At 36.1% G+C, this 72,089-nt stretch overlaps 4 protein-coding genes and 1 pseudogene across 6 annotated transcripts; 2 read left to right on the top strand and 3 right to left on the bottom strand.

Moving 5' to 3' along the window:
* The first annotated feature begins 10,387 nt into the window (after positions 1–10,387).
* On the top strand, positions 10,388–30,283 carry LOC128019974 (serine/threonine-protein phosphatase 2A regulatory subunit B'' subunit beta). 2 transcript variants are annotated; one of them, XM_052606435.1, is made up of 15 exons: positions 10,388–10,513; positions 11,430–11,827; positions 23,770–23,958; positions 24,477–24,580; positions 25,267–25,369; positions 26,246–26,320; positions 26,559–26,645; positions 26,822–26,978; positions 27,390–27,438; positions 27,557–27,646; positions 27,962–28,137; positions 28,291–28,409; positions 28,501–28,607; positions 28,850–28,894; positions 29,399–29,548. In XM_052606435.1, the coding sequence occupies exons 2-14, from the start codon at positions 11,480–11,482 to the stop codon at positions 28,866–28,868; spliced, it is 1,623 nt and encodes a 540-aa protein (XP_052462395.1). In that variant the 5' UTR covers positions 10,388–10,513; positions 11,430–11,479; the 3' UTR covers positions 28,869–28,894; positions 29,399–29,548. The 2 variants fall into 2 exon arrangements, with proteins under 2 accessions (XP_052462395.1, XP_052462394.1); XM_052606434.1 differs by lacking the exon at positions 28,850–28,894 and having other exon boundaries at positions 29,399–30,283.
* Positions 30,284–31,991: 1,708 nt separating this feature from the next.
* On the bottom strand, positions 31,992–42,901 carry LOC128019364 (cohesin subunit SA-2-like; annotated as a pseudogene).
* A 5,224-nt stretch (positions 42,902–48,125) lies between these two features.
* Positions 48,126–63,307, bottom strand: LOC128019971 (mediator of RNA polymerase II transcription subunit 14). Of its 2 annotated transcripts, XM_052606430.1 has the most exons (30): positions 62,690–63,307; positions 62,187–62,213; positions 61,605–61,710; positions 61,350–61,523; positions 61,146–61,275; positions 60,865–60,993; positions 58,123–58,230; positions 57,816–57,948; positions 57,586–57,736; positions 57,121–57,232; positions 56,606–56,731; positions 56,446–56,524; positions 56,211–56,370; positions 55,921–56,115; positions 55,668–55,802; positions 55,487–55,563; positions 54,901–55,061; positions 54,667–54,813; positions 54,242–54,333; positions 53,971–54,123; positions 53,456–53,725; positions 53,131–53,344; positions 52,632–52,757; positions 51,493–51,675; positions 50,759–50,985; positions 50,468–50,647; positions 49,987–50,094; positions 49,330–49,455; positions 48,935–49,124; positions 48,126–48,794 (listed from the first exon to the last, which is right to left on the bottom strand). In XM_052606430.1, the coding sequence occupies exons 1-30, from the start codon at positions 62,857–62,859 to the stop codon at positions 48,721–48,723; spliced, it is 4,263 nt and encodes a 1,420-aa protein (XP_052462390.1). In that variant the 5' UTR covers positions 62,860–63,307; the 3' UTR covers positions 48,126–48,720. The 2 variants fall into 2 exon arrangements, with proteins under 2 accessions (XP_052462390.1, XP_052462391.1); XM_052606431.1 differs by lacking the exon at positions 52,632–52,757 and having other exon boundaries at positions 62,690–63,088.
* A 766-nt stretch (positions 63,308–64,073) lies between these two features.
* Positions 64,074–67,056, top strand: LOC128019972 (growth hormone-regulated TBC protein 1-A-like). The gene is made up of 8 exons (XM_052606432.1): positions 64,074–64,230; positions 64,525–64,676; positions 64,744–64,902; positions 65,014–65,138; positions 65,423–65,519; positions 65,829–66,001; positions 66,159–66,344; positions 66,445–67,056. The coding sequence occupies exons 1-8, from the start codon at positions 64,145–64,147 to the stop codon at positions 66,547–66,549; spliced, it is 1,083 nt and encodes a 360-aa protein (XP_052462392.1). The 5' UTR covers positions 64,074–64,144; the 3' UTR covers positions 66,550–67,056.
* Positions 67,057–67,072: 16 nt separating this feature from the next.
* Positions 67,073–70,794, bottom strand: LOC128019973 (lysosome-associated membrane glycoprotein 1-like). The gene is made up of 6 exons (XM_052606433.1): positions 70,481–70,794; positions 69,528–69,733; positions 69,057–69,179; positions 68,898–68,964; positions 68,638–68,802; positions 67,073–68,317 (listed from the first exon to the last, which is right to left on the bottom strand). The coding sequence occupies exons 1-6, from the start codon at positions 70,539–70,541 to the stop codon at positions 68,178–68,180; spliced, it is 762 nt and encodes a 253-aa protein (XP_052462393.1). The 5' UTR covers positions 70,542–70,794; the 3' UTR covers positions 67,073–68,177.
* Between the last annotated feature and the right edge of the window lie 1,295 nt (positions 70,795–72,089).

The following is a 72,089-nucleotide window of genomic DNA, read 5'->3' as shown; positions in this document are numbered from 1 at the left end:
TATAATGATGCAATAAAAAATGCACTCAATCCACCACCCAGACTCAGTGGGCCGAGCTTGTTCTTGTTCAATACAGTGGCGCAATGCAGCAGCTCTCAAATGACACAAATTTGTTTCTAAATACCAAGTTTCTGACACAGACAGCAGTCTAGCATTTTTTTTGCAGATGGTGTACCTCCTACACATACTTCTCTTTGTTTTGCTGAGTAGTTTGATGATAAACTCTCTGTAGCCATTGCAGAATTCTCATAAGTTTTTTGCTCAGACTGGACATCTGCAATGAACATGCATTTTAAATTAAAGTTAGATGAAAAAGTAAAAACCTTCTCATCTGGCCAAACGCATAATGAACGTAGCCTGCTGAACTAATCATGCTCATCCAATGCAACAAGACAGGCGATAGACACCAGAGATAGAAGCCATGATTTCTTTTTATCCTTGCTTTTTCTCCTCTCATCCTAGTGGAGTGATAGCACCAGTGCGTTCTTAACCTTGCGTGTAGAGCGTAGAAAATAACTTGTGACTTGTACGCCTAATTAAGGAATCCTCCCTGACCTGCACACCCAGGCCCTCGTCAGAAATCTTACACCAGAGCTGATTCAACATGAGCTACACACCGGGCAGGACCCAGCACTAATGAATACTAATGAATAATAATTATAGGCTCTTTGGCACCCAGACGCACTGCAGGGACAAATGCTAATACGCTTTAAATGTACACCGCTAGGAATGACTAGCGGGTTCAACATGCGTCAGATTAGCCGAAGGGCCGATGCAAACTCAAGGTGAAGGATGAAACATATCTCGCGGATGAAATTATGAGCATATTGGTTTGTTTTTCGGTAATGCGGGCGAAGCCATTGATGTAGAGAATTTAGGCCACATGAGAGCAGACAAATCTTGGGATGTGGCGCTCCTAGCGTGTCTGCTTGTGACACCTTTTAATTGGCAGCATTAGAGCTCATCAGTGAGCAGACTGTTGTTTTTGAGAGCGCTCTCTCCTAGCACTTCTGTACTTGTTCTCGCATGGCAGGGAAATTAAACTTTGTGGTGTTATTTTTTTTCCCCCCACTGTTTATTCTTTTGATCTGTGTGTACATTATTCGCCGCTCTTTGAATTTAAATTTCACTGTCATGTTTCTCTTTTCATCACACTGATGGTTGCAGCTCTAATAATATTCAGCTTTTAAGTCACTGTAGAATGTTAATTAGATTCTCTCTTTTTTTAATTAATACGTCCCTGCTGGTTTCCTTATCAAATCTTTTCTACCACCGTAAAATCACACATTCACTTTGTGTCAATAAAAGTGGTGTATGAGAACCATGTTTACATACACAGCATATTGCCCCATATACTGCATATATTATTCATAAATTTTTACTTCCATGTCTAATTTGAGAAGTCATAATGCTTACTAGTGTGCTCTTGCGAGGTCTTACTTGTATTGCGGGGTATTAGTGCTAATGTGTGTTGCTCTGCCTCCCTAAATGCTAGTGTTGTCCAGCAGCTTCTCCTGTCCCATCTATCATCTTCAGCGGTGAGGCAAGGATTCTGGGATAGAGGAGCCACGTACTGGGCTGTGATAATGAAAGGTCACAAAGGGGGTGGAGTGTTGAAATTGCTTTACTTTACAATGAAACATGCTCAGCCCAAGTAGTGCCATACCCGAGGAACACGGTCTGGAGCAGAGGTAGTATTTCAAATGGTCTCATGGCCACTGAGGTTATAGATTTTTTTTTTGCAGCACTGCGCTGAATGGAAGATGCTGAAACCCATTACACATTCACATGGGTTTTGGGTTGTCACATTTTGTGTATTTTTCGTAAGTGAAAATTATTTTGTTTGTTGGCTTTTTCTAAAATCCTGTGAAAAGTTCATATAGTCTTGATTAAATGAAATTGAATTTTCAGAACTTAAGGCAGATATAATCTCTTTGCTGATTATTTATATATATTTTAACTTGATTGTAACTGGTTTTTGAATTTGAAATTAACATTTTATGCTTTTGACATTGATCACCATTTACTGTTTTTTATCATAATGCACTAATGTCAACAAAATGCACTTGGTGTAGGTTATGGGGTTCCACATATTTACTAGCAAAATTTGCTTATATTTTTTTATATAAATAAACCTACCTTCAGTGAAAAGTATTAAAAAAATGAAAAATACATTTGGACAAGTTTCTCACAAAAATATGTGGGGGCGGGGGTGAAAATATTTCACTGTGCTCAATGAAGAAAACTGATACTCACAGACCAGAAAAAAATATATATGGCATTTATTATACTTTATAATGAACTGATTCACATCTTGCTGAGAGGTAATTAATACAGGGAAATCTTGAATTAAAGATGTAAATCTTGACACTTTGTAAGGGACAGTAGTCTCTAAGGCCTGAATTATTCTTAGCATAGTCCAATTAACACCATGTATCTTCTTTTATGTTCAGTTCAATTAAGAGCCTTTAACGTTTTTTAAGTTCTTTTCTTCTTTATAGTTGGAGAGTGTCAGAAACACAGATCAAAGCCAAACGCAGCGGTCCGGGCACCATAGGTAAATCTGCTTTGCATAAAAATATGCATGTTGCTACAAAGGTTTTTATTCCAATTTTGCATTAATTAAAAAATAATAATAAAAACAGCAAGCGAGCAGAAATGAAGGAGAGAACCCACAAAGCAGTCTATTAATCTGCTCTCAAATCTCCCTATATGTACTACTCTGACAGCTGAGTACCTCGATAGCTCAAAACCCAGTAGACCAACGGCGGCTGTAGAGAACAATTTAGCTTTTTGTCATTTCACGACAGTTCCTTGTGTTTTATTTTGATTTCCAATCAAGTTGGCCGAAGTTTAAAGTAAACGAATTGTCCTGAACAACTGGAGATTATTTTTTAACCACTTGAGTTCCAGATTGTGATTTGTTATTTGTTAATAGTGGTAAGGGAACATCAAGCTATTATTTTTGGAGGCAACCAATAAAATAATTTGTCTCTGTCCTTTTCATGGTGTTGAAATTCAATCTCAAAACCTGTTTTAGAAAATTACTGCACTCACTAATTTTCCTGCTGGGAAGAGTGTCTTGACTATGCTTATATTTATTTTATGTTGGCCACTGTAGATTTCATTCTTCCTCGGGCAGATGGATGGTTTCTTGAAAAGATATCTGCTGCATGCTGTGTTAGAATCATTCAATGGTATGGAATGGTCAACATATATCATAATCATATTGAGAGATGACATCCAGGGAGGGGCACAGCCTCAGGGTGGATAGATGCTTTCAGGGCAACATAATAACACAAGCAACCTGTTTTTCAGCACCCCTAATTGCTGCGCTTTAATTGTATTAAGCAGTGAAATATCAATAAATCAATAAGCAAATGAACTGGGCAACTATGAGCAATGACTGTTTAGTGTTGCTCTGTATTATTCTATTGATGTTCCACTAACGGCCGTCTTTGAGATATTGAATGCTATTCAACCCAGGCGCTGACATCATAACAGAAGGCAGCATTGAGCAGTCCGGCCGTGTGGACAGTTGCTCTCTGCAGCATGTTTTTCTCACATGTAGACATACTTTTGAAACCCTATAGTGACGCTTATCTTATGATAAGTTTGGACCTTTGTGTGAATATTTAAAGTAATTTTATCTAAAAAGATTTTAGCTTTATTTTTTCCAAGAACTTTCCTTGTTTCTTGCCAACATTCATTGTGCAGCTGATCTGTACCTGATTGTCTTTGTGAGAGCTGGTTATATGGAACCATTTAATGTCACAAGACGTAAGAAATTGTACATAAATTCAAGTGTAATTAAGACCATTGCATAACCGGAATAATTCAAGAATCAAATTTTATAGCTTTCTCCATGTGTATTCACATAAATATAAAGGAGTCCATGACACAGAGGAATGTTGTCACAGCTAGTATTTTTAGTCTTGATTACACAAATATTTGTTTTAATACTGTAAAAAAAAAACTGTCTTAGAATAATGACAATTTTTAAGCTGTATGGTGACATAATAAATTAACCACACTCATATATATTAATAAAAGGCTTTAACCATACAATCTAAAAAAAATTGAGTTTCAACTTAAATTTGGGTCAAATAAGGATAAAACATTGGGTTAAATATTTAATCTAAAATTTTAACCCTGAGGTTGGGTATGTCCATATTTGACCTGAATTTGAGTTGAAACCACCCAGTATATGAGGCTAGATTGTATCGGCATGTAAAATGATCCATGTTCTATGACAAGGGTAGTTTTCAAAAAATGCTGGGGAAAGTTGTCATTTGTTTTTAATGTTGTAATATTCAGGAATTCATTATTTAATCAAATTCATTAATTCATTATTACACCTGATGGCCAATTTTTGTGCGCATATGCTCAGCAAAATGTATCTTTTTTTGCCAATAATACTGGAAATGTTAAAAACCTATCTGTAGTTAAGACTTTAAGGTTTGTTCATAGAAATACCCTGAGAAATATTAAAATGTGTATTATAAAAAATTAAATAAAAAATATGTGCCAACTAGCCCCAGTGTGCCCTATGTATAGCTTCAATTTTTCATTTCAGGACAAAGAAACCGACCAAATTACCAACAGACCCTGTCACACTAATAATTAGATTGATATAGGGATATATAAAAAGTAATGTGGAAAAAAACATTTCAGCTTGTACTCGACCCACAGTTTTTTAAGAATTTGTATGATATGTGTTGTTATAAGAGCTTTGAAGTTTTTTTTTTTTTTTTTTTTCATGAAAAGTTTGTTTTAAGCCTGTTTTAGTGCACTTCCACCTTCATGTGAGTGTTTCTAACTATTGACCATTGCCATTTTAATCTAATGTTCAAATACATTTTTTTATAAGATAGCCGGCCAATTAAAATATCAAAATATTTTGGCAATTGTGATTTCTTTGTTGGTTTGTTTTCCTAACCTTGGTCTCTAAGTATTAAAAGTAAAAAAAAAAAAAAAATTCTGTGTTGTCTATTTGGAGATATAAATAGAGTGTACTGCCATCTATTGGAGTAATTATGCAACAGCAATTGTCAATTGAAATTTAGACACTGTAACTTTTGACTATCTTTCCAGTGACAATACACACATTCTTTGCTATAATATTCAATCAGTAAACAAACAGACTTAGCCTGTGAACATTTGGCAAATATCTCTGGCACTTGTGTAATGGTACTGTCTCTGAATACAAAGCCTATGTTGATCTATTTCAACATGTGTATCCTTTAACTGTCTCGAGATTTGAGTTAACAAGAGCAAAGAACAGGAACATTGGGCAAAACGTGGCAAATCAAGCATGCAAATAAGAGGATTTATTCACATATCCTGCACATACTAGCACAGTGGGAATCAGTCAGGCTTGTTCTCGATGGCTTTTTTTCCCTGCTGTGAACAATGTGCTCTGTGATTGGCAAGAACACAGACAATGGATGTTATTGGATGTTATTCTGTAGGAGGCACAAGTGCAATATCAGACCTTGAATAAGCATGCACACACATTGTTGTTGTCTTTGCCTCCCATTCACAAGTACAGACAGTTAAAGACATGTATGTGATTTAATGCCTACAGCCTCCTTGCAAAGGCTCCTGCAGACACAGATTTCTGCAGATGCTTTAGAAGAGCAAAGCAAGCCATCACTGCAGTCCCCACTGTCTACATGCTGGACAGGTACACATGCTGCCTGGGGTTGCTAATGTAATTGCTTTACATTGATTCTGTCCGAATAGACAGCTTGTTTTCATCCTTTTTCAGAGAGCAGTGCCAAGGCTTTAGCTTCCTGTGATGTGAAAATTATGTGTCCTTTTCAGCACATATCAAACCATTTCCTCTTCACATGAGACGATGGCTGAGAAGGGTATACTGTCCTCAATTTTTTTTGTATGTCTCTTTTTACCATATATCTGTTTCCATGGTACCTTACATTTGTAACTGAGGCACTTTGAGTGGATTGACTCACAGCCTAATTATACAAACCAGATCTTTACATCCTCATGACAAACGTCTCAGAGAGGGTGAGGTGGAATAATGTTTTAGGAATAAGACAGAACAGGTTTTCAATAGATCATGTGATCTGACAGACACAAGGCCCCTGAGCTGCATATATATATATATATATATATATATATATATATATATATATATATATATATATATATATATATATATATATATATATATATATATATATATATATATATATATATATATATATATATATACATATATTTCCATAAAGAGTAGAAATTTTGAAAGAAAAAAATGCTATTAAATATCTGAATTAATTATACACACACATATATGTATACTATATATATGTGTGTTTGTGTGTGTGGGGGGGGTCCTTTTTTCCATTCCACTTTTTTCTTTCAGAATTATATATATATATATATATATATACATATATATATATATATATATATATATATATATATATATATATATATATATATACACACACTCACACAAACATTACCCAAATTTAAAAACAGATATAAAAACAAAAACAAGTAGCCTAACGTGTGTGTGTGTGTGTGTGTGTGTGTGTGTGTGTGTGTGTGTGTGTGTGTGTGTGTGTGTGCATACATAAATACAGTACATATCCTATATAGATTCACACATTATATACACTCTAGGGGTGTGTGATATTGTCTATGATAATATCGTAATTGTTATTTAAATGATCGAGTATATTGCAAAAACCAAACAAAAACACCCAGAGAGTGCACTGAGATGTAGGTTCGACTCCTGCGTGTGCACATTCACAGTTCACGCTTTCACCGTGTGATTTAGTCTATTTAGAATTTAGAAATATGCCCCCATATGACTTCTATATGTTTATATAATCTGATAAAGGTAATATCACACATAGAGTACAGTATGTTTTCTCCAAATATCTGTACGATTTCTGATGTGATATTGATTTTACAAAACAGTCCAATAAACAAGAAGTTAATATTAATTCACTTACATTTTAAACATTAAACATTTAACAAAATGAAAACATATTGGAAAGTAAATTTCTGTCTCTCCCGCTAACTAATCACCGCACAGAATATATCAAAAGCTCTGGAAGTCAGCTGTCCACGGCAGTCCTAAACCTACAGTACACAGCAAAATATCATCTAATTATCGTTATCTTATATCATCATTATCATTATCTACATAAAATTCCAGAATATATATATATATATATATATATATATATATATATATATATATATATATATATATATATATATATATATATATATATATATATATATATATATATATATATGAACCAGATGGAAACACTTGTCAGGATAAATCTTTGGACTTGTGGATTTTTTTTTATCACATATAGTGAAGATGCTCATAAATTAGATCCTGCTGTGGTCAAAGGAGACATTCTTTGGCAGAGATAAAGAGAATATTGCCTCTATTGAAAGATCACAGTTTGTTGCCTTTGATAAGACATCACTGAATTTTCATGCTCATTAAAAAAAATTACGTTTCAATGTGTGATTAATTGCATGACAAATTATGGCCCTTTTAAAATAATAATAACATAATCTCTCAAATTAAATCCTTATTATTAATAGTTAGGCAGGAAAAAGTAATTTAATGTGGTATTACTGATGACAATTTGCCTCGTTCAATTCAAGCTCTTATTTTGCAAGCCATTAAAGATTGTTATATGCAGTCTTTTTCATTTTACTGCATATTTTTCTGTGCATATTGGTGAATAGAAGTTTCTTTTTTTACCTACACAAAGAGCAAGATTATGTATAACTGTACATTTTTATTCGTGTCTGCCTAATTGGATCAACAGTGCTTGAAAAACAATTTAAAACAATTGAAATACTAATTGCAGATCCCTACTTTTTCAGTTGTAAATTTGACTATATAAACTATAGCCTTTTAGCTTGTCCATTGTACAGCGTTCAGCTCAGATTCTTCAGATCATTCATATTCTAAAATTCTGAATGTGAGCAGTGCTGAGCTCAGGCTGTCCTGAATGACAACGTTTATGATATTTACTGTTTTTATACTTCCACTGATCTTCATGATGCTATACTTCCACTGATCTTCATGATGCAGAGGTGAGTTAAATTCTCAATTTACACCATATCACTGAGATATTACACTACAGTAAATACATGTGAACCATAACTACCACAGTCTGCCTGAGCAAATCCAACTATGATGGGAGTTGTTGAAATGATTCTTAATGCAGTCAAATCCAATGCCTTCTAATCGTCTACTGCTTTTTCTGAATTATTCAAAGAGATCTTGAAGCAACAGAGGCATCTCCACAGCAAGCAAAGCTCCCTATGAGAGAGCTTCAGATAATGTGAAATGAATGATGAAATTCTGGGAGCTGAAATGAAAGACTGATGTGATGCGTGTTCAAAGTGGGGGACCAGGTCCTCTTTTACCTCTTTTACCTTTTTTAACCAGGGATGAATATGCTGTACCCTCTTTGGCCAAATTAACCTAAACTATTTCTACATTCACTTGGCATGCGGGCATGTCAGGGAAAGAAATGGCTCTTTGTCCAGAATTATGGGGGAATCGCATTACTTTTCTTCTCATGTTTAAGGAAAAAACCTAGATTGAAATCTCAAGTCAATTATTAGATGAAACACATTTTTCTAAAATAGGTTACTTATTTTTGTAGGAAGCATTTAGAGGGCAATTTAGTTAATGCATTAAATAATTCATGCCATGATGTAATGTTCATTCCTTTTTATCTTGAAAGGAAACTGGCTTATCTGTCTTTAAATAAAGTTAATAGCACATCAACAAACAAATAGCTTACTGTGATGGTCGTTGATTAATATTGATCACATGCTACTTGACCTTGGTACTTGAGTGTGATTAAATAAAACAATACAAGGAATATGACCATAATTATGTTTATAGTTCAGTACCTTGCTGTAAAAGAAATAGAAAACTTCTCTGTGAACTCAGAATGGAAATGTATTTTTAGTGCAGTTCTTGTGCAACATGCTTGTAAATCACAAAGTATGATCACTTCAGGTCATAAAACTGTAAAAAGTTAAAGCCTTTTTTACCTTGTTTTGTTTGTATAAATTAATATTTAGGTTGATTCAGGGATGCAGAAAAAAGAATCTGTATATTCATTACCTATTTTATATGTTGAAACAGACACAATGTATTTTCTGAAAAGTAAAAATAAAAAGACAGGTACATTAGAACAAAACTAAATGATGATGCTATCAAAAACATTTTATTTCTGTAATTATATTGAACAATGCAAGTTCCCCCCATACTGTACTGTTAACATTGATATTTCATGAGAAAATCTCCATGGATTTTCAAAGGCATAAGCATCGTTCCCATTTCCCATTGTGATCTCAAATAAAAAACCCAAACATCTGAGAACAATTGAAGTGTCTTGTGAAATCCATTTTTTCCAACCAAGCATTGATTTATTATGTGAATTACAAATCTAAATGTTTCTTGAATAAAGAGGGCATGCTTTTGTGCTTTTATTAAAAATCATGAGGAACAGGGTGGAATAACTATTAAAGGATTTCAGACTTTGCTGTAGATATGTTTTGTGTGTGTGTGTGTGTGTGTGTGTGTGTGTGTGTGTGTGTGTGTGTGTGTGTGTGTGTGTGTTTCCTTAATCATTATGTTATTACAGTAGTCTAGTTTAAACCATTTAGTGATGTTTGTAGGGAAATCATGAACAAAAAGTTTCTTTATGTTAAGTACAATGCCTAAAGTGGTATTACTGTACTCCATATTACTATTTTCATCAGTATTGTGGCCATTAAAATTAATTTTACAGGACAACTCTATATAAAACTCTATATATTTAATTGCACGTCAAGACCTTTTTGTTCCGTATCATAGCCTATTTAAATAATATTCCACTCTTAAACAGAATATGTCTACACATGTTAAATTAAATAAGTAAAGTTAGTAAAAGTATTCAAATAGAATCTTAGTTTACTAATAAAAATACCGCTGGGGTAGCACATCAGATGACTAACACTCATTTTGTAGATGTGGTTATTTTCTGAGCAAAATCTAAATGATGTCCAATAACATTAAAGTAGCCTACATGCTGACACATTGTGTTTGAACAAAAAAAAAATAGCTCTTTTTTCTTTTTTATCTGTCATTTGCCGATGATGAAAAAAAAACATTGCATGGGACTGCCGAGTAACTCCAGTAACTTTTTCAGAAATCTTTCCTTTTAAACAGTGATTAGTTTGGAGTCGAGCAAGATCTGAAAACCATCGCTTCATCCAGTGACTCGCATTATTTAAACTCTAATCCATTCAAAGTGTAACACAAACCGTTCGAACGCGCTCTTCTTGCGAATCGGCTCGATTGATTCCTTTAAAAGGACCACTTCAAATGGACGCTGCTATCGCGATAAAAACGTTTCCCGGTTACCTGAGGAAACGAGAGTTTGATTCAAAGTGTACACCAGTCAAAATGAACGATGACAGCCTAAACTCATTCTAATAACTGCAGGTAGAGTAATGCAAATCAGTTACCTTTAATTCTTTGGCGTTTGCCGATTAGAAATCTGTTTCTTTATTTGTGTTATGGATTATTGGCGATGTTTATGTAATTATTTACCCGTTGTCCGTTAGCTATGGAAGTACGTGCTGCGTGAGGTCAGCTAGCAACAGAAACAAACCAGCTTGTTTTTGTCGTAATTTAGCAGTGGTTGTGTCTAAACACTTTCGTTAGGATTATGTGTGGAACTGAAGGTGAATTTAAATAAGAAGGTATTTTCAATGTGTTCTCCAGTTTCGTCCTCCGTGGTGGGAACTGGGAAGTTTAGAATCCAGTAACATAGCAACTTAAAGTAAAATGCGAAATCCGTAAAACCTTACTGCCATCGAGTTAAATTTCTGTTATATATTACAGAATAAGTGAACACCAAGTTGACATTTTTTCTGTAACTTTACTAAAAATAAAAATTGATGTTTTGGGGAGACCTAGACTACTATGGTGATTTTTGTAAAGAACAAATTAGAGCTTAACGTTAGTTGTGAGAGTAGAAATAGCAGCAGCTGTTTTTGCTCATGTTGTTTTTGGCTGGTGTGTATGAATGAAAAATAAGTAATATAATAATTTTATAATCTGCTAAACCTTTAGCCATTGTTAAATGGTTCAAATTCCTAAATTTTCCTATATATATATATATATATATATATATATATATATATATATATTTCATTAACATATTTTCTGTGTTTTATATTTTCATATGAATTAATAAACATAATTTATTGACACAGGGGCAAACAGTAATTGTTTAGTACATTACAAATAAATATTTACAAGACATAAAGATGCGTGTATATAAACTGAAATAATGAGCAGTAATTTTGAATTGCTTGATGTGTGTTTTGACTGTCTTTTCTGGGTCATTTTTTAGGTTATTTTTATATTTTTGGGAGGATCTTGGCTGCATGAGGCAAACCAGAAATGGCATCACCACTAACACTTCAGCCTGTCCTGAAGATGAAAGTCGACCAGCTCTTCCTCTTTTGGTTGAGTGAGCCAAGGACTCAGTCAATGCTAAAAGACTACCTCAACAAAATCAAGAATGGGGAAGAAATAGATCTAAGCCACGCTGATTTCAAGGGCACAAGCACATTGGTATTAACCGAAAACAACAACATTACCTCAAAGATTAATGTGACAGAGAGGATGACTGCAGCCCTTGGTGCTCCATGCAGCCCTCCTTCAGCAACCCTGCCATCTGCGAGTGGCAGCAATAACAGAGCTGGAGTGAATGCGAGGGCCTTGCGACGCTCTGTCAGCACTAAGAAGGTAAAGCATCTGTGCTTTTTTACAGGGACCTGATTTTAAAAATAAAATGTGGAAGAGAAATTAAAATTGATCAAATAATTTATTTTTTCCTTAATAAAGGGAGACATTTACAAGGAAAATAAATTATTTAAATACAAATTTAAGTACAATTTTAAAATACTTCTGCCCTAAAATTGTATTTAACAATCATGTAATTATTTATTGGCCTACATTTTTTAAAGATTTTTTTATTTATACATTTCTAAATACATTTTGCACACATCTATTTTTAGTTGAAAATGCACGTGAAAATGTATTTTTCCTATTAGACAATCTCAGTTCCATCAATCCCTCGTATCACACATACAAACATAAGCAGATTTATTGTATTTTTCCATTAGTTTTAGCATTTCTACATATTATTATAGAAACCACTGATTTGAAAGTGATTTTCTAGCACAGTTTTGTAGCAAATTTCTAGAAATGCTCTCTCATATGATGATCCTATACATTTTATTAATAGACAATTTACAACTGAGAGAGGGTTAAACTACTTTTTCCTCAGTTTAGCCACAAGAGGATGCTGAATGGCTTTGGCCGCATCTGGTCAGTCAATGTTGGGCTCCTGCTCTGTTGGCGAATCTCTATGCTGTCAATCACTGGAATAGTAATGACTCTGTCATCATGTGCTGTCCAGCGATGCTGAATGACTTTGCTACTGAGGTTTCAGAGCCCTTAAATTGGATTGTGGAGGGATATCTTTCATTAAAGCAGTGTGTCTCCATGATGTCAGAATCAGTCATTGAGGAAGCTGATATTATCTTATATGCTTATATTCAGAAGTAACATCAATACACCTGTGGAAATTAAAAAGAATATGAGATAAAATTAGCTTCTGATGTGAAACGCTAGAAGTCCCTGTAATGTAGACACAGCACAGTGTTCATTTTCTTTGACATTTTGTCATTGAAAATTCTTATTTCAGTCACATGCCAAATTTGTGGAGACCTTGAGGAAAGATTTCCTTAAGGATGAAGAATAAAGTTGCATTTTGAGGAAAATAAATCTGTTTGTAGTGAATGTAAATCATGAGTAGGAACATTATCTGACCGGTGTGATTCTTGTTGGGTATTTTATGTTTTTACCATAATACAATCAGCATGTGCCCAGAACTTGTCACAATGTATTACAGAGATTTTGATCCCAAATGTTCTATTTTAAGAGGTTAAAGGAATTCCAGAATACAAATACGTTTTCCAAAGTATTAGTTAAAAATACAATTAAAGTTACAGATTGTAGGACCTGCCACTGGAGGGCGCACTACCAAAACAATAACAATAGCGTGGTTTGATGACGCTAAGGAGCGTGGAATGATGGGATTTGTTGTCTTCTACCCAAAATGATCAAATTAACTGATTACTGTTTAGTCAGATGATATGAAAACGATTACCACTTTTTCAACAAATATAAACACTCGTGTGCATTCAAACACAATAATTAGGCATACATAGCAAACACAAGTTCAACGATTTGCACGAGTAGATTACATACAAAGTCAGTTGAATTTGTCGCGAGGCTCTCTCAATCTAGAAAATGCAACACCGATATTGATTCTCGCTCTTTCTCTCCTCTTGTTCCAAACTGTTCTTGGGTCGTTTGGCTGGCCCGTATGCTTACGTTTACGGGAGCTGTCCTTGTTGACAGAACCAGCGGCAGACGGTAAACAGTAATTATGTTCCATAAATAAGTAACACAATCCACCATAAAACGTGCAAGAAGAAGTAAATAAGGAACTACTTGAAGCAAGCTAGTGTTTTGCTGGACGCTAGACACTACTTCCGCATTTGTCCGCGACACTGTTGTCATGTGGTTTCTACGTCAGTAAAGGCAGTAACAAAGGGTAATTAACGTCATTGACAGGCGACTGCACTGCCCCGTGTCACTGTTTAGAATAGGAATTTTCTCATGATTTACAAGTAGTTGAAAAAATTAGAGAGATTGTTAGTAATCAGCTGGACAAAATATACTAGCCTAGTGGTTTTTGGATATTTTACTGCAAATATCTTACAAATTGTACCTTTAACGTCATGCTGATGCTCATCGGAACAACTGTTCCAACTTTGACACTGGAAACATAGACTTGGTTCCACTGTGCAGGAATTAACTACTGGAAATTTGGCTTACACTTCATAGGCAGTTTACATATTTCCATGGTCTAATACAGTATGTGTAAACTCGGTCAGATGCTGTTAATGATCAGAATAAATTTGTGTCCATCATGCTTGACTCCCAGTTGCAAAGGTGAGAGGTCATTAAGGCATGTTGCCTAGAAAATACTAATCTAATCAAAGAAATAATGGATCTGTTTATTTTATTTACATTAATGTCTGAGGTGGAGAACTTGTCTACTTAGTGTTTGATATTTCTTTGTGAATTAAATTTTACCTCTCTTTCTATATTTGAATATTCTAAAATTAATATAGAAAAACTATTTATACTAAAGAGGCAGTTAAGTAACAGTAGTTAGTTATAGCATTGTGGTTGCAGTTTTTTCAGTTGTGCTCCTTTTTTTTTTTTTGAGCACAATGTTTTCTGCTTGTACCATCCCTACTGTTTAATGTCTTCCCTTTTAAAGCATTGGTAATTAAAATGATCAATTTTATCAGAAGTGTTAGTTCTTCTAATCAAGTTATATATTAGGAAACAAGAGCATTTTGTGTTCTTTGATACGCATTTCTGCCTTGATATAGTCTCGTTTCAGTTCTGCTTCCTGTCCTTATGTTCAAATGGTATGCAGCTACAAAGGGATTTTGACTTTTATTTGGAAGTTTGGTTTGACTTGATTGCAGTCTATAACAGTCTCCTATCAGAACGGTTATCACAATAGTGTTTATATTTTTCTTCCGCCCCAGCACATGAATTGTAGCATGTTTGTTAGTGCTCCTCACTTTTGCCTTGGTGGTCATCCTCTCTTCAACCACTTGGCTTTACTGACTGGACACAGAGCTTGGTTTGGAAATTGGCACTGTCTGCACAGACAGCTGCCACCTCTTGTTCAGACAGATTTTTTTCTCGTTCTGTTAGTACCAGCTTACTCTGACAGTGGAGAGTTGTTTGCGTATAGCACAAACACTGAGCCAAATGGAGGGGAAAGTTGTTATGAGAAAGCTTTCCAATAGACTCAAATGACAAAAAAAAATATTGACAAGTTTATTTTGGCCCTTTTCGTTGTTTTTCTGTAATTCTTTTAATGGACTGATGTCCAAGGACTTCAAAAGCAGTTGTTGAGAAAATTGGGCTTATCAAATGTGTGCAGTATCCTGCCATTGGATGACAACGGGAACTCTTTCTACTGGAATGGGCGGAAGAATGTGGACTCAATGACCTGACATCTAAAAATACTTATTTAAGCCAGGCAGGTCTTATTTTTGCACCACTTTGTTCGATGCTCTGGCTCCAAGCCTTCGGTGCATATTCGCTCACAATTATGGCAGATCAGTTGTCACTAAAGTCTGCTTTTATTAATCTGATTAGTTTTAAAAACAATAATGGGCATAAGAAAGAGATTTTCTGATGCACAACGCCCAGCCTCCAAGGCTAAGTTTCTTTGGATCAACACAGTTGGAGAGAATTGATGTAATTGGAGTCCACCTGGGAGTGGATGTTTGTTAAAGGACTGAAGATTACATTTGTTTCTTGGGATTGCCCAAACAGTAGGGCTGCACAATAAATTGCATGTGATTGCCATGCGGATCTAGTCAGTAAAGCCGGTTCTGTGATTAGTAGTAAATCTCCATCACATGCTTTCAGATGGAGCGTGTTGTGTCTTTTAATAGTCCTCAACAGCTTCAGCCATCATTCTTTGAATTCAATAGTTATACTATTATGCTGTGCTACTAACTAAGACTTGTCATCTATAATAAGCCATGGAATGGCTGGAAGCTGTAGCCTTGGAAAGCAAACTAAACAAAACATAAGCAGTAATTCTTGTGTAGGTTTTTTTTTCCACCTCTCAAGGAGGGCCAATTCAGGCTTTGTGTTCTGCAGTTTTGCTATACAGAATTTAAACTGACCGTGGGCATATAGATGGTTTACAGATTAATTAATCAGAAGCAACTATTTCAGTAGCATACATGCTACCTGATGTTGGTTAATACTGCCTTTGCAGTGTATTAAGAATAGGGTAATTGGATCATGTGTTTGATTTAAGGCTTGACAGTTAAAGAAATGGTTCACCTAAAAATGAAAACCACCATCATGTAATCACCCTCATATCATTCCAAAACTGTCTGATTTTCTTCTGCAGCACACAAAAGATGTTTTGAAAAACATTAAGAACCAAACAGTATTGTTACCCCATTGGCTTCTATTGTATGGGGAAAAAATGTCTTGTTCTGAATTTTTCAAAATATGATCTTTTATATTCCACACAAAATAGAAAGTCACACAACTTTGAAACAACTTGAGGGTAAGTAAATGATGACTGAATTAAAATTTTGGGGAAAACTTTTTTTTCCTTTTTTTTTAGGAGCTGATTAATCTTGTTTTTGTAGATTTAATCTGTCATAATGTTGCATCCTTTTGCAGTTAATCTGTGTTGTAGCTAGCTGCTGTGTTGTGTTGTAATCTTAGTAGCTGCTGTATCTCCTGGATACAGAATCACAGAGTTCCAAGTGTGCAGGTTTGTGTCTTTACATAACCTCTATGAGAGCATCGTAATGCACAATGAAAAGGGCAGATCCACACCCCCTCTAACTCCGCCGCTCTCACACAAACACCCTTGTCCTATCTCCCTAGTGACATTTCAGGACAGGATTATATGACCTCTGCAAGTCACTATTGGATGTATGGAGCAACAGGCAGGGCCGTGATTCAGGCTACTGCATGGCTAAGGGGAGCAGCTGCAGTTCACCATTAAGAGAGCTGGTGCTCTGATAAAGACAGTCAGAGGAGTGTCCTGTAGCGGGACAGTCATTGAGCAAGATTATCCTGACCCCAGAGTGCATACTGTCTGCTACACTGGCTCCATTAGCAGACAACAGCATGAGAATGAAGGAGATCTCTTTACACCAGGACCCTGACCTGAGGAAGGAGCTGGCACTGTTGGCACGCGGCTGCGACTTTGTGTTACCCTCTCGCTTTAAGAAGAGGCTCAAAGCCTTTCAGCTAGGACAGGCAGGTTGTCTTATGTTTTGTGTGAAGCCATCAGACTGTTCTTGCTTGCTTAAAGCTCCAGTATGCGATTTTTGTAATTGACCACAAGAGGGCGCATTTCCAACAATAACAAAGGCAAAGCTTGATGACGCTATGAAGCAGGTGACGATGGGAGATGTAGTTTTTAATGCGTTTTCACCATAGCAATGTATCTAAATTGGATAAACGAATCATGATCACGGATGAGGTAATTTATTCGTTTTTGTATTACCTGTATATCTGATCGTATTATTTTGTCATCATAATTAATGAACTGCAAGGAACGTGAAATGTTATACTATATTATCCCGTTACAACTTACAGCTATTTGTTAAATGATTTGTTGGGTTAATGTTGTGCAGTGTTACGTGTTTATGGTTAATGCCGTGTTGTTTAACGTGCTCAAACCAATCATTCTAAAAGTAAATTTGTACGAACATTTGCAAGTAATGACTAAATATATTTTTAACAACACACATCCGATTGTATTTAATTGTACTGCCATAGTCTCGGTCACCACACGTGATAAAAATCATTACCTTAGTACAAAGAGCAATATAACAGTCCATTTGCCACGTTATGTTATATTCTCACAGGTAACGTTATTGATAAAATAATGCTACAGTGACAGAATGTACAGGCATGTGGTGTAATATCTATTAAAATCATCTTTACTGTAACTATTACGTTACTTGTACTTGTACAAAAAAATAAATAATTTATTTGCTTACCTGTCTATCAATACACTCGTGAGAGCAGAGTCTCTGTCAAGTCCAAAATTTTTGCGCAGCTCTCTCCATCTCGTAAACGCCTGGCCGATATTTATCCTGGTTTTAATCTTCCGTTTGTCACACAGTCTGCGTGTATCCGAATATGGACGCTTACGTTTTACTGGCACTTCAATACTCGCCAAAGAGTAATCGTGATCCATAACAACGACAACCATACGCGCGGCTATAACATAACCACCACTTCCGCATTTGACAATGTGATATTCTGGTGTGGTGGAACATCACATGGTCTACACCGGAAAAAAAGTATAGAGCGGACATTGCGTCACTGAGAGGCAACATTTCTTTTCCAGGACGGCCATTTATTTAAAATCATAATTTCTCTGAAATAAAAAATCTTTGGAGACTTTTGAGATATTGTAAGTACACAACTGGAGGAAATATATCACACTGTGCAAGTTATTTTCGGAAATTTTATTACAAAATTCCTACATATTGGAGCTTTAATGCTTTTGCTGTCAGTCTCACTGTGGATGTGATGTGATGTGATGTTAGTCTCCATTAGATGTGAGATCTGGTTTGCCGGTTTTTTTTTCTTAAATGTTCACAGTCTAACCCTCTCATTTCGCAGGTTTATTTTATTATCTTTCACTTTTAATAACATATCTTGGGAATGAAAGATTTCATGAATTAAGAATTCATTCTATTTATTAATTTGTTCCCTTATTTCAGTTAATCATGGGTTATTTAGGGAACAAAATGAATAAAACATGGACAATTGCCACAAATTAATAAATCGTAGGAACGAATTAAGTTGTAGGAATGAATAGTCTATTTGTCCTATGTCCAGCAGCCCTGCAAAGTGCAGTTATCTGATGAAATGACTTAGTTACTACATTTCTATTGTTTTTCATCTTGAATAAGTTTTGTGTTGTTTCTATTTTAATGTTCTTTTAAAGTTTAAATAGCATTAAAAGCTTAATTAGTACATTGTGAATGAATGATGATGCATTTATATACGTCACCGTCAGTCACAACCCTCGCACGTATTCTACGCATGAGCCGCACACAGCCCAACATTAAATCGGTTAACTGACCATTGACAGCCTTAATCAATTGCATCTCTTATTGACAATTAACCGATAATCGATGAATCGTTTACATCCCTACAAGAGACTAGAGCAATATTAAATTGAAGGAGGTTTTATTCATGGTTTAGAAATATTTACTGAAGTAGTTTTTTTTTTTTTTTTTTTTAATCAAAGTTGTAGAAAATAATTGGGTAAAATATGTTGGGAACAGCAAGATGCTCCTAAAGTAGTTTGTGTTTACTGTTGATTTCTGTAGTGGGGTGGGAATCGCAGGCTACCTCTCGGTACGATACGAATCACGATACATGGCTCACGATGTTAATATTACAAATACAGTGATTCTGCTATAACTGATATATTGCAAAGAAATCCTATAAATATACATCACGATATCTGGCTAACTATGAAAACAAAATGCCTGTGAAAAGGTTAAGTAGAAGTTCTCTCTTTATTCAAGTCCAAACTGCACAAAAAGTTCTGTAAATCAAATCAAAAAGCAAATTTAATAATTTTCTTCTCTGACTTCTTAAAAGCTTACACTATATATATATATATATATATATATATATATATATATATATATATATATATATATATATATATATATAATATAAAATCAATGTAAAAATGAAATATACAATCAAACCTACAATTATTCAGACACCTTCAACATATCTCACATTATTACAGTTTTGCTATATATATCAAAAATGAAATTTTCATTTTCTTGGATTAACAATACAGCAGCCAGTACCTAAATTAGGCGCGGTCCCTTTAAGAGAAGATGAACGCATCCAATATAATACACATTCCATTTTTTTTCCCTCAACGGTTTACTTTCACTTAAATAACTGACAGTTTTTTCGAGCATAATCCAAGGTGGATATTTTGACACATTTTATATTTATTTGTCGGCACGAGCAAAAATAAGCAAATTTGATGTTCAAGTGTTTTGAGACGCCTTTCTCTTTGAAGAAGAGAGCTCGGTTCAGTGTCGCTGTCCGTGATACGCGGCTCTCTCTCTCTCTCTCTCGTGCGCACCAAACACAGCAGATGCTTTAATGTTTAAATCGACAAGCGGTAAGGCGTAAAAACATGTGAAAAAGATGAGCTTTCGTGACGATGCGCAGCAGTGGCCCTTCAACTGTCCTGAGCATTTTTTTAGGCTGGCCTCAGCCAGTCGGTTATATAAAATATCAAGGTGAAAGTCATCATAGCTTGGTTAGTATAGACCCAGCTCTCAACCCAACTTTGAGAATAGATTAATAGATATTTTTTTTATCGCCGATAAGAGTCTCGCATTAACGCACCACGTTAACACCGATAACTGCCCACCATTAATATATATATATATATATATATATATATATATATATATATATATATATATATATAATATAAATATAAACTATCCCTTTAATGATAAGTGGCAGAATGTTTAGTATTGTGTTTTTGACAGTATTAGCACAATCAGACATGAATGATAACTTGATTGAGTAATCAATTGAGGTTTGATGGGCTGTGGCCCTGTCCCAAATCGCACCTTAAACCCTTTCAGTCTTGCAGTCCACACGTTTGTGATGTAATGCTAATGTAATACAAAACAGTCTTTCCTTATTGAATGATTCAGCATTTTTTTTAATGAGTCAGCTGTTTGAACAAATCGGTTAAATCAACGATTCACTCGTTAAGACAGTGACTTGCCACCACCTACTGGTGGTTTAATTTCATATTTAAAGTATCATTACATTTTTCCAACATTTCATATTTGTATGACAAAAAAAGGAAAACATTAATCTAATAACATTAGATTTATAGATTTATAATTATTTATGCATTTGCAATTTTGAGTAAATTAATTTATAGGACCTCTTATCTTCATTAAACCGTCTGAGTAAATACATCTAAATGGCACCTTCGATGCAGCGACTGTGCTTCCCCTGCTGTAGAAAGATGGAGATTGTTGATACTGATTTAATTTCAGTAGTAACAACCATATAGTGTCTTATTATTCTAACTAAATATATTGATCAAATTTAAGAAAATCAACATAAATGGTGACGTACATTTAATCAGGCTAGGAAAATATATAAAGTTAAACAGCAACTGTGTAACTGCAAGCAGTTTAAGGCAAATATCACATGTTGATTAAAGTAATACCTGATAAAGCACTGATGAGACTATTGCTTCAGAATAAATTACATTTGAAAGGCAAAATGTGAACTTGAAAAGTTCTCAGACAAAAAAAAAATAACTTGTTGATTATCACTTTCGAGTCCAGGAGTTCGCCTACCAGTGGTATGGGAGATGCACAGCTTTTACTCTCAACCAAACTAACATTACTAGCCAATCATAATGTGTTGCTCTTATAAACACGAGACACACATAATAGTATCCAATTAAAATGACATGTTGAAAAAGCTGCGAGGCCCAGTGGTCAAAGCTACCGATCAAGTGTATATTTACATAGAGAAGCTAATCATAAAGCAGCGGAGCTTTGTAAATAGTTCCGAGTAATCATGCAACCCCCATAAGAACAATATGACTGCCAGAACAAATTTGCTAGGATTTTTGAAAAGGTCCTTTAACACATTATCTATTAATGGTAACTTACCGGTAATTTACTAATGAAGACTGTATGTGTGAAAGGAGCTAAAATCTTCCTCTGTATATGCTGTGAATTTTTATTAATGTTCTTCTGGAAAACCGTGTGCATTATCTCACTAGATTTGTAACGCAAGTCATTTATAAACCTTTGCCAACACAGGAGAATACATCAACCTATGTCTTAATATGCCATGTATTGTACATTGCGATTTCAAAATAAAACTTTCTGCATGTTCCCAAATATTACAATTTAATGGACTTAAAAATGTACTTAAGTTGGTTATGTTCATATTATGTATAGGCATATTACATGTATTTTAACCGTGTTCTTCAATACAATCATGTAATTTCTTGGGTTTTATCTTTTATTTGAGTCAACTACTATTGCCTCATTGTTAGTTTATGTATAAATAGTCATACTAAAACCTGGTTTTCACTTTGGTCTGTTTCTGTTACTAAAAAGTATCAGATTACTCGGTTGTCAAAATAATCAGTAGATTACTTGATTACCAAAATAATCATTAGTAACAGCCCTAGATTAGTTAAAATATTTCACAATAAAATGGCATTGTTTTACTTTTTGCAGTTAAAAGACTTTTTTATTTTTTTTATTTTTATTTGCTTGAACCTGCATTTGTGCCAAAAAAAAATAAAAATCCGCCCATACAAGTAACTCGGACAAGTGAATGAGTTTAGGTTATGTTACAAGTTTATAGGAAAACGTGGCCTAGTGGTTAGAGAGTTTGACTTCTAACCCTAGGGTTGTTGTGGGTTCGAATTTTGGGACGGCAATATCATGACTTGCAAGGCACCAAACCCCCAACTGCTCCCTGGATGCCGCAGCATAAATGGCTGCCCCCTGCTCCAGGTGTGTGTTCACAGTGTGTGTGTTCACTGCTGTGTGTGTGTGCGCACTTTGGATGGATTAAATGCAGAGCACGAATTCTGAGTATGGGTCACCATACTTGGCTGAATGTCATGTCATTTTTTCACTTTTTTTCACTTTCAAAGGGAAAACACATCAAAGCTTAATGTCAAGCCCTGGGACAGGGCCTTTTTAGTTTGCATATGATTGAGGTGTATGCACTCAGAAAAGCACACATCAGAACAACAAGCAAATGAAATGTTTAACCGGCAAGACTTTAAAGCACATGCTAATAATGTACTTTTGTGATAACAAATATGTCCAGTGTCCCGTGAGTTAACATTTGATGTGAATGTATGTTGTGTTTTATATTGAGACAGAGGCACCAGAACTCTCTGTAACTTGATAGAACTTGTGCTGCAGCATGAAACTGCAATATTTCTTAAAAGGCAGATCATGGAGACATTTTTAACTTTTTAAAATAAACAATTATGGAATCGCGCACCCCTGTCCGCCTCCTATCACAATAACCAAATATTGTCACCTAAGTCATTGCCTTGCTGTAAAAAATATTTTCATCTGTCTGGATAAAACAACAGCACAGAAGGTCATGTTGGCTGTAGCCTACGTGTCCATGTATTTGTCTAAAATAGAATAGCCAAATGGGTGCTTTCCCCTCTGTATGGAAGTTCTAGGGGTTCAAGATCTTCACAGCTGCAGCCTTACACTCAAATAGTTAAGGTTTTAAGTTACTGTGGGAAGCTGAGCCTTTGGAAAATCACTAATAAGAGGAATTTAACCACAAGTCTCCACAAAACATTGGGCATGCAGGACGTTCTGTCATTTGATAAAGCCATCATACAGTTGTTGTGCACATTTAGGTAAAGTTTGCTCAAAATCCCCTCTTGAAATTGTTTTTATTTATTTTTTTATGTATCTCTTCATTTACCAAACTCTGGGTCATAAAGCCTGTTCTATAAATTTCAAAGCTTTTTAAACTTAATAAACATTAAAGACAAGACTTTGTCAAGCCAACATCAAAATTTGCCTCTAATTTTTTCTTCCAGCCAAAAGTTAGTTACAAACCCTAAGGAAAACTGAACAAATTTAAGATACTAAACAAAAAGGGCTTACCCTCATTTAGTTTTTTAAACTTGTTCATTTGATGTCATAAATGAGTGACTTCTCATGTTTCAAACCATTATCCACGTTAACATTTCGAATCCTTCATGTCACAGATACAACAATCACATGGAACAAAAATCCCCCCCAAAATTTCAAATCTTCTACTTAAAAGTCATCCACGTGGGTGTAAGTCCGTCAGAATCATCTTAAATTGTGTGTTTTACACATTCTGAGGTGACTTAATTAAGCCATTAGTGTGAAATGCTAATTGAGGGGCAATTTTCTGAGCAACCGTACATCTCTCCCATGATGAGTCTTGTGACTAATGGTTATTATTTCTGTCTTTTTCAGCAGGCGCAGGCTAAGAAAGAGGAGCCTGTTACACCAGCTTTAAGTGAAAGCATTCCAAAGTTCTACTTCCCTCAAGGACAGCCCCAAGCCAACATCAACATAGACAATCTTATTTCCACGATAGAAAAAATATTTTCTCAATTTCCTGATGAAAAAGTCACTATTAAAGACATGGGGCTAGTTGCCAAGGTAAGTGTGGTTTGTTACATGCCACCTTTATCCCCTCTGCAGATCGCTCATTTTGTGTAACTAACTTAGAACTGTTTACATGTTTGAAATTTTTACTTTTCCTTTAACCAGTGAAAAAATATCATCGCTGTTTATATGTTGAATCACTTGTCCTAAAGAGAACCCGTTTAGGTAAATGTCGGGTTTCAGGAACTTAAACAGAAAGATTTATAAACATAATCATTGCTAATTTGGCCCCATTTATAGTTTCTACAGCACTTGTTAAAGATGTAGTCATAATGGCCAAGCACTTAACCTCTGATTGAGCTAAATTGCCCATTTATGAGAGAATGATTGTAGTGCTGCATTTTATTTCGTAACTCTGCTGTAACATTCAGATCTCAAGACTTTATTGTCTGTTTGGTGCTTATTTGTTAAGATAGAAATAAAACATTCATTTTGAAATTCATTACATCTTGATGTATTTTGAGACCCTGAGGTTGCAGTAATTTCAATGTGACTCTTTTGTCTCCTTGCAGGCTTGCGAGTGCCCACTCTATTGGAAAGCTCCATTGTTCCATGCTGCCGGAGGAGACAGGAGGGGATATGTGTCAGTTTACAAGTTCGTTGCAATGTGGCGAAAGTAAGACAATAGTTCACAGTGCCCTTTCACATTAATATCAGCCGGGTTCAATGGCTGCACGTGTTGTTTTTTAGTATATGAATGTCCTCCTATCAAGAGCTAAAGTGCAGTGAGCTCTTTGTATGATTTTGGTGTATATTGGTATTTGATTAATTATTTTATGACAAAACCGTTTTTTTATGTGGCCCTACATTGCTTTGTCATTTTTTTTCTCATGGTTCTTTGTCATGTCTTGTATACTCATGCATACTATAGTTTCTAACTGAGTGGCAGTGATTCTACAGATACAGTACATGAACAGATATGATATGAAGTGGATTTTCCATAAAATATTATAAATAAATAAAAACCTTGTTACCTTCTATATTATTAATGTGCCATGTCTAGAAATACATGTATGTAAATATTTTTTATGAGGTTATTAGTGTTCTGGAGAAAGTGTGAGTTCCTGGTTTGGCTGAGCATCTGGGTGAGGGTCCCTGAATCTGTAAAGTTTGAAAACTCTTGTTTTACAATCATTATTCCTCCATTATTGTGTGTCAGATTTGGCTGAGCGTGAATTCTGGAGCTTCATGTGTAGATTCCATTAATCCAAAATCACAGATTCGAAGTGAAGGATTTTGGAGACTATATTGCTCTTTGAAAGGGTGAGAGGGAACCTGAAACCATCCGTTTCCTCTCCACAGAGTGCTTCAGTCCTGTCATGATGAAGCATCCAAATTTCTTCACCTTCTGGCCAAGCCAGGCTGCAGTTATTTGGAACAAGAGGACTTTATTCCATTCCTGCAGGTACAGAGTTCTGGAATAGAGACCTACCACTGAGAACACAGACACACACAGGTCAAAATGCACTGAGCATAGATGATTTTAGCATTATATTATTTGCTACCATTCCTTTTTTTTAGGTCCTTGAAAAATTTCAAATGTGACGCTAAATGTTCTAAAATAATTGTGTGCAGAAGTGCATTCTTTGAGTTGAGTGATGGACATGTCATTTATATTCGCTGGCAGGATTGGCCATGCACAGTGGAGAAGATGTATTCTGGCGTCCGCACTTTAAATTGTATTGTGTAGCTTTAGCAATTGCTTTGACCGTTTTGATGAATGAAAAAAGTATTGTTGTGGAGTAGATTGGCCTGTTCCCGTCTGCTCCTTTACAGCAGTGATTTATGTGTTTTTCTATTGTTTAATTTCACATGGGGAAGGGTCAAAGAGTCATGCACCTCCCCCAAAATAAGTTGCCATAATATATCACCTTTTACACATATATACCAGCCTTTGACTATGAAACATGCATGAGTAAAATCTTTGTTTCTCTGCTAAAGAATGCACGAGATGGAAAAGTCAGCAGGCCATATGTGTGCAGAGACTGGCTGAAACTGTAAAAAAGCTAAAAACTGGACTTGGCCTTAAAATCACCCATTTGTTCTTAGAGGTTTAATACCTGTATAATCTCCACGCATCTTATACCATCGTTTTAGCCTCTGCAAGGGGACAAACTATAATTATTCGCCTTTTCTCTGTAATCTAATCCAGAGCGTCTTTGAACAAATGGATTTAACATTGACACGACTTACAGGAAAAGAAAAAAAAAGGCAGTTATTATGTGCTGACTTTGATGTTATATTGGTATGTGAATCATTTTTATACCTTTTTTTTCTTAAGGATGTGGTGAATTCACATACAGGTCTGGCATTTCTAAAGGAGGCTTCAGACTTTCACTCACGCTACATTACCACTGTAAGAAATTGTGTGTATTTTTTTTCTAGTAATTGAAATGCTTTTTGTATATTAAGCATGGATTTGCACCATTAACTAAAGCCTCAAATAACCTGAACTGACTGTGTGTGTGTTTGTGTGCATATATATATATATATATATATATAAAATGTTTTCACGACAATTTACAGATCAACATTGTCTTGTTGAATTGCTTCATTGAACCTGATATTCAACAAGGTGCTTTTTCTGCCAACAGGTGGTCCAGAGGATATTTTATAATGTAAACCGCTCATGGACTGGAAAAATAACATGCTCAGAACTCAAGAGAAGTAGTTTTCTACAGGTAAATATGTTATGAGTCTATATCTCGGACTGCAGTGGACAGACTTAATATGATTTTCTCGAATATTAAGTTGTTTTGGAATTCATCATGCTGATTTTTCTCAATCAGGCTGTCCCATCTACAATTTAGGTGACTAAGCTTTTCTGTGGTGTAATGGTAAAAATGTTTGCCAACAGAATGTGGCACTACTGGAGGAAGAGGAAGAAATTAACCAGTTGACAGAGTTCTTCTCATATGAACATTTCTATGTCATCTACTGTAAGTTCTGGGAGCTGGACACAGATCACGACTTGTACATAGACCAGAGAGACCTGATGCGACATAATGATCAAGGTACCTGTGCACCCACTGCGCCCTTAAGACCATCACACTCCTCTGACATGCTGTTTAACGATTGGCTGACATTACATATCCCCTCCAGCAGCACTTGACTGCACATGTTTCTGTTTGCTGCAGAATGAGTTTTGTATATTGAATGAAGTGTGGGGAAATTTGAACATCAATTTCCTCTAGTATGACGGCATGTCTGGCGCACTAATCATTTTATCTCCTTTCAGGCAGGGTCAATAATCTGGCTTTTAAAATGATAAAATAAGGATATTAAATCACTGTCTTGCGCTTGCAAATTACAATATTTACAACCTTTGACTCCGAATTATTACCAATTTTAATCTTTTTTTTTTTAATTTTATTTTTTTAATAAAGGATAAGACTGTGATGTGATTTTTCTGCTCTCTTTGACAGCCGTGTCCCACCGAATGATTGAGAGAATATTCTCAGGAGCTGTAACCAGGTACCATCTCTCATTTTTCAGCCATTTTTCTTCTCTCCAATTTTTGAAAGCTTGCGTGTCATGTATAATTTGTTATAGATGTTATGAGCGCAGTGGTTAATTATACTCTGATGCTCAGGGACAGAAAGGTTCACAAAGAGTGCAGACTGAGCTACGCTGACTTTGTATGGTTCCTCATATCTGAAGAGGACAAAAAAACTGAGACCAGGTAACTGAAAATACCTTCTTTTATCTACATTTATAGCTTTTAGATGAGTGAATTTTTGAAAAAATGACTGCAATTATCAACTATTATTTATTCTTTGATCTTAGTCTCCCGATAAAATGGAACATTAACATGATTATTTCCCCCATGTTCTTCAATGGAAATATTAAAGGCTATAAAACCAATTAAATCAATGTAACTTTGAATGAATAACATTTTCATTAATTTTTACAGTATTATTTACATAATCCATTTCTTTAATTCTTGTTGCAGCCCTAGAAATCAGTGTATAGTAATGATTTCTTGTTGATTGTGTAGCATAGAGTACTGGTTTCGCTGTATGGACCTGGATGGAGATGGAGTTCTGTCCATGTATGAGCTACAGTACTTCTACAAGGAGCAGTGTCAGAAACTTGAGGCCATGGCCATTGAACCTCTGCCTTTCGAGGACTGCCTGTGCCAAATGTTTGATATGGTTAAGCCAGAAATCCCAGGTATTATTGCTTAATGTGTTGGATTGAACTTCCCTGGTATTTTAGAGTTTGACTACTTCAGAATGATGGCAGATGAGTAATCGCACACTATCCTATCCTATCAAAAGTGTGCAAAACAGTAAAATAACGTGTAATGTGTTTACTTTTTGTCAGAAATGATCACTCTCAGGGACTTGAAGAGATGTAAACTTTCCCATATTTTCTTTGACACGTTCTTCAACATTGAGAAGTACCTAGACCATGAACAGAGGGATCCCTTACTGGCTGCACGGGTAAAGAATAACAGATTTTTATCATTTTATGGCTGTTTTGGTTATTTTGATGTTGTAATCGAACTGGTTGCTTGCTTATGCAATTTTATAGGATGCTGAAACAATGGGACAGGAGATTTCTGACTGGGAGAGATATGCTGCAGAGGAGTATGATAACTTGGTAGCTGAGGAAGCTGTGAACGAGCATTACAACGATGGGTAAGAATGCGTGCCTCAGTTGAACTGCCCACAGATCACAATATTATCACTGTACAGCATCATAGATGAGCTAACTTCACTAAACTTCAGCTGCGAGCAATCTCTCTAAACTGTCTAGACTCAGCTAGCACTTCACCTCATGCAGCACTTATAGTAACATCAGTCTACTTTGTCATTGCTGCATTGTCACTGCACTGAATCAGTAATCAGAGGGCTGATGAGGTATTATGTGACGCTTTTAGGATCAGCACAGACTTCTAATGACAGGATGAGTAGACTTGAAACAGGTAAGACACTGTAGGTGCAGGGTTGAGGTTCCTTCTGTTCCTCATGGCTTCTCCTGGTCACTGTAAAACACCTCCACATTTGCTCATCAGATAACAGATTAACCTGTTTCACAGTTTCGGCAAACTCCAGTATTGTCAGGTGTATTTTCAGTGGCGTGCATTCACACATCAGTTCCTTAACTCTTTTGCCCTCCAGTTGGTTTTGGAAGTGTTTTTTCCCCATATGTAGTTTCTCCATATGAATATCCTCTCTCCAATTTTCATAAAATGTTTATTTTCCAATCAAAGTACAAGACTGTGTATCTTATAAATGATTTTATAAAGGTATGAACTGCTCTTCAAAAGTATTTGTGAATGATATAAATGAATAGAGTGATGGCACGAGTAATTTATTATTTGCGTAAAATACAACAAGACTATTGCAAAATATTCAAATTGAATGGGCTGGTCTCTGTACATTCTGTCATTTTTAATTCACTGTGCAATTTCTTTCTTTGTTGTCAGCTATGACCATGTTCTAGACCCAGTTGATCACGTAACATGCGCTTTTGACCTGCACAACGAGAAGAGACATCTCTTTGAGCTCCCCAACCCTCACTGTAACCTGGACCTGGATGAATATGAATATGAGGACGATTTCGAATGACAGCCAACAACAATAAAGGCTAGTCTGCTATTGCGTAGAACAGGAAGCGGACCAATCCTGCTCTCCAGTACTGATGCCACATAGCTCAGCTAACCAAGGCTTGAGGGTGTACAGATATGCTCCCCCAGCCGCTGGATACCAGACCGTAAACCAGCAGTCTGGCGAGGCTCTGTGTAGCAAGACCGATTGTGCTGGCCCAGTCTCTCTGTCAGTCTGACATCCATGCACAACCAGGTTTCTGAAACAAATGGAACCAATGCAGTACACTTGAAATATTAAATATGCACTATTTATATAAACATTTAAATATTTTCATGCACACCAGATTCACCAGAGGGATTTTAGCTTAATTTCATGGATGGTTTATTTCTCATGGAGCTCTGTTGACTTGCCTTATGTGTTTGAGGGTCACATTAATATGAAATAATGCAGTGATTAGACTGACATTTTACTGTCTGTGCAAGAAGTGTTTCTAAATTACAAAGTATTTATAAATGTGTTTGTTTGCCTCATTTGTTCTAAACCTTTAAGCTTTAGTCCAGCTAAATGTTTTCAACAAGTCATGTCTCTATCATTTCTATAGAAGTGCTTTATAACAATGTGCTTTTATTACTGTAAAAATGAACTTTTCCATCCATCTTAAAGAGTTCAATAAAGTATTAGGTTTTAATAAAGTTTCACACATTCACTGCAGGATGTTCTTGCCATTTAATTAAAAATGACATAAGTTTATGTAAGACAAATTCATTTGAGACATTTATGGAGTAGTATGCAACACATGCAGCTTATTTGAATACCCGAGTAAACACTGTTATGATTCAGCAGTGTGCAACAAAATATGTGTATTTGTTTGCTGAAAGTACACTGGGCATAAAACAAAAACGGAAATGAAAAAAAGGTTTAAGGTCCAAATTGTAAAATTTTCTTTTTGTGCTACAGTTAGCCATGAATTTGTGTTTTACAAAAGATTTTAAAGTGCATCATTCTGTCTTTTTAAGCCCACACAGGTGCAAAAATATATGCAATGCGCCATGAATTTACATTCTTACAAGTATTTCAGCACCACCTTATTAGATCTGAATCTGATCATGATCATTTTAAATGGCACAATATTCCTATACAGGACATTATGTAGTGCACATGTTCAAATGCTCTCTTTTACCAACACTCACAAGACAGTAAATAAAAAAAAAACAGATCCATGATGACAGATGTGAACTGCAACATTAGACATTAATATCCACATACACTTCAACGCTGCTCCTCGGACCTTTAGCAGACATGAGACTGCTGGTCAGCAGCTCTTGGCTCAGTGGAGCTTGTTGGACTTGAGTCTTCAGAACTTCTCGTGGAAGAAAAATCCAAAGATATGTTACTCAAATGACTGACTATTCACACGGTCATTAGGAATGTTTATTGACCTCACTTTTTCAGAAGCTTGTTTCCCTTTGGTTCTGGACAGGAGGGAAGAGACCTTTGGTACCCTGTTAAAAATAGAAATAGGTGTATTATAATCAAACACACATTATGAAATACATAATTCTTAGTAACACTAATAACCAACAACTTACTGGGTATACGCTAATATGTTCATGGATATATTTTCTGATATGTTTAGCTACTGTATAAAAATACTGCTGCACTTTTATTTTGACCAGCTGACATGCAAATTGAAACATGCTAAACTAAATTTTTTCGAATTATTTTTTTCTAAATATATAAGTATTTCATAATTTTATAATCTTCATTATTAATATATATATATATATATATATATATATATATATATATATATATATATATATATATATATATATATGTGATATTTTTCGGACTATAAGTCGCACCTGAGTATAAGTCGCATCAATCCAAAAATACTTCATGGTGAGGAAAAAAACATAAGTCGCCCACTGGACTATAAGTCGCATTTATTTAGAACCAAGAGAAACATTACTGTCTACAGCCGCGAGAGGGCGCTCTATGCTGCTCGGTGAGACTACAGGAGCACTGAGCAGTATAGAGCGCCCTCTCGCGGCTGTAGACTGTAAGGTTACCGTCTACAGCCGCGAGAGGGCGCTCTATGCTGCTCGGTGAGACTACAGGAGCACTGAGCAGTATAGAGCGCCCTCTCGCGGCTGTAGACTGTAATGTTTCTCTTAGTTCATTTCTCTCGGTTCATGTCAAATAACTTTGATGAATAAGTCGCACATGACTATAATTCGCAGGACCAGCCAAACTATGAAAAAAAAGTGTGACTCATAGGCCGGAAAATACGGTACGCAATTAAAATTTTTTAGTATAAATTAATAAAACATTTTATTTAATATCAATATTAACCTAAAACCTTGATTTTGAAAAAGTTAATATCCATGTTATTTGTAAACAACTCTTTTACATATTACATTATTAAAAACCTGGACCTCAGAAGTGACTCACTGAGCGTTCACACCTTCAGAGGTGATCTGAGGTGATAGAGGGCTGCTTGTTAGTGTCAGAGCTGATGAAGGAGATGGCATCTTCTCCCTCAGCTGTGCCCATCAGAGACACTCTGTAGTAAATCAGCAGAATCCAGCTCTCCTCTCTGTTGTTGATGGCCTGCTCACCAGCAAATTTCTGCAAATAGCTGGGGAAGAGACGACCAGATAAAAAAAAAAAAATTCCAAAAGTGCAAGATGTCAAATGCACATAATAAATAAATGTTTTAGCTTTAACTTGCATAGTCTTCTTGTCCGGTTTAAGCCGTTTGCTGGAGAATCTGCAGAGGATGGTGTGGTATGAGATGTACAGTGTTTCTCAGACTGCTGAACAAACTCTTTGAAAAAAAACTCAATGCCATCCCTGCACAGAGAAGCCAACTTCTTTATTCACACTAGTAAGAGGACATTTCCTTTTAAGACCTGAATATTTCTTCTCTTATCCATCTATATTTGAATCCTAATATAAGTCCAGAACTACAGCAGGTAAAATGAATTTCTCAGCCCTGAAATAACCAAAGACAGGACTCTTATGTACTGGCTAAATGAAGCCATGCAGTGCAGCATCTTCACAAAACTATTTTTGTTTCAGGACGAACATAGCAATAAGTCTGTTTTAGCTGTGTCACTATGAAAGACATCTGACACGACCTCGCTGACACAGAGTCAGCCGGGTGGACAGTGTTACCTGTGGATCATGGCCAGGGACTCGTGGGATTTGATCTGGTCCCATCCAAAGATGAGTGAGAAGCGTCTGGCCAGCTCCTTGATGCTGCTGTAGGTCTGAACCCTGGAGCTGCAGGGGTTTCCTCTGTCCTGCTCCTATTTCAGCCTCAGATACAGCTGAACACACACACACATAGAAAAATGAATGTCGTTGTTACATTATTGTTTTCACAAGTAATCTTTAATCATGGAGCAGCTTGAAAATATATATGAGCACTGCCATTCAAAAGTTTTTTTTTTTTTTACTATTAAAACTATTAAACTATTAACTATTAAAACATTAATGAAATTAATTCTGGAGTAATAGCTGCTAAAAACTATTTACCATAACATTAATAAAATAAACTGTATTTTTTATATATTCAAATGGACACTATAATAAACAGAAAGAGGTATTTTAAATTATAATATTTAATATTACAGTTTTTATTGTGTTTTTGATCAAATAAATGCAAATGCAGCCTTGAGCCTTATATACTTATATATATATTTTTTAAATATAGTTTATAATATGTATTACACACACACACACATAGACATACCTACCGTATTCTTCGGACTATAAGTCGCACCTGAGTATAAGTCGCATCAGTCCAAAAATAAGTCATGATGAGGAAAAAAACATATAAATCGCACTGGACTATAAGTCGCATTTATTTAGACCCAAGAACCAAAAGAAAACATTACCGTCTACAGGGCGCTCTATGCTGCTCAGTGGTAGACTACAGGAACACTGAGCAGTATAGAGCGCCCTCTCGTGGCTGTAGACGGTAATGTTTTCTCTTGGTTCATGTCAAGTTAATTTTGATAAATAAGTCGCACCTGACTATAAGTCGTAGGACCAGCCAAACTATGAAAAAAGTTGGACTTATAGTCCAGAAAATACAGTATATCTATATCTATATATCTATCTATATATATATATATATATATAAATATATATAATTTTTTTGGACAAAGTGTAATCTAATGATCTGTGTATGTGAGTGTGAGCACTGCTTGCATTTTCCATTTCTTTCCTCAGCAAAGGATCTACCATTAAGCTATTCAAGGAGTGGAAGAGCTGCTAGAACCTTCCACCCTGAGCATGATGGGATGGTGGGAGGTTGGATTCATTGTGTCTCTGAGGTGTCGACAGCTGCAGGGGCCCATCAGAGAGCAGAGAGCACAGGGGCCTGGGACAACCGGCTGAGCAGATGTGCCACGCAGAAGCAGATCACATGAGAGAGAACGCTGGTGGAGGACTGCAGCCTCCATACCTGCTTAAGGCATTGCACCAGTGTGCGTGCGCTTTCGATCTTGTCCATCTGCCGTGTCCTGTTCAGGGTCTCTTTGATGATGCCGCTGAAGTCATTGTAGTACTGCAGGGGAGATATGACAGCAGTGAGCGATACAGGCTGTGAAGAACACTCGGTGTGGCTCCATGTCTGCCATATGGCTTCACACCTAGGAATGTAAGCCTGTGGCATCTTGAAAGCATGTTACCCATAAGTCTGTCTGGCCCTCAGGATAAGACTCTGGAAAGTGTAGCCTATTAGTCAAAAGAGGTTATTGATTTTTTTGAACTTTTAATATGGTGACAGTTATACTCAAACATGCCGAAATACCATGCATATATCATGCAATGTATCATACTCCACTTCATGACTTTATTATTAGAGGAATGTTCAGGGTCAAACTTTTTTTGTGATGTTAATTATCACAGATAATTATTTACTTATAATTCCAAGGGGACGATTTCATAATCTAAAAGTTCATTTTACAAGTATCGTATCGGTATTGACGATACGGGCCATTAAAAGTAATGGTATCATATCGAAATATGTGGTATCGCCCATTGCTATCTTCCAAACCTCTCCTTTGTTGTGACAATAATCTGTGTGATTGGTCTCATTTTCATTTCAGCATGCCTGATAAAGAGCATTTTGTGAGTGCCTTGCTGCTTTGTGTACAGCGTTACCAGGGAAACCGCTATTTTTACTGCTCCAAAAGCAGCATCTAGTGGCAAAGAATGAATTTACATTTTCATTCAGACCAACATAAAAAGATCAACAAGTGGGCAGGCAAATATGCTAATGTTTCACATCGACATCAACATGAAACGACTTGGGATTCGTTTTTAAAACTTTCAGATTTAAAACTTTGCAGGATGTTTTAATTCACTTAGAGCTGTGTTACACATGAATGAAAGCCTTTTTTTTTTTAAATCCATAATAGGGAAAATTTCAGTTATATATATATATATAAATATATAGTTTTTTTATGTAAAAAATACATTATCTGTGAACATGTGGAATGCATGCTGTGGTGCTATTGCACCAAATTACGGTGCTTATAAATTGAGGAACAAAGTACAGATTTAATATAAAATAACTTCTGAAACAGATCAGAGTGAGAGGGGCAGGAAACTTGATTGGTGAGTGAAGTGTCATTCCTTCACATGCTGCTTGAAAACCTCAGCAGCCATGTTCATCTCTAGTACACTGTGCACTGTACAGCTTGCAATATGGCACCAGAAGAGTTCTCCGGCGGTGCAAGTCTTCCAACCGTCCGTCTCCACACTCACTCTCACTGGTTGCACAGACAGACACAGAGAGAGGGGTTGGGATTCAATAAGAGACCGGTATAATTATGATACTCAAATCTTATAAATGAAATGCTTTCCTGAGGTGAGCTGAAGTTAACAACATTTTCTGCTCTGGAAACAGAATGTGTCTGTGGTCGTCCTGCCTGGTCCTGAAGCCATCACTTAATAGAGAGGTTCCATAACAGCATTAGTGACTTGAAGAAAATCCAATAACTAAATTGCTTTTTATTACATGTTACCAGCAAAAGCTTATATTGCATTTTTCAAGAAGTAAGGAATTTTTGCCAGCACGATTTGACGGCACTCTGAAATATTTATAGAATTGATCAATTCTTCAGTCACACTTGATTTCTAATCAAATACCCCAAAATCGGATGTTATCTTATATGCTGCTTGTGTTTGTCTTAAAGCAACACAAAGGCCAAAAACAACATAAAAACTAGTTTAGGAGAGCTAATATTGGTTTTTCAGCATATGTAGTCATTTTGTATATGCCTACCAAAGCTTCTTGTCTTTCATTCTTGTTTTTTTTTAAATATAATTCCACAGGGCTCTGTGTTGATCTAGTTACCGGTTCATTTAAGTGTAACCAATTCAAGTCCATCAAAGTGCAACTTCAGAAAGATCTCGCCTAATAATATATTAAGGGATTATTATCATAATGCAACTCCTTGATTCAATGGCATTTTTTGATTGGTCAGTGAGAAGGTGGGGGTACAATTAGATTAACTAACCACAAACAAATACTGTGGTGCTTTAACATAGGCAGGTGTAGAGGCAGACTGCCATCTGCTGGTGAAAAGTAGACTATTACTATCTATCAGGACACCTTTGTATTGTTTATATAATTTATAAAGTGTTTTAATGTATTGCATGTGTGTGTGTGTGTGTGTGTGTGTGTGTGTGTGTGTGTGTGTGTGTGTGTGTGTGTATATATATATATATAATAATTTCTCATAATATTGAAAACATTATATATGTACAGCATATACACTCACCTAAAGGATAAGAACACCTGTTCAATTTCTCATTAATGCAATTATCTAATCAACCAATCACAAGGCAGTTGCTTCAATGCATTTAGGGTTGTGATCCTGGTCAAGACAATCTGCTGAACTCCAAACTGAATGTCAGAATGGGAAATAAAGGTGATTTAAGCCATTTTAAGCGTGGCATGGTTTTTGGTGCCAGACGGGCCAGTCTGAGTATTTCACAATCTGCTCAGTTACTAGGATTTTCACGTGCAACCATTTCTAGGGTTTACAAAGAATGGTGTGAAAAGGGAAGAACATCCAGTATGCGGCAGTCCTGTGGGCGAAAATGCCTTGTTGATGCTAAAGGTCAGAGGAGAATGGGCCGACTGATTCAAGCTGATAGAAGAGCAACTTTGACTGAAATAACCACTCGTTACAACCGAGGTATGCAGCAAAGGCGGATGGGCTACAACAGCAGAAGACCCCACTGGGTACCACACATCCCCACTACAAATAGGAAAAAGAGGCTACAATTTGCACAAGCTCACCAAAATTGGACAGTTGAAGACTGTTGCCTGGTCGGATGAGTCTCGATTACTGTTGAGACATTCAGATGGTAGAGTCAGAATTTGGCATAAACAGAATGAGAACATGGATCCATCATGCCTTGTTACCACTGTGCAGGCTGATGGTGGTGGTGTAATGGTGTAGGGGATGTTTTCTTGGCACACTTTAGGCCCCTTCGTGCCAATTGGGCATAGTTTAAATGCCACGGCCTACCTGAGCATTGTTTCTGACCACCATGTACCCATCCTCCGATGGCTACTTCCAGCAGGATAATGCACCATGTCACAAAGCTCAAATCATTTCAAATAGGTTTTGCACACAGTATATATAAACACAAACATAGGAAGATAGATTGATTTAGCTTATATATATATATAAACTATTTAACTTTATAAAATAGGAATTATGTAGTTGTTTTTTCCTTGCATATTTTAGACAAACAGCACATCACTGTGTCACTCAGAGTATCATATATTGAATGAGACACCTCTGTCTCTCAGGGAAACTGCGTTTGGCACAAAAGCATCAAGAGCCGTTGTGGCTTTGTTCCTCATGTTTTCGTCTCTGTGGTTTAATTGGGCCCAGGGGAGGGGGAGCTCACACCCACACATAAAAAGTTTGTCCCGGGCCCCTGTGAATTTTAGTGGCAGAATTTTCTGACACCCTTAGTAAATAACCTTCCAATGGTAAAAATTTTTCACGAAAAAAGACAAAGATGAAAAAACTGCATCAGATGTTTTCTTTAATAGACGGATTGATTTGAACTGTGAATTGCACATAAAGTTATCAGCCAACTGGGAAGCACTTTCACCATTTCACCATCTCGCCTCAGCCACATTTTCTCGTATTTAGCACATAGTGAGTGTTCATTTTGGGCCCACCCTGAAAACCATTCTGTGTGCACATCCCATGTTAAGTGTGTCAACAATTTTCTAAAATTTTTCTAGGAAACCTCAGTTAAACCTCAAGAACATGCAAAAATAAAAAAAAAATTATATTTGATCTAAAAGACAACCATTTTTAACTAGTAATGCTGGATCTGTTGAGGCCGCCCACATGCCACAGCAGAGCACAGGGCAAACAAGGACCCTTAAGATTGACTGTAAATGAAAAGGAGAACCTGCTGTTTCAAATATATCACAAATACTAAATAAGTTAGTCTATTTAATTATATAAAAATACTGAAATGCAATGCAACACATTTAAACTCAGTGCTTTACTCATCTGCTACAGTAATGTAATGTTTGTGAACTATTTTCCGGGCTGGAATTTGATTGATCAGTTGACATAACTGATGTAAATAAATTAACAGCTCTAAAATATATGAAATCAATTCACTAAGAACATAGACAATTGAAAAATGAACAGAGATCATCTGGAACTTCCATTGGTTTTAGTTTCAATTAGTGTGTTTTTCTGCTGTCACCGTGCCCTGGCATGGAGCGAGGATTCATTAAATCCCAACGCAGATGCCAAGGGCACTCCACAAGAAATTAAAGTCAAAACAAACAGGATTCATACGATGCCAGTGCATCGGCCCACTGGCACAAATGCTACAGCTTAACATACAGACAATAAGCTCTGATGTGTTTGGAATAATCCACTTTGAAAAAAGGGCTGAATCGAGTGGTATGCTGTGAACAGAGAGAGAAATGTGATGCTCACTTGCTCTGGTACAAGCTGCTCAGTGTGTGAGAGACAGCGGTGACATTTCTCACAGACGGCACATAGCTGGCTTCTCTGCTGGAGGGCAGACTCCTAAAACCACACACAAGCACTAGCATCCATAACCATGATCTTTCTTACATGGCTTTTGATTTATAATACATTTATAGTGGTTAGCATTTTGCTCATTGTATTTAATTATTGGCATGCATATGACCATATACAAAGCTTTGACATTTTGGCGATATGAGGGGATATGAGTTTCGAGTGACAGGAATAAAGAGAGTAAAGCAGGGCTACAACTGTTGTAGACTGATGAAAGCGTCATTGTGAGCAGTGCCGCCAGTCTTTTAGAGGAAAATAATCTTTCATAATGTGAACGTGGAGCTCCAGGGTGGACGTGCCAGGTCAGTTCCTCCATCCCATGTAGTCACTATGTCAATTCAGCTAAATTACTCGTTTGAATCAGACATACATCCCAATTTTATGCTGAACACGTCTCACCCCCTTATCCCCCCCCACCCCCACCTGGGGTCACCATTGACATTAGAATTGCAGATTGAGCAGAGTTGCCGCCTGGGCCAGAAATTGCCGCCTGTGCTGTCAGTTATTGATGACGAGGCCAGAGGAAAAAGCGGCCATTTCTGAGCCAGCACTGAGCGAATCTTACCTACAGCAGTCTTAATGGCCACCAATATTTCACCACATAAAGGTTAGAGGTGGGGAGATATGATTACCCCATGCACTATGGAAACACAGCCCTAATAAGAAGCCCAGCTATTAGCTCTGAAACATCCACACAAGAGTACAACCATTACACCCCCTACAATCCATCACCAGCACTTACTTTTCCTAAAGTCTCACGATCAATTGCTTTCTATCACTTATTAGAATCCGCTGGACATAACCCTAGAGCCTCTGTGTTGATATTTGAAATCCAATGTGGCAGGTTTAAAGGACACGGCTCTTTGCGATGGATCATACGGCAACTCTGTAGACAGAGAGTCCTGCATGCCTAAAAACGCTTGTTTAATTAATCACCCAAGGGAAAACTCTGGCCTTACGTCTGTGCTTGTAGAGATTACCATTCTAAGCATGATCTCAGCCGTTTATGACAGCAGTCACAATTCAGAAGGAGAGGAAGAGAAAGGTAGATGGCTCACCCTGGAGATCACACCTTCTCCAAAGATGCTGAGCTTCCAAAGGATGTAGCTACACATGAAGCACAGAGCCTCAACTGTCACCTACAAGAAATACAGATTAGAGAAGAAAACTCATTTGATGGAAAAAACAGAGTAAAAGGGTTCGGTGCAAGGCTAATAATGCTACCTCCGTGAAAAAAACCACCATATTTCATTTCCAACTCTAGGAGTCTAGTCCTCAGCTCATACAGGCTCCATTTAGATCCTGAGCACTAGACAGATAATAATACACTTGAATGACATCAGACAAAATGACACATTAAGACATAAACCATGTATATATTTTTTATTTAATTTTGTGTACAGAGGCTAACTGAATAAGTAGTTGTTAATAGTGTAAGTAAAAGCATCTGTATCACAATCTTGGTAACATTTCAAGAATGTTCATATAACCAAAGAAAAATGCTCTTAAAGCGTATAAAATAATTACTTTTTGAATGTTTGCAGAACTTTCAGAAATGATGTTTTCACAACCTATTGAGAAAGTTAGGAAAACATTCATAAAACATAGCTGTGTTACCAGGGATGTAAAACACAGATTGATAATTAAGTGGGTCAACTTGGTCAACGAAATGCACTTTACACAAATGTTGCAGTGTGTATGTGGATAGAATAAACTAGAAGCTGCTTACATGTTGAACACATTAAGTTTCTTCAGTGTGGACAGAATTTCCAAAGTGCTGTCCTCATTTGCAGTGAAACAACCATCCTGTACATGAAAGGAAGAACATTTAATTAGACTGAATAAATCAGTCATGAATCAACTTGTTCTTTATTGATGTCAAGATCCATTTAAAATGCATGTATGTATCTGGTACAAGCTTGTAATAGAACATCTTTTAGTGGTCCATTACTGTAGTCACACACTTGTGATTCTCCTAACCGTGTTCCCAGTGTGTCTGTCCTGGATGAGCTGGTCAAAGCTGTGCTGGGCCAGAGATTGCCAGGGTGAATCCTGAGCAAAGAGGCTCTGGTAGGAGCGGGCAGCCATCTCCAGCAGCCCAGCATCTGTGTGTCTGTCCACCGCAGCCTCCAACTCATCCAGCAATGCCTGCACACACTAAACCAAAACAGAAATATATTACAAGCAGACAAGAAGCGCTCTGGAAAACTGTACCAAATAATATACAGACTACCATTTAGAGGTTTGGGGTCAGTAATTATTATTTATACTTTTCAGTAAGGACACATTAAATTGATCAAATGTGACAGTAAACACATTTATAATGTTAGAATGGCAAAGGATTTCTAATTTCAAATAAATGTTATTTGTAAATTTGTATTCATCAAAGAATACTGAAAATGTATCACAGTCTCCACGGAAATATTAAGCAGCGCAGCTGTTTTCAACATTGATAGTAATAAGAAATGTTTCTAGAGCATCAAATTATATTAAATGATTACTAAATAATCATGCAAAAATATTAAAACAGAAAACAGTTGAAACAGAAAACTGTTGAAATACAAACTTGGTGAGAATATCCTTTTTAAACATAAAAAAAAATCTTACTGACCCCAATTATAAAATTATAAAAACATTAGTGCATCAGATGGCACACAAACACTCACCTATGAGTTTTCATGATCACATGTGTCCATCTGGAAATACTAGATAGGTTTATTTTAAAAGGGAGGTCAGTCTTTCGGGAATCCTCTGAAGTACTAGAGGATGAGATTAGACATCAAGTTAATTTAAGAAGAAGCAATTATGGTAAAAATGAACAGTACACTGATTTTTCTTTTATCTTAGATAACAGCTCAGGCAGCATTTTAATGAAGTGTTCAGTGAGTTTTTTGCAGACATCAACTTGTAACCTTTCCTCTTTAGTATTTGTCACCTAAATAATAAACATACATATGTAACTAGCAACAAGATACAGTACCACAATGTGAAGTAAAAAATAAAAGCAGAGCAGAGCTCAATCACTAAGGCATCCTCAACTGAGCTGCAGTTAATACACACCACAAAACGACTTAGTTTGTTCACACAGTGGACTTTAAACCAGAGGAGATCATGCTGGATGGAAATCAGTTACTTCAATGGATGCAGACAAAATATATAAAACGTGATCACAGTGACATGTGAAATATAACATCATCATGTTTTAAAGAAGACTTTATTTATGGCTTGATTCAGTGGAGGAACAGTTTGGTGATAAACAAAGCCTTTTCCAGCATGGAGCACCTTGCCATAAGGCAAAAGTGATAACTAAATGGCTCTGAGACACACTTTTTTGTGTGTGCAATGTACCGGTTTGGTATATAAAATATTTTTGCTCAGGTGACTTCAAACTCTGTTATTTTTATATTTTTAACTTATTGTGGTCGTAAATATAATTGTGTCTACAGTATACTCAAGTGTACTAGCCTTGTTCCTGACAGCATGTTTGAGGTAAGAGATGTGAGGTAAGACCGTTCCAGTCCTTCAGTAGAGAAGTAGAAAATAGTCAGCATGAGCAAGGGGAGACACTTACTGAGAGATGACCTCAATCTCATGGCCAACTGCATTCAATCGCTAATGTAAACACTTGAACTACCTGCTATGAGAGCAATCTTATCCAGAAAACCTACAACAGGACTTGAGTTAAAGACCCACGATGCACTTAAACCGCTCTTTAAATCACGGTTGTGCTAATGTGCTTGCTGCTGTTAGTGAGGGTCCAGTGAGGGTGGGCTCCTGTGGGAAGTTATCAGGCCAGTGAGCCCAAGGCAAAACCTGAGGGGCTTTCCAGCCTGTCAATCAGCAATCATGCCCCCCTGGTGTCCCACTGCAGCTGTACTAGACCTTAACTTAAAAACTGCCAAACGAGAAGAAGTTTGGGTAAAACTGCAAGACAAACTTGAGGACAGACTCACAGCCAGTAAACAACTCTCCACAAAGTTTATTTTTCTACAGCAGTTACTCAAAGATACAGTTTGAGCTTAAACTTCACTGTGTCCTAACCGGATATGTGATAGACAGTAGTCGTGATAAAGTCGTCAAAATATGAGATTTTATTCTAATCACCTGTGATGGCAAGTTGTTTTGTTTCTGTAGCAACATGTTAAGTAGCTTCATCCACTTTAGTCAGTATCTTTGAGCCATTCAGTTGTTATGCACACCACTGTATCATACATAACATATACTACATTAGGCTACTGGCTCACCTACCTTGTCATGCATCATCTTCCAGATACTTCAGATAGCTGTTGTTCAGAAACACTGAACTATACAGCTTCATCCACATCTTCAGTTCCTCCATACAGATGGCCCTGACTTCAGGAATCAAGTCTCTGGAAGTCACCTCACAGTGACGATGGTAACTTACATTGTTACATTGTTTTTATTCCTCAAGGAAGTGAGGACTGTAAGTGTGGCTGAAATAAAGATCACCTGTATCTCTTTAGGAAGACTCCTTTGAAAACGGCATCCATCATCTTCTCAATTTCACATTTCCTGTCCTGTAACTGAGGAATGAAAGTCATTCTTTGAGTTTGGTTATTCACATGATCCTTGCCTTATTTTCTGTATTTTCCTGACCTGTTTCATGTACATCAACCCGACCATTCAAAAGTTTTGGGATCAGTAATACTAAGTTTTTTCAGCAAGGAGGAATTAAATTGATAAAAAATGAGTGTAGAGACATTTAGATTTTTCCTATTTCAAATAAAGGATGTTCTTTTGAACTTTCTGTTCATCAAAGAAACCTGAAAAAAGTATCATGGTCTCCATAAAATGTTTAAGAAGCAAAACTGTTTTCAATAATGCTAATAATAGGAAATGTTTCTTGAGCTCCGAATCAGAATTCTAGAGAATGATTTCTGAAGAATCATGTGACAGTGAAGACTGGAATAATGGCTTTCAGCTCTTTCAGCAGTGAAATGAGTGTGTTCAAGAGGTAGCCGTCAAAGATTACACAGTTCTGACACTGGGCCACTAGCACCGATCCAGAAGTGTGAACGAAACCTCTTCAGTACAGACCAGACATGATGAGGATACTCACCACTGTCCTATGGAGAGAGGATCAAGATGAAAAAGTTGTTTTGATTTTAAATTGTGTCATACACTACCGTTCAAAGGTTTGGGTCAGCAATGTTGTTTTTAAAGAAATTAATACGTTTGCTTTAATTTTTATTTTAAATAACTGCTGTTCTTTTGAACTTTCTATTCATTCAAAGAATCCACAGAAAAAAATCTATTATGGTTTTTGCAAAAATATTAAGCAGTATAATGGTTTTCAACACTGTTAATAATAACAAATGTTTCTAATATTCAAGATTAGAATGATTTTTTTAAAGGATCATGTGACACTAGATCACATGAAAAAAATGCATTTAAAAATATATGAAAATAAAAGTCAGTTTAAATTTTAATAATATTACAAAAAATAAAAATAAATTATATATATATATATATATATATATATTTGAAAATGTATTTTTAAACTTAATCTAAATATATATATATATAGGCTGCCATTACTGGTCTTTGAATGCTTTCGTTTGGCATTCTCAGAGCTTTCCCTGGCTTTCCTCTTTCCTCTCTGCACATGACAAAATATACTTCTAATTTAGAAATGTTCTTACAGTAAATCTCAAAACGAAGTCTTTTGTACTGCTGTAAAAACATCTATGAGATGTAACCTATTGTTAGGGTTTTAAAATAGCATTGTGGTTTTAGCAGCTCTTACCACAGTCTTCTGTCTGTTTTATTTTCTCTCACTTGTAATGTGATGTGCCGATGCACAGGAAGAGATGTCAACTACTAAGCTCTCTCTGAAAACAGGATGCACAGGCAGTTGTTTATCTGTAAAACATCTTGATTAATCAAATATAATTAAATTTGGATATTTAAATAAGGCTGCATTAAATCTAAACTGTATTGTATTTTGTTATGAAAATGCAGAGGTGATTTGCAAGTGTCTCACTTGCTCTGCTATTCTGCTATCATCTCCTCTCAGATCATAGTTGGACTAGGAACAGATGCACTTCTGAACTGTAACAAAAGAAAAACTATTTAGAAACGCTAATGATACTAATTCAATTGAGTATCATGTACTTCAATGTTACTAAATGACAATAATTTGTAGTATTTGTTACACACCAATTATCAAATATATATACAAATATATTACATGCTAATTTGCAATAAAATGTAACACTATCCATCTAGAAAGATAACAAACCTTTGCATTTAATTTACCCAGTTCACTCTAACTTGAACACAGTTCTAAAATATTGGCCTTGATATCCTTATTTTCCAGGATATAATATGTTTTTACTATGAAGCCTTGTTTCTCAAACTTTTGACTCTATATGAGACAATATTTAAAAGCAGTGTTTCCTTAGTTATTTCCAGTTTGGATGCAGATGTAAAAAAAAAAAAAACTCTAGTAACACATACACAACAACATAAGGTAACAAGTGACCCAATCTTGGATGCCACTGGCTGAGGTGCATGTGAACAAACTGAAACCAAAAACCTGATTGGCTAGTTGGAGTGTCAATCAGAATTCATTCATTTCTCTGATAATGTGCCATATTGAACAAAAGCCTCATACAAGAACCTGCAGCTTCATCCATCTGAATGTGTGAGCTGCTCCAAACGTTAACAAAACTAATAATGACAGAAAGGACAATCAGGATATAGCTGACCTCTCGGTTTTATTATAGACTTGCTTTTATGTATATCAACATAACTATGCAAATACGCGAACGCAAAAAATAAAACTATACCATATATAATCATTGAATATAATAAATTCTAATATGTAATTTAAAAAATATACACAAATTTAGAAGATATTAGCTTCTGATCACCGTGTTTGAGTTTATTTTACAACAGTGACTGAATGACTGAGAGAAGGGAGAGGATATGAAATCACAGGTGTGATGCTGATGAACAATGCTAGCACCATCGTGTACAGAATGAAAAGAACATGTGCAACAGTCACTTCAAGTATACAGATGCATTATAAAATACATTATTGCACATAAACTCAGAAATCATGAGCCAACAATGCTAAATATATATATATATATATATATATATATATATATATATATATATATATATATATATATATATATATATATATAAAATGGTTCAAATAAATTACTCATTAGGTATTACTCAGAATTACTTATCACTTTTCAAAGTCTTGAAATATATTTTTGATAACATTATCACAGTCTTACCTCTGGTCTACAGGATTTTTGATGAAAGGTTTTGATCCACTTCAAATGTTGACTACTATATGATGAATAAGTTGAATAACATGAAATGAATCTCTACAAAGATTTTTCAGGAGAATCACTTAATTCGGTTACAATTTCTCACCCTCCACTTCAGGCACTGAAGATCCAACTGTTAGGAGAGGTTAGAGACGAATTCCATGACTGGATTGAGGTCTTCGGTGAGCTCTTCTGAGAGTGACAGTACTGTTGATATCACAGTTTGTGTTGACTCTGACACCCTGTGGAAAGTAGATTCTTTGATTATGTTGGATTACTTTTGGTTGACTAAAAATTGGAACCAAAACCAATCTCACCAGCTCAAGTGATGTGCTGGCAACTGAGGATCCAGCTTTGACCCTTCATCTATCGAAAGAGACATCTTTGGCTGCTTGAAATTCGCCTCAATATCCTTTCTTATAATGGATAATGGCAAAATATATTTGAGAAAGTTTAGGACTTGCTGTAACAGAAAGAAATAAAATGATACACAGAATCAACTTGTTGAAAATTCACACGGATAAAATTATGACTCATATAAATTGCTGATAGCTGATGTGTGATGTACTTATGACTGCCCAGATGTTTCACATCTTCATCCAACTGCTGACTGAGAACCAGTTGATTCAGCCTGGAAAATATGAGGAACATATGCTGGAATGATAAGACATTTCCCAATCAAACTGATTAATCCGCTATGCTTTATTAAAGAACACGCTGATTAGGTGTAAGTAAGTGTGAGATTCTAGCACTTTTTTGAATTGTTTGCTTGTTTGTTTTAATATAATGTATATGTTATACACATACTATAAATGTATTAAGGAGACGAGCTTACTAAATATTTTTAAAAGAAATTGTTTGACTACCAAATTACTTTTATGAAACATTCTATGTTGTCTTTTATTATTACTATTATCATTTACATTTTTGGTATGCATTTTATGTATACTAATTATTTTTTATTATCATAAAGTGTTTTTTTATATTATGTTATTAATTTACCAATATACTTGGTGCTTTTTGTACATTTTTTTCATTGTAAAGCATTGTAAGGCATTTAAACAATGAGAAACCACAAAACGTTGTTCTGTGGATCTGGATTGAACTACTTGCCATATAAATGGAATAAGTTTGGTAGTATGGCAATTTTTATGACACAAATGACTGAATGGGTGGAGCTTTGTGGTCCACGCGTTCTATTTCTTGCATGTATGATGAGTCGAAATAGCTTCTTTTTTATTTGAACTTTACCATTGTGTATTTTCAATTAATTTACTTTTTTAACGTTTTGTGATTGTACTTTTCAGATAGGTTTACGAATTTTTATGAATTTTTGCAAACCGATTGTAAAGCAGCAAATACAGAAGTGGCACGAGGTGTTGGTTAGTTTTCTCTGCGCTGTTAAAGAAGTGCCAACCACAGTCTAGGTGAGGATTTCTGAGGTGAAATGCTGTTTTATGTCATACAAATAAATTGTTCATTTGGGAGTCACACTTGTGTTGTTCCGAACACGTGAAATATAACTTTTTCTTATTGTTAAATAATATTTTTTATTTTGCATTTTGAGAGAATTTCATGGTACTGATTAATATTTATGAAATAATTATGATCCATTTTTGTGTAATTGAATGAATATATTTTTGCTCTCATAAAATGTATATTACTTTTCAATTATAGCAGCATTTCATGTTAAAATAAAAACGATGCCTTTAAAATACAACTTTTGGAGGCAGATGTTTTTTTCTAGTTGTTTTTAGACAAATACTTTTAAGTTGTGGATTTGTGTGTGTATATATATATATATATATATATATATATATATATATATATATATATATATATATTTAGACATTCTCAAAGACAACTTTTCGTAAATATATATATATATATATATATATATATATATATATATATATATATATATATTTATGTTTGAAATGTCAGTTTTTGTATTAATATTACTACATTTAAACCTGAACACTAAGACTTTTTGTTACACATAACACACTCTGTACATTTTTTTATAAATTCACACATGATTATGTTTTAAAAAAGTACCCAAACTTATAATAAACAATATTTTGTATTTAAATGCCAGACAAAGGAGGACAATGGTTTTAATTTTGTTCTCTAAATATATTTAATTTCACTTTATCAATCAAACAAGGAATCATTAATGAAAGGATGGAGCTATTTCCAATTTTTATTAAAAAGTAATAAACATAGACATGAAAAATCTTAGACCTTTTCCGTGATTCCAATGAATTATAATAAAACACTGCTTATTTAGAAGTTTTGTCACACATATTTAAAGTGACAGGTATGCTAAGAACTCAAAGTAAAAAAAAAAAAAACATTTAAATAGTGTGCTGATAAAGAAAACAATACTTACACGGTGCTAATATCTTGTATTACAAAAAACAGACAAGAATTATTCTGCAAAGTTTCAAATAAAACAAAAATACAGCTGTAGTTAAACATTTTTTATCACAATCATTTCCTCAAGAAGTGCATATGAAAAAAATAAATCCGTTAGCAGAACTTTGCCAAGCTATTTAAAAAAAAGAAGTCCTGCTTTTGTCACAATTATTAATTTACATGCTTCATAATACAAAACACCAATAAGTTCATCACATTTCTGCTCCCTTTTGTGACAATGTGATCCACCAGCAGAAGAGTCCATTGGCTGCACCAGAAAACCTGAATTTCCCTCGAGTCAGGGCTGAACTGATTTAATGATCAGTCTGGTGAAGTTTCCTAACAGATGCCAAGTTATGGCCGTCCACCAGGATTCAGCGTGAGATTAGCCATGAGCTCATGAACCGCTGCAAATATTGTGCACTCTCCTGTTGAAACAAAAAGGCAAGCATTAAAATTGATATGTAAATATAGAAACATTAAAAGTTAAACAAATAACTGAGAAATATTATATTCTAATTTCCATATCAATTTAAATATCCATATTCAACAAAACAGATGGGCAAACCTTGTCGTGGGGGATGGTGCTCGTTGAACCTCCTGAGGATGGAGCTGACCATCAGGGCCGCGGCTCCCGAGGAGCTGTGCTGGCGGGGGATATCAGCCTGCTGGGTCAGTCCAGTGGCCATGTCATACACTATAGGCACTATGATGCTGATGGGCTCCTGGGGAACCGGTAGCCTCTGGGTCAGCTGGAGCTGTGGAAGAGTATCACTTTAAGTTAATACATGTTAGGAATCCATAGTAAACTCAAACCACACAAGTTGCTGGGCATACAATGGCCGGAATATTCAGAATTCAGGACGTTGTCATATTGAGTGAGATCATATTTTTACCATTGGGAATTGGTTGTATAGTGAAAGGAGACATTGCAAGCCAGAATGGAATGATTGAAGCACTTACAAAAAAGAGCATCTTGGTTTTCAGCACCACAGCAATGGTTCCTGGAGGGGCGATGGGAGGAGCGCTGGGTGGGATGGTCAGACAAAACTGCACATTCCAATTCAACTGGGCCGCTTGGTCTGGGAACTAGAGGAAAAACAACGGGCCAGTGAGCTTCCAAATTATACAATTCCACTCAAAAGTTCAGTAAGTGTTTATTATTATTATTATTATTATTTTGGAAAGAGGTCTCTTATACTAACCAAGGTAAAAACAGCAATATTGTGAAATATTACAATTTAAACAGTCCACATTTTTTTTTCTAATATAATATATTTATGCAATTTATTCCCATTATTGCAAAGCTAGATTGTTGCTTAAAGCTTTACATTTTCAGGAGCCATTTTTTCAGTCTTTAGAGTTACATGTTGTTTCAGAAATCATTCTAATAAGATGATTTGGTGCTTAAGTGTTACTTTTTTTTTTTATTTTTTTTTTTTATTAAAGACAGGTCAAAATAACAGCATTTATTTGAAATCTTTACTGACCATATTAATGTATCCTTACTAAATAGAAGTATTAATAAAAAATCTAATTGACCTCAAACATCGGAAATGTAGTGTATGCTTGCACCAAAAAAAAATAAATAAAAAAATACACAAACATGAACGTGCTTACCAACTCCAGTTTCATGATGCGAACACAGTCTCTGAGTATGTTGGTGGGAGCTCCCAAAAGTTTTGTGAAGGCATTTAGTGTGTTGTATTTAAAGGGTGGACCTGCAACCTATGATGAAAGTGAAAGAGAATGATTTGTATTTGCATGACTGCAGAATACTTGGCTCGATGTTATTGACAAGATAGCCGCTGAGTGTACTGATTTGCTTTAAAGATAGAAAGAAAATAATAATAATATGCACATCTTATTAGAATGCTAATGCACAACTAACAGAATATCGAAGATAAGCATTTTCAAACTAGATTTAAGCAGGTAGTTCCAAACTTACATTAAACCAATGTTGATAAATCCGGATGAACAGGACATTCAAACAAACACATTACAATTCTTTCAGCTGCTACCTTCCAATACATAAACTGAACAAGAGAAAATTTGACCTTCATGATAGTTAGTGAGTTGATGCAGTGGATTTTTTTCCTACCCTGGTCTCAAAGAACTTCTCCAGGACCTGCAGCTCCTCCTGTGACCAGTGTCCAGTGTTTTCTGGTGTAACTTTCAGCTGCAGAGTCTGGTAGGTTTTGGGGTTGAGAGCCACCCTACATTTAAGTACTTCCGTCTTAAACATGATGACGCCTGGTTCGTTGGAGTTCACAATAGTAAGCTGTTAAGAGAAGGTAATCCAGAGTGATGCAAATACAGCGTATGAGCAGAATCATATCACTCTGATTGGTTAAACGATGTGGTTATAACATGTTAACGGTTTCTGACTCACATTGGGTTCTAACTGTATGATTCTCTGCAGGTGCCGTCTCATGATGACAGAACCCAGGAAGCGCTCCAGAGGTGAGCACAGGTAGCTGCCCGCCAGCCCTGGCACGGGGCATGGCATGGGTGAAGGTAGAAGCAGCACATGTAGTTTGCTGTGGGTGAGGATGGTGGGAATAGAAGCGGCCCAGGACCGCTGTGGCAGTTTACGGGGGGGAGGCATTGCCTGTGAACCTAAACACACATAGTATTTGACTGAACAAATTCAACTTCTGCTTATTGTTGGAAGTCATATATGTACTATTTAAAATAGTTTCTTGAGCACCAAATTCAGCTTTGCCATCACAGAAATAAATAAGTATATTCAATTTACATTTTATAAAAAAAAATAATAGATTTTTTTTTTTTACTTTGGATAGCATAACAAATGCCCAAAACATAAAAAAAAACCTTTAAAAATCAAATTTTTTTAACATCTAACCTAGGACAAAATAAGTAATTATCGGGAGGATCTAGGTTATATTTTACCCCAAAATCGCAATAAATACCGAGTCATCTATTTGTGATGTCTACATTCACAGCCATCAAGATATGTTTCATTGCAGCAAAGCCAATTAAGCAGAAATCCTCTAGCTGCAATTTAATAAAAATTATACAAAATCATGTGGAACAAAAATATATATTTAAAAAACAATAAGTAATAGGATAGGATAGTTCAGTCTTTAGGCTCTGTGGACTTACTGGTACCAGCTCGAGGAGAGTGGGATGGGTCTGGAATAGGTGAGTGCAAAGAAGGGTTGCCTGGTGACATGCCAGGGATTCGTGCCCCGGGGGAGGGTCCAGAGACCTGCGGAGATCCTGGCCAAGGCCCAACCCTTGGGCTGGCGGACACCATCGTGTAAGGTGAACTAGGGTCAAGAGTTCCTGCAACACAAATGAAAGACATTTGGACCATAACTCACCTTCTCAAGGAGACTCAGCTTCCATTGATGTACACAGATTTTACTCAATGGCAGTAACAGTGCTCAACACAACCCCACAAAAACACACATCCCTGCTGTGAAGTCAGAGCTGCTGAATTTGCTGAATTTGTATGATTAACAAAAGGCAAGCGAGATTTAAATTGATGATTCACTTTAACATGAATTCAACTGCAGGCCAATTATGATATTTTGAAGCATCAAAATGTACTGAATCGTAACACTGCAACTAATGTGAGAAAACCGACATTATTGTACAAAAATGATAGTATCATTCAAAAGTTTGTGGTCATTGGTCAGTAAGTTTTTAAGAAATTAATGTTTTATTTATTTTATTTTACAAAAACATTTCCAATTAATATAGTTCTTTTGAACTTTCTCTTTCACCAGAGAATCCTAAAAAAAAGCTTTCAGCTTTCTTTCTTGAGCACTAAATGAGACTGATTTCTGAAGGATCTGGAGTAATGACTGCTAAAAATAAAATAAATAATTGCATCTTAAAAATATATTATAATAGCAGTTATTTAAATTGTAATATTTTACAATATTACTGTATTCTTGAACAAATTAATGCAGCCTTGGTGACAAAATAAAATAAAATAAAATAAAAAATACTTTTCCATTGTATTTTTTTCCCTTGCATTTAATTGTGCATATGATTCAGACATAGATGTTTTGTTTTCCCAGTCCCACCAGTCAAAGAAACAGTGAAGTGATAAATAATACAAAAAGTATCAAGCAAGTTCTCATTTAAGCCGATTACATCCTCCATGCAGAACGTCAGTAGGAAAAAATTCAATGTCTTTCACCAGCCCATCAAAGATTGAAAGCCCTGGACCACAGAGGTAAAAAGGAAAGCTAATCAACCAAGCCCTGGATCCAGGCCCCTCGTGCACTTACCATGAGGGCTAGCAAAGTTGGAGGTCTGCCCCATAGAAATGCCCAGAGAGGAAGGAGAAGGAGTGGGCCCAAAGGGAGAAGGGGCCCGCAGAGCTCCGCTAGGGGAGTTGGCTGCGTGGATGTTTCCTGCACAAAATTAACCAATCAGTGTCCTCATCAACATCTGACAAGAGCTCGTCTCTCCCATTCCTTAACGCTCACTTTCACACACGCTGCAGCTAAAGCGGGACAGGAGTTGCAGACCCCGAATGGAGAAGGTCAGACATATGTATGACTTTGGGCAAGCTTCTCTGTGAGGTTGCATGATGATAGTGTCATCAAACACACTGACCGGTAAAAGCATGCATACCAACAGACAGGAAGAGCTGGTGATGAGTGGGACACCAATGAGAAAATGCTTCCTCTCCTTTTGATTCCCTGACTCCATGGTGGCGTGATCAGGATGGCACAGGCAGCAAAATGACAACATTTGACAAGATAGAAACACATATTAATATACCTGGAGACTGTGTTATCATGGACGGTGAGGGAGGCACATGGTACGGGTTGGGGGGTGATGTGAGGGGTGGATAAACCCCTCTGCCTGGAGGCTGTGTCTGGGTGGGGGGCATGAAGGTGTCATCCATGCTTATCGGGGAGGGAGGGTTGTCGTCCTCGTTGACCGAGCGTCTGCGGGCGTCTTGGTTGCTATCCACAAACATGTTCAGGAAAGTCTGCGGAAAATCATTGGAATGACTTGAGAGTGAGTAAATGATGACAGAATTAGCTTTTTGGGTCACTATCCCTTTAATTTATTTAATATATAATATTTTTGATCCACACACCTTCAGTCCAGGGGCAGGATAGAAACCTTCAACGATCTTGGTATTGTCAAAAAGACTATAGGCCCCGTCACGGATAGCCACCACACCTCTGCTACGGCAGTAGATGTCAATGCAGTACATGTTGCGGAAGGCCAGACGGATGTGAGTGGGTGACTGAGGCAGGATGGAGAAGCACTGGTATGCCGTATTGGTCCTTTGGGTGAGACCCAGCATAGGCACTGTGGGTAGCTTGTTGATGGCATTTAGAGGAGCTTGGGTGTCTGAGAGGACCTGAGAACAGACAAGAATGTGAAAATACTACCAGCAGCTACTAATCAATAGCAATAGATTGCCAATATCCACTCCAAATAGTTCAGTTATTTGATGTTTTAAGAACATACTGACAATATGTTAAAAGTAAATAAAAATACAATATGGTGAATATGAATACAAATACAAATAATACAACTACAAAATACAGTTCCAATGGTCAGTGACCGCTTGAATTGTAGTAAGTAAATGAAGTATGACGTTACCTGTAGAAGTTGTACTACATTGGGTGTCTTGTTGAACATTTCTTGAAGTTGGTGCAGAATTATGTTGTGACAGTTGCTACAGCCTGAATTGGGCCCCACTGTCCCGAGGGCCAGATGGTAACGCTGGGTTACTGAGTTCCACTGTATCGTCACCTGAAAGAAACAGGAACGTGTAGTAAATGAAACAAGTGTGATTTCAACTAAATCACTAAATAAAGACATTAAGGAACTTTAACATCTGCATTTCAACAAGATGAAAACAGGTTTTTACCGAGCTGCCTTTGGTGTTGCCATAGCATAGAACCAGCTTCCGGTAATTGTACAGCCGTATTTCTGAGAAAAGGCTCAAATAGGAGGGCATTTCTGGAAAATTTCATTATTAATTATTAATTACAAGCAATTCAAGTTCTTCAAACCATTCATAAGTGAAGTATTTTTTCATACCTATAATAGCATTCAAAGGTTTGGGATTGGTACAATTTTAGTTTATAAATGAAGTCTGTATAATCAAAAATTAAAACAAATATTTCAATATAATGTATTGTATTCCTGTGAAGGAATTTAAAATCGATTTAATGATTAAATACTTCAAATGTACTATGGCACCAAAAGAATACAAATCATAACTGGTTATCACAAAAGCTCAAATTAAAATGTAAGAGATGCAATTTAACTAGTTAGTACAGAGGTATGTACCAGGTAAAGCACGTGAGAACTCCAGCACACATTCATAAAGCTGATTTATACTGTTCCAGTCGTTCAGGAACATCTCCACCACCTTCCTGCCACCCACCGGCTCCGAAAGGGGATTCTCATAAGTCAGGTAGACATGCCGCGTGGAAGCTGAATTGAAATAGACAGAAAAAATTGTAAAAGACACATACCATAGTGTTTAAAAAGCTGTTAGAGGTAAATTAACGGTCTTATTACCTTGCTCTTTGTTGGCTGTGCTGTTGAGTGGACAACCTGAGAAAACCAATTCTGCCACCCATGTGCGATTATTCCGGCCCTGCAGTCTGAACGTACAATCCAGCAGGGAGCGCTCCAGAGCTTTTCTCGTTTCCTCACCCACTCCCTTACAAGGTGGAACTCTGAGGTAGAGAAGGAAAACAATTGATAAACTACCATCAAAAGTTGGGGTCCGGAAGACCATTGTGAATACTTTGTATACTAATTTTTTTTACAATTGAAAAATAATGTTTTAATCTATTTTAAAATAAAATGTATTCTTTTGACATCAAAGCAGCCATTACCTGATGCTCAATAAACATCTCTTATTATCAACATTTAAATATTTGTGGAAACCATGATACATTTCTTTTTTAATTTGTTGACAAACAGTTTGAAAGAACAAGAATTTATTCAAAATTGGAATCTTTGGTAACATAATAAACATCTTTCGATATCAATTCAATGCATCCTTGCTAATTAAAAGTTGATATGCATCTATCATATGTAGCAGTCTGGTTTAATAACTTCAGAGATGCTTGAACTGACAACCAGAGAGAAATCTTACTTCAGAATACGTATGGCGTGGCTACAGCCGTCTCCTTCGACCTGAACCCCTTGATGAGGAACCTCCATATTGGACAACTGCGAGAATAAAAGACCGTACAGTAAACACAAAATGTGACACTTACAACGAATAGCTTCAGATAATAAAACACTGCTTCCACCATCTAAAGGATATGCAGTACCTCACAGCGTAATCCGATGAGAGGCATGTTGGTGTCACACATGGCCACCAGGTGGGCCAGCTCCTTATTGAAGGCACACATCTCTCCAGACCTCTTGGGTTTCTTCGGTTCAGTGGCACTTTGCTCTCCTGACAACTACGGAGTGACCAAAAAAAGAAAGCCTTCAATACATACAATAGAAAAGCTGAACAGCAAATGTTGAACACATGTTGAACACACAGCTCAGTATATTCCCCGTTGAGTATCCAATTACCTTCCTCTTTGCCCCGGGACGAGCCATTCGTCCAGAAGAAAAGTCCTGCACAAGCTCCTCCAGGTTGGGCTTAAACTGCTGCAGCAGCTGAGCAGAAGGCAGCCCATCCTCACTCTCAATCGGACTCACAGACAGGAAGTAGTACTTATACTGGAGCTCTGTTGAATTGCTGGAAACATCTAACATCTCGACCACCTGAGGAAAGTCGAGATGTAATGAAATGTTTAAAGTTTACTCACCCAAAGCCTCCAAGTGTGATATAAACACATTAAATATTAGTAAGTATTTACAATATAGTATTGTGGGAGGCGGGTGAGTTTGATGAAGAGGCGATGCTTTGACAGGTTGCCCACAGGATGTGTGGTTAAGTTAGATAGGTGGAGAGTGTCTGTGCACAGTGTGGGAAGATGTTTCACAGACTGTCGACATCTCTGCTCGCCCAACCAGAATCTGTTCAAAACATAGTAACATCAGCCACTGTCACAACATGAAGCACACTGAGAATTGGTAGCTTTGGCTGCTTACTTTAGCTGTTGTAACCATGTGACGATGCGCTTCATGTCATCGTTAATATTCTTCTCGATATCGTCCAACATTGACTGATCTGGAAAGAAACAAGCGAGGCAAGTTAAGCAGTTGATTTGTTCAAATGATCTGATGCGTATCCGATGGATATGTGACTAACCGACTCCATAAAGCATTGGCTGAAACATTCCCGAGTGCAAATCGACGAATATGTGGAGGCACTCAGATCGGCCGCAGGGCTCCAGGATTGGTATGACTAGTGTGGGCAGTGCTGTCTCTATGAAGGCTGAAAAATAGACACACCAAATAAATGAATCCTCTTAATGCATATAAATTAAAATAAATAACTGATATAGATTTCTGATGTTTTCTAGTTGAAGAAAATATATATATAAAAAAAGGAATGAATATAAAGAACAAAAAAATATATATAATTTTAAATGTGCACAATATTATTTTATGTACAATAACAATAATAACAGCAATAAAATAGATAATTTTGATATTTGCTTCCTTATACAATATAACACAGCCTCTCTTAATTTTTGCTTAATTGGTGTAAATTAATTTAGTAACCAAGCAGTAGACAAAACACTATATTCCATCTTTGAAAAAAATCAAATAAACACAGCAAGCACAATCATGGTGAAGGTCCTCGTAGTGTAAAATACTCACAGTTATCACTAGGGTTACTACTTTTGAGGATGGCTTTGAGTTCTTGCAGTTTCTGATGCGAGCGGGCATGTACACTATCGATCAAAAGCTTTTCAACTGAGAGATGATCAATCTGAAAGAACAGCCCACAAACAAACATTACAGTTATTATACAGAACCATTCAAAACATTTGAATGTTTTAGAAAAAAGCTTTACTTATGTGAGAAGCTGTTACTCCAAACTTCTGTGTCAAACGATCAATCAGAAATCACTCTAATATACAGTGCTCAAGAAACATTCCTTACTATTACCAACTATCACTTTTGATCAAATTAATGTAATCCTTGATGAATATTTTAATAGTATTCATTTCCCACAGACTCCAAACTTTTGAATGGCAGCATATATAATCTAAAAAAGCCCATACAATGGAGATTATTTGGAGATTATCAACAAAGGAGATTATTTTAGCCAATGATACTCGCCTTCATGGCTCTTTCCATTAATCTGGAATCACAGGCAGGGAGTGGAGGCTCATGGGAGATCTGTAATGGCTTGGATCCATCCGTCTCATCAATTCTGATGGTGACTTTGTGCACAGGTGCTGTGCCAGTCTTTCTACCCAGGACCTGTTGACTGAAAGACAAAAATCATGAGATGCAAAACCAAGAGAGAAAAAATAAATTAAACCTCTGTAGCAAATTTTCAAACCTACTTCCAGACAGACAACGTGAAGCACTTGGCAGGGACGTAGCGCTCCACCTGCACTAGATCACCCCACCGTTCTCTGATCAACATCAGAGTTTGAGAGTGTAACACCTCCAGCTGTAGTGACAGGCAAAATGAGTCTAATAACATTTATTAAAGAAAAAATTTCAATTTGTTGGCTTTTTGTCACTATGATTATTTTTGTACAACAAAATCTATGTATTTAACCCCAAGCATGGGCTGTTAATTGAGCAACAAATCAAGTGTTCTACTAAAACACAGAAAGCAATCTTAGTCTTGATCTGAAAGGATACGGAGGCAGTTGTACATGTCCTGAAGAGGCTTGTCATCTCCAAACAGTCGAGACTGCACCAACTCATGGATATAATTCACCTGCATGCTGTGTACCAATGCCCGGCCATCTAAATAAATGATATATTAATACTTACTAGTAGTACTTTAAAACATTATTTATTAATAAGTATTATTAATACACTTTTATAATTATAAATTAAAAATAAACACTCCCATTCAAAAGTCTAACTTTTTTAAAGAAATAAAATTATTATTCAGAAGGGATGCATTAAATTGATCAAAAGTGACTTTTACACTGTTACAAAAGATCTGCTTCAAATAGAGCTGTACGATTATGACAAAATCATAACTATTGATTATTCCCTTACACTGTAATTGTGATTATTAATTACAATTGTCACAATTTACATTGAATGATTTTAATACCATTGTATGAAGCAACTGCATGCCATATTTTTATATGGAAATAAACAAGCTGAAAAAACTCAAACTTAAAAACTTTTATTGCTTTTCTATAGAATTAAGCCTCAAATTTGCAAATATACATTGAATTAGTTCTTTTAAAAAAAAGTAAAAATATGCATGGTATTATAATGTTATACTAAAACTAAAATTAAACAATGACGAAAAACCCTAAAGATAACCTGTAGAAAGATAGAAAAATATATTAATTTTAAGCATGCAAATATTATTAGTGGACTTTGAACAATTAATGGCCACTTTGAACGATTACGTAATTGTGGCATGGTAATTGTAATGACAAATTTGATTAATTGTGCAGCCCTAGTTTCAAATAAATACTGTTCTTTCTATTCATCAAAGAATCCACAACAATATTACACAGGACAACTGTTATAAGTAGTTCCTGAGAACTAAATCAACATATTAGAATGATTTCTGATGGATCATGTGACACTCAAGACTGGAGTAATTGGCTGCTATAAAAAAAATTACAACATTTGAAAATATATTAAAATATACAAATCAAAGATTTTACTCTATTTCTGATCAAACAAACAAACACCGACATTTAAAAAATAAATCTTACTGCTCCAAAACTTTTGAATGTAGAGTAATTAAATAAAATATGTAAAAGAATATACAGGTGCTGGTCATATAATTAGAATATCATCAAAAAGTTGATTTATTTCTCTAATTTCCTTCAAAAAGTGAAACTTTTATATTATATTTATTACACACAGACTGATATATTTCAAATGTTTATTTCTTTTAATTTTGATGTTTATAACTAAAAACTTAGGAAAATCCCAAATTCAGTATCTCAGAAAATTAGAATATTGTGAAAAGGTTCAATATTGAAGACACCTGGTGCCACGCTCTTAGCTAATTAACTCAAAACACCTGCAAACGCCTTTAAATGGTTTCTCAATCTAGTTCTGTAGGCTACACAATCATGGGGACCTTGACAGTTGTCCAAAAGATGACCACTGACACCTTACACAAGGAGGGCAAGATACAAAAGGTCATTGCAAAAGAGGCTGGCTGTTCACAGAGCTCTGTGTCCAAGCACATTAACTGAGAAGGGAAAAGATTTGATAGAAAAAAAAGTGTACAAGCAATAGGAATAACTGCACCCTGGAGGGGATTGTGAAACAAAACTCATTCAAAAATGTGGGGAAGAGTCACAAAGAGTGGACTGCTGCTGGAGTCAGTGCTTCAAGAACCACTACACAAATACATATGCAAGACATGGGTTTCAGCTGTCGCATTCCTTGTGTCAAGCCACTCTTGAACAACAGACAGCGTCAGAAACGTATTGCTTCAAAAAGGACTGGACTCCTGCTGATCGGTCCAAAATCATGTTCTCTGATGAAAGTAAATTTTGCATTTCCTTTGGAAATCAGGGTTCCAGAGTCTGGAGGACAAGAGGAGAGACACACAGTCCAAGTTTCTTGAGGTCAAGTGTAAAGTTTCCACAGTCCACATTGATGGTTTGGGGTGCCATGTCATCTGCTGGTGTTGGTCCACTGTGTTTTCTGAGGTCCAAGGTCAACATAGCCGTATACCAGAAAGTTTTAGAGAATTCATGCTTCCTGCTGCTGACCCACTTTATGGAGATGCAGATTTCATTTTCAGGACTTGGGACATGCACACAGTGCTAAAGCTTCCAGTACCTGGTTTAAGGACCATGGTATCCCTGTTCTTAATTGGCCAGCAAACTCACCTGACCTTAACCCCATAGAAAATCTATGGGGTATTGTGAAGAGGAAGAAGCGATATGCCAGACCCAAGAATACAGAAGAGCTGAGGCCACTATCAGAGCAACCTGGGCTCTCATAACACCTGAGCAGTGCCACAGACTGATCGACTTCATCCCACACCGCATTGCTGCAGTAATTCAGGCAAAAGGAGCCCCAACTAAGTATTGAGTGCTGTACATGCTCATACTTTTCAGTTGACCAAGACTTCTAAAAATCCTTTCTTTGTATTGGTCTTAAGTTATATACTGAATTTGGGATTTTCCTTAGTTGTCAGTTATAATCATCAAAAACATTTGAAATACATTAGTCTGTGTGTAATGAATGAATAAAATATACAAGTTTCACTTTTTGAATGGAATTAATGAAATAAATAAACTTTTTGATGATATTCTAATTATAATGACCAGCACCTATATAATTGTTTTATATATATTTAAATAAAAGATAAGGAAAACAAGGGTACAGGGGTTCCATGACATATTATTTATTTTGTTTTATTACACATTGAGTATATCTTACCTCCAGTTTCCTTGTCTTCAACTAAAATCTCTAGTTTAAGAAGTCTCCAAGGGATATCAGGATCATCCCCCATCACTGTCAGTGTGGCTTCAAATTCCCCCTCAACTCGAAACTTTACTCGCCCATTGGCTTCACAGGCAAAGAGATCATAGAAACAAATAAGATCATTTAGAATCAAAATAAAACACACCAAAAATAAAGCAGAATAATGTTTGGAAACCTCTACTTATCTACCGGGAAGGACAGATTTTGCCCTGTAACGTGTGGAGCTTGTAACTTACCCACAGTTAAGTTGGCCAGCTGTGGGGGCAAGTCAGTGGTGACTAGCCTGTGCCGCAAGATTTGATTCAGCTGATTTAACGTGGTCTGCTTCTCTGTTTTGGTTATAGGGTCAGGAGGAATAATTTTGTCCTGAAAAAAATAAAACCAATGCCGTTTATTTCCCATTTATAATATCCACTTGAACACTGTGTTTGACTACTTACTCGGATACACGTGGGCAGACGTGGGTAAGAGCCTGTGGTCAGTACATCAATGGCGAAAGGGATGGCAAAACTAGGCAAACGGGCATGCACCAAGGCATCCCTGGCCAGTGATGCCAGTCGGTCAGCCGTGTCAACAAATAAATAGGCTTGCTGATCCAGAAATGATGAGATCATCTGCAAACAGAGTGAAGAATGAGTACTACAACAACAAGAATGAAGATAACTCGGATTGGAAGTGCCAAATAAACCACGTACCGCACATTTCTCCACCTTCCCAGCATTACTTGCCCATTTCACAAGAGCAAGCAGACGTACAAAGAGCTGCCGTGTCCGACTGGCAAACTGAACAATTTCGATTTTCCTGTAAGATATGGTTTAGGTCAGTTACATTCATATGCAAACATAATGTAACTCAGGGGTTCTCTGTCTTTTAGAAGCCAAGGAGGCTCAAATCCTGTGAGGGACCACCATCCTAAAATTTGAAAAGGGATATATACAGTTTTATGTATAAGGATTTAATTTGTATTGTAAAGAATTTATGTTATCAATATGTTTAGAATATTATTTGGTAAATAAATAACATAATTTTAATTTGTGTTTCTGTTCATTATAGCAGTGTACTTTATTATTACTTATTTATATGTATTCATTCATTCATTAATTTACTTTATTTATAAACATTTATATTACTTATTTATATATTTTTTTAAATAGTAAACTTTTTTTTTTTTTTTTACCTTTTTTCTGTAAACTTTTCCATGAACCCCTAGCACTGCCTTGAAAACTCCTGGTGTAACCAATATTACATTCATGTTTTTGAGAATATAAGTTTCTTACCTTTCCATGTCTGTTTTTCGAGGAAGTCTGTGAAAATCATAAAGACATTATTAAACACTATCAAATATAAAATGACCATAATGACAACAGAACAAGAAAATGTGTATTTCCATAAATGCTCTAATTATAGCAATTATAATATCTTTGATATCAACTGACTTGTTCCACAGATAAAACATAACACATGTGTCACCTGCCAATATCCACCATACATTCACTCAGGCTGTTATAAGCAGTCACCATACAACTTTTTCAACCACTTTTCAATGACAAATTCGCTATGGATAACCAAATACACATATCCAGGTAAGAAGTCATACATGGGTCAGCAACATCCACATAATATATACACTCCAATATAATCTCTACAAACTTGAAATCAAAATTTATAAATGAACACTTGTCAAGGAAACATAAGGGCTACTGCTAAACTAAATCTAGCTTTAAGCATGCCTGACCATTGACCATCAGCACAGAGCAGGTCTGGTCTCTGATGAACTCACAGCTCAGCCAGGAGAGTGATCTCATGGTAGGTCCGCTGCAGCAGGAACTCGATCAAGAGGCTCAGTCGGACTCCTGGAGCTGCCGGGGCTCCCGGAGGATGCTGGGGGGCCGACGTGAGACCCCCGGCGGGGACCAGCTGCCCGTCCGAACCGATTTGAACTGGAGCCATCTTAAAATACAACCGGAGCGATGTACGTCCACCGACCCGAGCCTTTCCCCTCGCGATTACCGCAAACTAGTTCGAGAGAATATTATAACACATTCGTCCTAAAGTTTATAGGGGGCGGAAACGATTTCAAGCCATGGAGATGAGAAGAAATGAGTCTGTTACATGTTAATATGTGGAGAGATGGAGCCCCGCCATCACTCACTGGAGCTGAAGCAGGAAACAAAACTCTTTTTTTCCCTAAATGGCGCTGGATAAATTATTTAAAATAAAAGTCTAAACGACAAAAAAATGTGATTTTAAAAAGATTTGATTTGTTTTATTTCCGTTCTATTTCTTTCACAGTACATACAAACGGAACACTAAGTTATTTTTTAAAAATACTTTTTGTGTCAATGAGGAGTCAAATAAAAAACTTTGCAACAGTAGCTGCTGTTAGGGGACCTTTATTCTGCCAAGGTACACGGCCGGACAGAATATCCGGTTTAGAATTTATTCGTAATTTGAAACAACAAGCATGGCAAAATAAAACAAACTAATTTTACTAAATTTATGCTAAATATTTTTCTCAAACAACTAAAGTACTATTTTTTTTATTTATTTATTTATTTTTTGACCAGGACTTCTGAAAACTAAATAAGAGAGAACAATAAATTATGGATGAAAAAAAGTCCCTTTAAATATTCTTTAAATAGTCTTTGATGAAATATCTAGCCAAAATAATAATGTTATTCCAAAACCACATTTATTCAAATGTTTTAAATATTGTGTTTGGGTTATTTTTGCGTGCACTTTTATTTATAAATCTAATCGGTATTGGTTGGTTACTGTAGTAAAAAGTGAAACCAACTGATAAATATTGGTGCAGTTCATTAAGAAATAAATAATAAATTATTCATAATAAACATATGCCTCTTAAATATTAATTAAATTATTAAAAGTAATTTAATATAATAATATATCTAATATGGTTGGTCTTTGCCCAGTATTTCCATAGCTTTCCAACAATCCAATCACCTGCTCGGAAATTTACAGGAGATCAAATGAACTGCATAAATTTAGAAACTAACGAACTGAGTTTCAATATCCTCCCCAAAAATAATAATAATACTATAAAAAATAATAATTCAGATGGTTAAAACGTTAAAATAATACACCTAACAATACACCTACACACTATAAAATCAAACAGGTAATACGCAAGGTAAAATGAATAACCTGTGCACAGTTTTCATTGTAGGGGAGGAGTTTATATAAAAAGCTCAGGCTCAGCTCTCTTAGTGTTCGAATGAAGAGACGCTCTGAACTCTACATGGAGAATCATTTTAATGATCAAAGCACGGAATGTTCCGCCAGTTCGGACGACTGCCAGAGGTATGAACGTTACTTTATATTACTTTGATGAAGTGATGCTACTTATGAAATACAAATCGCTATCTTATGGACAGTGGAACGAGATGGTCCAAAACACCTGTGCGTCAGGTGATGTTTGCGTCACTGTCAGTATGAACACTTAAACAAGTAAAAGACATTTCAGAAAATGTAATGTAAAGAAAATAATAATTAACTTATGTCTTATTTTAGCTTCATAATTTTATTATGTTTCTATTAAATTTCCTCTTTAACAGTATTCCCACAAGTCTTAAACAAGTCTTTATGTCTCTGTAGGGTAGACCAATACGGATTTGAGAGATCAGAAGATTTCAACTATGAATCCTATGAGGATCTGATGTCCAAGCATTTAGCTGTTGTTACTAGAAGGTCAAAGAAGTGGTCGAAACTATTGGAGGGCACTGAAAAAGTGGAGAAAAATGTGAAAGGTAAATTTAATTTAATGATTTTATTGAAGTTTTCTTAACTTTTTAAAGCTGTTATTTGGGTTTGCAGTGAAGCGCTATGTGAGGAAAGGGGTTCCATTTGAAAATCGCACTCAGATCTGGATGGTGGCTAGTGGAGCTCAGGACCAGTTGGAGAGAAATCCTGGCTACTATCATTCTATATTAAAGGCTGAGCATGACCCTAAAATAGAAGAGGTTATACGTGCTGGTAAGTTATTTCTCCAGTCATAAAACCATGTTTAATTTTAAAGTCTGATTGTAAATCAGACTGATCACGACATATGGGGGAAAAATATTTCTGAGAATCAAATTTTTTTAGATATGCACAGAACCTTCCCTGACAACATTCAGTTCCGTGCCTCCTCCCAGCCATGTTTACAGAAAGCCCTGTTTAATGTACTTCTGGCTTATGGACACCACAATAAGGATGTTGGTTACTGTCAGGTACTACTGTCATGTACACAAGCCCTTTTACACACACACACAAACACATCTGAAAGTGTCACTTGAATCCAGGATGTATTGAAGTTCCTACTGTAGATAAGAATCTAAACCTTTTTTTGTGTGTATATTAGAGAATGGTCAATTACAACGAGTGAGGAAGTAAGACAGTCTTAAACTGCTGTAATTTTGTGTTGTTTACTCTGTCAATATAATGACTGAACCTGTTGTACCTGTCTGATTTCAAATCAGTAGGCTGCAGAAATGAATCACTTTTTGCCTTTTAGGGAATGAATTTCATTGCTGGATACCTCCTCATCATCACCAAAGATGAGGAGAAGTCATTCTGGTTAATGGATGCTTTACTTGGCAAGATTTTACCAGGTCGGTCACCCCACGACATGCATATGAGACATCTGAATTACCTGTTTAAGTTAAAAATACACAGAAATTATAAATTTATCCTAATTCCATTCTGCATAATGTTGCATCCATATGTATTATTATTATTATTAAGTGTTCCTGTAGCTCAATTGGTAGAGCACTGCTCTATCAAGCGCAAGGTTGGGGGTTTCGATTCCCTGGGAACACATGATATGATATGATGTGTAAAAATTGATAGCCTGAATGCACTGTAAGTCACTTTGGATAAAAACATCTGCTAAATGCATAAATTTAATTATTATTATTTAGACTATTACACATCAACAATGCTGGGGCTTAAAATGGATCAAGAGGTGCTTGGAGAGCTTGTCAGGATGAAGGTTCCTGCTGTCTGGCAGGTCATGAATCGGCACGATGTAATGTGGACCCTGGTGGTCTCGCGCTGGTTCATCTGCCTATACGTTGACATACTTCCTGTAGAGGTGAGAATGAAGTCAATGATTGTACTTTCTGAAAAGAGTTCAATGGTAAGCTTTGAAAATTCACCAATTTTGAAAATGAATTAAATCATTAGTCTGTATTATGTAGCATATTGGAATGCCGGTATTGAATGTAATGATTGGTAGCCGTTTTTCTCAGACAGTGCTGAGAATATGGGACTGCCTTTTTTACGAGGGATCCAAGATCCTGTTCCGTGTGGCTTTGACACTCATTCGTCACAATCAGAACCTCATCTCACAGGCTCAGAGTCTCCCAGAAATCTGCGAATGCTTTAAACAGATCACCCATGGGGAGTACGTAGAGGACTGCCACACATTCATGCAGGTCAATTCTGTGGATGCTATTTATTCACTTAATAATATTACAGAAGTCGTTATAATGATGTGTTTGTTCTGAAGAATGTTTATTTGTCATCTACCTTCAGAAAATCTTTATGGAGCCAGGAGGCCTCTCTACAGCAACAGTTACTAAACTCAGGAAGATGTGTAGGAATCGTATTAGTTCTGCCCAAAACCCTTCTTCACACTAAATGGTGAACATGGACGTACAGTTTTGACAGCATGTGAGATGAGAATCCAGTCATTACTCCAGTCTCCAGAGTCACACGATCCTTCAGAAATCATTCTAATATGCTGATTTGGTGAGCAGCCTTTGTAATTATGTTGAAAAGCAGCAGCTGTGCTGCTTAATATTAATATTATATGGATACCACGGTACATATTTTTGTAATAGAAAACCAAAATAATATTTCTTGAAATTAAAAGTATATTGAAACATTAGAAATCTCTTTACAGTCACCTCTGAATGAATGCATTTTTTTTTTTTTACTAACCATGATTTTTTTTACAAGTTTACCCTAAAACATTTATTTACTTGATTTTCTTTTTTTGTCAAACACAAAAGTAGATATTTTGAAGGTGAGTTTTTAGATGAACAATCCCTTTAAGAGGAATAAGTTTTTTTTTATTTGCTGACCTATTGCATTGTTGTTACTAATAACTGTTTTCTGTTCACATTTACTGTTGATGAAATGTTTTAACTCAATAAAGATATATAACAAGCAAACTCATTTTATTTAAAAAAACGTAGAATCGCATTCCCTTAAAACAACATGAACATCCTAGCAGTCAAGGCAACACTTCAATATCCAAAAAAAAAAAAACTCAATTTATGCAGTCATTGCATATGAAGGTGCATCAGAAAGGAGAAAGATTCATCCACAATATGACAGCATGTTTAACAGTGCACTCCTTGTTTTTGTAACAGTTAACCATTTACCTGGATATATAATAGTCTAAACCTAGCTCAAGTTATTCAGAACTTCCTGTTGTGTTAGTGTGAATTATACTCTTTATCCATCCAGTAGTGCAAAACCATAATATTTCCTCACTCTAGAATTTCCCTTTTAACATTTCTGAATGAGTGCAAATGCAATGCTTAATGGAAGCAAGCAGGGTATATAGTTTTGATATGTAGTACGAGAGGGAAACTATATAAGCTATATAGTGATATTGAAGGGTGTTCTACTTTAGAAAGTGGATATTCCATTTGTCAGGTGAATACTGTCAGGTAAGGCTTTGTTAGTATTATTATTGAATTCATAATGAATAATGAATGTCAAAAGCTGAGTCTTGTATAGTGTTCAACCCCAAATGAGAACTTCAGAAATCACAGACAGTAGTTTGAGATCAGGAAGTATTGTTAAATATCTAGTCCCTTTTAGACAGAGCATGTAACTGTAACAACATTATCAGTTTCCATGCTTGTATTTTTTTTATAAATAAACACATGAGGTTAAATTTAAGAAAATGAGGTACCAAACAGATAATATGCTTTCTGTTCCCAGATTAAGCCTTAATGACAACAAACTCCAGGCATTCCTCTAGATAAGCATAATCTGGTTCCAGCAAACAATACCTTCGCATTTTGCCCTGCACACTTAAGTATGCAATAATTATACAATGTTTAACATAATACAACAAAAACCCAGGAAGTCCAGGAAGTGCAGGTCCACCGGTCCACGGTGAGAGGGTGAGACACCTGGATAGTGCACAGTGGGTTAAAAACTAGGCAGCTGCAGTTGTATAGTGTTGCTGAGTCCAGATGAGAGCAGAAATCGGTGGAGCCTACACATCCTGGCTTAAAGATTACTTGAGGTTAGATGGTCTGGTAGCCCGCATGACTTCTGTTCCTGCCAATAAGGTAGGCCAGGATCACTATGAGCACAAGAACAGCCAAGGCAGCACCCACAATAATGGGAATCAACATGTCGTCCTCATCTAGATCACACTCCTCAGCTAGAACAGAGACACAGTGAGAGGAGAGGGTGGCAAAGTTAAGGAAAACACTATTTAATAGCATCAGTATTTCAAGATCTATTAAAAGAGAAAGTCATCCGTTTTAGTTAACTTTAAAAACCCTTGATGGGACTACGGTTCTAAATGGATGAACGACTTGGTAACCTTATGTGGATATTCGAAACATCTTGGGTTTCTCAACATCACATTGTTAACAATTTGATTCTGCCAAGTAATCTTAATTTGTGTTGAACCCAGAATATTCTTATCAAGAATTAAAGGACAAAAGTGACAAAGGGTAAAAAGAGAGAGAAAAATACCGGCTCCAAAATCTCCATTGACTCCGAAAGGCTGCACTTGAAGCTGGAAGGTGTTGAGAGAGAAATCCTGTGTAACGCTCAAGCTCTTCTCCTTCTGACACATATAAGAGTGGCCCAGAGTTCCCACCATGTAGTTCAGAGTGGTGTTCCTGAAGACAGTGCGCTCTAGGCAAAACAAACAAACCAAAAGGAATTTGCTCAGCTTTTCAGAGAACTAAAATCTAAAACTATTAAACATTGAATATTTAATACTGACTTACTAGTCATATTAGGCAATGCGGCTGACAACTCCAACCCACTAAGATGATATTTGTCTGATGTGGAATTCTGAAAAATGTTATGTTATGATGACACCAACATGTTTCGGGATCATTTAAGAGGACATTAGGGGAAATAATAGAAGGAGATTCGAAACTTACCAAAGAGAAGCTGAAAGTTAGAGTGATGTTGTCTTCAGTGAGTATGAGAGTCGCACTGTCTGGATCGCAGGATCCAGAGGATTTAACCAGGCTTGGATGCAGGTTCAAGACCTCCTGGACAGTCTGAAACGCAAGGTATGTTTACATTTAGACTGTGCTTACAAATGAGGACTAAACCTTCATTATTCTGAATTCCATAGTCATACAATCATCATACAAATCCCTTTATCCCAGGAAATCCCTTTATTTACATAATCCAAGGAATCTTAATAATGGCAAAATAAATGGTATATATCAAAGAAATTAAGCATACAGGTCCTTTTCCCATGTGTCATCTCAGGTGAATAAGAAAATTAATTTGTCATTTAAATTAAGTTTATTTGCTTACCCATTGAACAGAAAAGGAGATATTTAGCAGAATACTTCAAGCTACTCTTGTCCAATGAAAGTGAAAGTTAGATGTGCAAGTACCTTGCCACTAGAGCTCGAAATAAAGTTAATTTTGAGCTGCAGTCCCATCCGTGCCAAGAGACAGACCACGTCAGTTGCATTGGTGACATTGTAAGTGCCTTTTTCAGGGGGTCCTGGGGTGGCAGGAGAAGCCGGAGGAGAGTTGGTTTCAGGGGTGACCACAGTGGGTGTCACATCAGCGGTCAAAGTCTGATGTATACTGAGAGCTGTAATGGTAATGAATTATTTTAAGAGGCTCTAAATGAGTTGTAGAGTTGATTAGGAAGGTGCACTTACTAAGTCTTTGATACACCATGCTTTTTCATTCCAATAGCAGACTTTATACTGACATCTGTCGAAATGGATGAATTGTATTTGTTTACTAAATGCTGCTGCTTCACCAAACCCGTTTATTTTATTTTTTTATTATCATAATTATTAAATGAAGGAAACTGTATGACAGACTGTTCAGTTAAGGGCAATATGGTGGCGACCCGTCACGTGTACAGAGTACAGTTTATTTTTTTATTATACTGAGAGCCTTACTTGTACATAATCAACTCATTTCTTAATTTTGTAATTTTTTGGAAATATGCATGTGCACCATCAAAAATTTATAAACTGGTAGTCAAAAAATCGTATGGATATTGTCGTGATTTTCAGTAACGAAAAAAAGCTTCACAAGACATACCTGTAAATAGGCAAAAATATTTCCCTCCAAATGAGAAACAACATTACTCAGCTTTTCTTACACAGCAGACATGTTTAGGCCATGGTTTTGCAGGAATAAACATTATTGTTTAAAAAAAAATACATAGGAAAGCAACATTAAATTAAAAACACAAATTAAAAAGGAAAAATACTACAGCGTCCTCTTGGACCGTTTCTTATTATTAATTAATTAACCAAAATATAACCTGAATAAATGCTATAGTCCTGCAGCCCAAAACCAACTATATGTAAATAAAACTTACCTAACAGCAGGCTAAAAATCGCCCCGCTGGGAGTGTTTTGTTTGCGGATGATGGGGCTCATGTTTCCAAAGTAACGTTAAATCATAAACACACTCGATACAAAAACAGATGATGCTAGACTGTGCAATATGCGTCTTCAAACGGACTCTTCAGATAACTGTCGTTACAGTGCTGTCGTATACGATGTGTTCCAAGCTGCTGTGCCAAATCTACATCTGATAAACGCACTAGGTCAGATTTGTTTAGTTCTGGAAACCGCAGCAGGAAACACCAGCGTCATGTGAGCTATGCATCTGAGCGACTACCAGCGTCAGTCACACACAGCAGCAATGCGCATGCGCATTCTATATTTTTAAATGCATTTTTTTATTTATTTTTATACAACAGATAGAACACAATGCACCATCGAGTGCTTTAGATCCATATATAATATGAATCATAAAATCCGATAATAAAGTAATTCAATTATAAAACAATGACTTTCATTTGCGCTCCCAACAACTATTACACCCGACATTTCATGATTTGTCACATTTCATTCATATAAATTAATATTTCTGTAAGTGTTGTGATAAGTTTTTCCTTCCCGAATGTTCAGTGCGTCATTAAATCATTTAAATAATCGTAAAATACACATCCATACAAACTTTAACATAATGGGCCACAGAAGCGGGTTTTGTTGTTGTTGTTGTTGTTGCATTTAATTAGTCGTGGTTAATACTTTGACAATAATTATCAAGTTAGTTACTGCCTAAATTGTATGTTCCCTGTGGTTAAGTTGTACTTAAAGAATGGTGAAATATGGTGAAAACATAAATTTTACATAGATTTAAAAGTAGCTGCACATAATCTAAAGTAATTCTGTAAAGAGCAATGGAATGAGGATATATATGATTTAGGATGCTCCCAAGTGTCATATTACAGAGACAATTTACAAGGACGCTAAAAAAATTTAGGATGCAGAATGCCATCACAGAATAGTGATACCTGACCTTTTGCCCTTTTATGTTGCTTGCAATGGTGAATTTAGAGAGCCTGATAAAATAGTTTGAAATTAATCCAACACTGGCAGCAGTTATGAGGGAGACAGGAGCTAGTGGTCAATATTTTACAGTGAATATTTCTCAAGTTAGACTGTTTTTGTAAAATCAGCTTCTGTATGGATATGTGATAGTGACGTGAAACCCTTTAAAGCTATTGAACACTTCCATCTGTTACCCAGGAAAAAAGTATACAGTTCATAGAATCATGTGGAATGTTGTCACTCTATGAAGTAAGTTTTCACAGTGAAATCTGCCTTTAAAATAGCTTATTAAACAATTTCAACACTAAAACAGAAAAACATAAAAATATATATTTTTAAAAAATCAGCAAAAAAAGGTGAAGTACCACAAATGTTGTAATGAATAAATTTAATTAATTAATAGTGTTCCTATGGCTCAAGTGGTAGAGCATTGAGTTAGCAGCACAAGGTTGTGGGTTTGATTCCCAGGGAACATATGTTAGGTAAAAAAAGAAAAAATGAGAAAGTATTTCAGACTTTTGGTTATAATCATCTATAATTATGTAGCTGACCCTAAATTTTCTGTGAATGTTCAAAACATCCAAA

Source organism: Carassius gibelio, chromosome A9 (genome assembly GCF_023724105.1).
Source record: "Carassius gibelio isolate Cgi1373 ecotype wild population from Czech Republic chromosome A9, carGib1.2-hapl.c, whole genome shotgun sequence".
NCBI classification, from domain to species: Eukaryota; Metazoa; Chordata; class Actinopteri; order Cypriniformes; family Cyprinidae; genus Carassius; species Carassius gibelio.
This window is presented reverse-complemented; position numbering and strand designations above follow the sequence as displayed.

Excerpts from the sequence above, each read along its gene's own strand:
- LOC128019974 (XM_052606434.1), top strand. The coding sequence starts at position 11,480 with ATGGCATCACCACTAACACTTCAGCCTGTCCTGAAGATGAAAGTCGAC. Across the intron at positions 11,828-23,769 it reads GCTCTGTCAGCACTAAGAAG|CAGGCGCAGGCTAAGAAAGA; the intron begins GTAAAGCATCTG and ends TGTCTTTTTCAG. Across the intron at positions 28,138-28,290 it reads GGTTAAGCCAGAAATCCCAG|AAATGATCACTCTCAGGGAC; the intron begins GTATTATTGCTT and ends ACTTTTTGTCAG.
- LOC128019971 (XM_052606430.1), bottom strand. The coding sequence starts at position 62,859 with ATGGCTCCAGTTCAAATCGGTTCGGACGGGCAGCTGGTCCCCGCCGGG. Across the intron at positions 57,949-58,122 it reads GGACATGTACAACTGCCTCC|ACTCATTTTGCCTGTCACTA; the intron begins GTATCCTTTCAG and ends AAATGTTATTAG. Across the intron at positions 55,803-55,920 it reads GTCCCGGGGCAAAGAGGAAG|TTGTCAGGAGAGCAAAGTGC; the intron begins GTAATTGGATAC and ends GTCACTCCGTAG.
- LOC128019972 (XM_052606432.1), top strand. The coding sequence starts at position 64,145 with ATGAAGAGACGCTCTGAACTCTACATGGAGAATCATTTTAATGATCAA. Across the intron at positions 64,231-64,524 it reads AGTTCGGACGACTGCCAGAG|GGTAGACCAATACGGATTTG; the intron begins GTATGAACGTTA and ends ATGTCTCTGTAG. Across the intron at positions 64,677-64,743 it reads AGTGGAGAAAAATGTGAAAG|TGAAGCGCTATGTGAGGAAA; the intron begins GTAAATTTAATT and ends TTGGGTTTGCAG.
- LOC128019973 (XM_052606433.1), bottom strand. The coding sequence starts at position 70,541 with ATGAGCCCCATCATCCGCAAACAAAACACTCCCAGCGGGGCGATTTTT. Across the intron at positions 69,180-69,527 it reads TTTCGAGCTCTAGTGGCAAG|ACTGTCCAGGAGGTCTTGAA; the intron begins GTACTTGCACAT and ends CTTGCGTTTCAG. Across the intron at positions 68,318-68,637 it reads CAATGGAGATTTTGGAGCCG|CTGAGGAGTGTGATCTAGAT; the intron begins GTATTTTTCTCT and ends TCTCTGTTCTAG.